Source organism: Furipterus horrens, unplaced genomic scaffold (assembly GCF_987537825.1).
Source record: "Furipterus horrens unplaced genomic scaffold, mFurHor1.1.pri manual_scaffold_7, whole genome shotgun sequence".
NCBI lineage: Eukaryota > Metazoa > Chordata > Mammalia > Chiroptera > Furipteridae > Furipterus > Furipterus horrens.
The window spans coordinates 3,035,484-3,107,572 of record NW_028327177.1 but is presented as its reverse complement, the minus strand read 5'-3'; positions in this window follow the sequence as shown (position 1 = coordinate 3,107,572).

Genomic DNA, 72,089 nt, shown 5'->3' with positions numbered 1-72,089 from the left:
CACAAGAGAACACCCTGCAGAGAAAGTAAAAATAATCCCGGGAAGCATCTTTGCAAAATTAGTGCTGAGTCTCCAGGAAAACAAGTCAGAACAGGGCAAACAGAACGAAAGTCTTCGTATGCGCATGAAGCCTTCTGGGGTACCTGGCACTGCAGTGGTGCTTCTTAGAAATCTGGGTGCGTGTGAGTGGGAGCACGGAGGCTGAGGCCACCTCACCGTCCCTGTCCCCCACCCCCCCTACCCCTGTCAGGGTGCTGTGTGTTTGCCTCCAGTGTGTGCGGCACTCCGTCTTCATAGTGGGGACACTCCAGCGCACCCCGCCAGGCTCTCCTTTGCTGGGGAGCAGTGGAGTTGTCTCGGACTCATCGATTCAGCAACACCCACGGTGCCCTGACCCCTGTACCTTGGAAAGACTGGGACGAAGGGCGACAGTGCTGAAGGAGATTTTGGGTTGTTTCCAGCCCTACGGCTGTGTGCCGAGGACGGGACAGCTGCGGGGACGGCGGTAGCTCTGTGTCAGCGCTCAGTCACGAAGGTCGTTGACTTCACAGTGTGCAGCTCCCCCTGCGTCCTACACAGATTGGACGTGACGAGGGCAAAGATGAACACCGCGCAAGGACAATGTTCTCCCTAATGAATATCAGAAGAGATGAAATGGTCAATTATATTCCCCCGGAGTCCCCTCTGCCCCATGAACATCCTGCCTGGGAGCCGAAAACTAGAAAACCTTTCCCAAAGCAAAGCCATGACGTGTAGGGGGATCCAGGTGGGGCCAGCCCCTGGCTGAGTGACACCCTGGGAAGACTGCTTAGACCACGGGGACGTCCTCCCTGCCAACTGTGCGTGCAGCATTGCTTTGCCCTGGAAGTCTGGGGTAATGGTTGGGCGCAAGCCTGGGGCTGGGAGGCCTAGGCTTAACTCCGTGCGCTCCGTCTCTGTCTCTGAGTGTCAGCCGCTGGGTGGGTAACAGGCTTCCCTGCTCTGGGCCTGAACCGCCTCTCATTTACGGGGAAAGCAGTAACGGGGCCAGCCTCCTGAGGACGGTGACAAGATTAAGTAACTTATTAATGGGCAGCCTTGAAGACAGAGTCTATATCCCATCCACGTCAGCTACTCAAATCAGCTGTCCTGTCAAGGAGGCTGACGGGACAAGGGACGGTGAGTTAATCCCTCACATTTAAGGAAAACGAAATTGCTTATGTAATTTTCCATATTAAATAAGTCACATGGTCCAAACTCAAAACATATAAAAATGTAAAATAAGGAGAATTGACAGCTGTGTCTTCTGGCTTCCCTCCTGCCCGCAGGGACTCAGACCGTAACTGAGTCCCGATGTGTCACGCCACCCGGGTTTGGGCTCATTTGTTACATGAATAGACAACTGAAACCTGGCACCAGAATTTTACATCCAGCTAACCTGTCCTTCGGCTAGTGAAGCTGGAGACAAATATTAAACGTGCAAGTTTTCCCTATGAACTTGATTTGCTTTTTACACTGATGGTTTTCTACCTGCTAAGTAAGTCTTTCTAGTCTTTTCTTATCTTTAGTGTGTTTTAATGCTGTGCAGATTTCTTTTCTGATTTCGTCAGTTGCAGAAGTTGGATTTTTGTGTGGGCCTCGGCCAAGGGGCCTGGGGCTGCAGACAGTCACACCCCCTGGCTCTCCGTCTGTCTGCAGCCCCAGGCCCACTTCCTACACCAGTGCTGCCCGCCCGTGTCTCCTCCTTTGCAGTTATCAACCAGACAGGCCCGGGAAGGGATTTTCTTCTGTTTCTGGTCACACACGGGCCCACTACTGCCGTTGCAAAGCAGGCATACACTTTCCGCTCTTAGGATGCGTTCCTCTCTGTTACAGATGGTGCCTTGGCTGGGGTTTCTGAAATCTGTTGATTCTAAACCCTCACCAGCCTCTGCTTCTCCTCTCCCCATACACACGCTCAGCCTCTCTTAGCTGTATGAGCCTGAGCAAGGTGCCTCAGACCCAGGCCTGGTACCATGTCTAATGGGAATGCAGCCCCCGCCCCCCTTGCTCTGTACATGGTGTGTCTTATGTGGGGCTCCTACAGAAGGTACTGGGTGAAGAATGTGATTGCAAGTCATCCCTTTGGGAGGTAATCTCAGGGAGCTGGACAAGGAAGTGAGGAAGTTAGGGGAAGGTGGGTGGGTCAGTGAGCAGGTACCGGCTGGAGTAATTGGGGTTCGGTCCTACTGGGGACTTGGGGGAAGTTGTATACAACACCCTTCAGTATCATCCCACCAGAGAGGCGAAGAGGCTGGGCTTTTGATGGACCCCATCCCAGTTTCGTGGACTAGGGCTGCTTTGTGCGGTAATTGCCAGGATTTCTGACCCTCCCCACCTGCAAGTGGTCCCCATCCACCCCTGCAGCTGGGAATGCCTCAGATAGTGTGCCCGGTGCCTGCAAGGGAAGCTTGGAAAGACATGGGCCAGGAGTACCGGGGGGTGGGGGTGGGGGAGGGGGGTCCTTTGGGAGCAGAGAGAAGGGATGGGCCGAGAAGGGGTGGGTCGTGCAGGAGGCACCGGGCAATCAAATGGGAAACTGGAAATCAGCTCAGAGTCCCAGGGCCGGTCAGCCGGGAAGCAATGTACGTGTGCTTTGCAATGATTGATTTTAATGACCAATTCCCTCAGGGTTAGTTTGAGTCTAATCTATGACGTAAACAAGCTGGGTCCCAAGAGCATATCCATCCACGTGGTCCCCCATCCCCCAGGCCTGCATCATTCCTCCTGTCCGGGCACCAAAGAAGTCCCTAGTGTCCTCCCTGCTGAATCACTTGGCAGAAGGTCACAAAGAAGGCAGGACAGGCTAAGTGGTGTTCATTACGGAGCTAATATAGTCAGGGTCACCCAGGTGGGGTGCTGGAGCTTGAACTAGAGTGGGAGATTTTTGCAAAGTCCGATGGTGACAGCTGCCCCCGAACAAGTCATGCATCGGCCAAGCACAGATACCCTCAGAACAAACATCACCTCCCCTGGCTTCACAGCGGATGTTATATTCTATAGTTTCGTTATTTGCGTTGCCCATGGTTATGACGGTTGTGTTGCGCCACTCCCCCAGCTAGCAACCCAGGATATGGGCTTATCCTATCTAAGCAGCTTTGCACTGAGGCTTGGGGCTACTCCCTCGAATCCCAGCGTGGAGTCAGAGTGGGCAGTCGCTGGCCTGCTGATAAAGGCTCTTTAAATTCTAACTTGGTTGTCTCCGACCGTTTGGTTCTCGTACTTGCTCCACAAGTGGGACACTAATCTGCAGCAATGACAGCCTGATGGAGGCGCAGTTGGCCACCCCTGCAGAGAGCAAGGTGCAGAGACAGTCCTGGTGACGCCCGTGGGCGGAGCCTCTTATGAGGGGCGGGGCCGCTTATGAGGGGCGGGGCCGCTCTTGGGGGCGGGGCCACTTGTGAGGGGCGGGGCCGCTCGTGGGGGCGGGGCCACTTGTGAGGGGCGGGGCCGCTCGTGGGGGCGGAGCCTCTCACAGGAAGCTCAGAAAGCCGATGAACTACCTTAGCCAGCGGGCCGATTTACACCTGGCTGGTAAAAGCTGCCGCTCCCATGCCGCAGTGAGAACAGACGAACGATCTGCACTCTTTCCTTCTCGTCACCCTGAGTGCTATTCATTGCCTTCTCTTCTGATCCTGAGAAATGGGATTCTACCCAGATAAAATGTGGTCCTAAGTCCTTGCTTGGTTCTTTATAATTTCCAGCATGTTGCTTTGCATTTTGGCTATCCAGAATGTACTGCTTGGGGGCTTTCATTACTCCCAAGTCTGTTTGGATTTTTTGGATAGGTGGGTTCGCTCTTTTTGGGATTTCTGCGTTTTGTGGAAGAGAGGAGCCTGGAGCCAGGGAGTTTTTCGCTCCCCCAAATTGTGCAACGTTTTAATAAAGACCCTTTTTCTTCCCCACAAACCTTTGATTTATGCCTGTGTTTGGCTGTAGGCAGCCGAACCCCATTTTTGTTCAGTAACAAAATCGTTGTGTAAGAAATACTAATTTAATGTAATGCTATTCAGTGCTAAAAAGAAATGAGCTATCAAGCCTTGAAAAGCCATGGAGGAAACTTAAATGCGTATGACTGAGTGAAAGAACCCAATCTGAAAAAAGGATACATACTGGGTACACACTGTATGATCACAGTTTTGTGACATTCTGGAAAAGCTATGGAGACAGTAAAGAGTAGGTGCTGGGTTAGAGGGGAGGGTGGCGTGAGTGGATGGAACACAGAGGCAAACACTCAGTATGGCCGAGACCAGCGTGGCTCAGTGGGTTGGGCATTGTGCTGCTAAGTGAAAGGTCACTGATCTGATTCCCAGTCAGAGCACATGCCTAGGTTGTGGGCCCCATCCCTGGTTGGGGTGCATGTGAGAGGCAACCAGTTGCTGTTTCTTTCCCTCTCTTTCTCCCTCCCTTCCCCTCTCCCTAAAAATAAAGTTATTGATTTTTTTAAATTCTCCCGTTTAAAAAAAGAAACAGAAAACATTCAGTATGATGCTATAATGGCAAATCCATGTCATATTACACACTTTGTAACAACACCAAGAATGAACTCATGTAAACTACAGACTTAGATTATGATGTGTCAATATAGGTTGATCAATTATAATCAATGTACTTCTCTGTGGGGGATATTGATATTAAGGAAGTCTTGCATTAGTCGGGGCAGGGAGTCTACAGGAGCCTATTTTGCTATGAAGCTAAAACTGCTATAAAAAATAAAGCCTATTTAAAAAAGAGACAGAAAGGCCAACTTAAATCCAGGAAACCCGCTCAGGCAATATAAAAATCCATGAGCTGGTGTTGTCTTCTAGGACAATCCAACACTATCACAGCACAATATACCTGAAACATTCAGTGTTGAAGGGAGACCCACACAACAAAAAAAAATGTATTGATAATCACTCTTGTTCTCAAATTAATTTTAATAGAAAGCAGACTTACGCAATATAAAATCTCCTATTGGCGAGAAACAGTTAATTCCCTAGACTTCCAACTGGCTCACAGGAAATGAATTAAATTCTGGAACGAGTCCAGCTCATTTATTTCTTTACTCAAGATTCATTCATTGGCCTCGGGCTTATGATTACTGGTGAAAAATAAATATAAAACATTTAAATTCAATGTGGAAGTTAAATAAGAAAACGAGGACGAATCCCTGTAGGTAAATCACCAACAAAATAGATTCTTGTACCATTTACTGAAGGCTGACATTGGAGCTCCAGGGAGCAGAAAAGTGAGTTTATTTAGAGAAGAACATGAACTATTTAGAGTTAGCGGTTGTGCTGGGTCAGACTTCCAGGAGAATCAGCGCGCTGAATTCAAAATGGGTACTCACGGCCCACTAATGGAGACTCTGCATTCTTCACGGGGTTCTCTCTCTTAAAGAAAGCCTGGAGATGGAGTGTACGCAGAAATGTGCCTCCGTGTGCGTGATGAAAGGAACTTCTCTGACTCCGCCCCTAACAAACGACAGGAAGCCCCCATATGCAAGGGCCCAGGTGAAGACCGTCTCTGTCTAGGTGCGCACCCTTAGAAGAGCTGGGTCCTGTCAAAGCTGTACGCCAGGTATCGGATGCCCCTCTCCTGGGCCCAGTTCTCCTTATTTCCAGTCTGCAGGCCCAGCACGCAACCTCCCAGCCTTTCTGAGCAACCTGCAGACCCTGTCTCTGGACGACGCCGGTCAGCCCCGCGACTTAAAACTGCCCTTCTCTGAGCTGCGTCCCAGAAGACCCACCAGCTTCCGAAAACCAGCGAGACTCCCACATTCTCTAGGAATCTCCCCCAAGCCCTTCCTACCAGGGCTCGCACCCTCTGGAACTGCGGCCTCGGGCTCCCTTGAAGGAGCGGTCGGCGGGGACTATTTTAACAAAATCTCCCAGCGATTCTTATCATCTGGAAACTCTGGGAAGCGGTCCTCCAGTCGAAATTTATTGCCCAAGTCTTTTTTTCCAAATGCTGATTAAAAAAACAAACACATATAACTTTGCAAAATAAGAATTACTCAGTTTGCTGAAGAGGCAATTCTTGCTCAGCGAGGAGGTGCGTGCAAACCCACGTGGCGGTGCAGGTTCCCGCCCAGCCGTGCCCAGTGCTGGGGGTTGAAATCTCCGTGGACTCCCGGCTGGTACCCTTGAAGTGGGTCTGCGTTATGTTATGGGATGCTGTCATATTTTATTTCATTCCATTTCAAGTAAGTATATGATGATTTTTGGAGATGAGCACCTCTGAGTCTCCCGGGAAGGAGATGCCCGAGGCTGCAGAGGTGCCTGAGAGCAAGCACACTGCAAGGGGTCCCTCTCACCCCGAGGAACGCGCCCACTTACTGCTTGTTTCCAGGCAGCTAATTGGATGATTAAAACCCAATCGAATCCTGTCACATTCCTCACCGAGAAGGTGGAAATCTAATGTGAGCGCAAACAGATCTGACGGATCGCTTGAAAACTGATCGGCTATTTCATAATAAGGAAGGAAAGGAGGGCTCTGTGTGGAGGGCCCACAACACAGCCTCCTCCTCTGCACGCTGGGCCTTCCCGAATCAGTCCCCTTTCATCTGCCAAAGACACCCAGCTGCTTACCTTTCCGCCTCTCCCTTTCCAATCGCAGTCCCCAAGCCAGGAGTAATCACGCATTCACAATTGTGGGTGTTAAATCTCATGATCACATCAAAGTAATTGTAGCTTTCATTCCCCGGTCAGCAAGCTTTAAGGAAACAAGAGAAAATTCTATGTCAGCTCTAAATGGCTTTCCTCTTCGTCCTTAAAACATGTATCAATGTTTGATTTTTAAATATGCCCAGAGTCATGACAGGTGGTGGGTACAATCATCGCAAGAGGAAGAACCCCAGGAGAAGCAAAATCAAATACATGTCAAAGAATGGCTGCAGTACTGACTGGAATGAGCTTCTGTAGCCAGAATGAGCGTGATGCCCGCTGACCTGAGGTTGCCATGGTAGGGACCGGAACGAATTATTTGGTCAAGCTCTCTTGATAATGAGCACTGACATTCTGCCCTTGGCTTTCCGCATTGGGATCGTCTTGTTCTGAAAGCGGTCTATCCAAGAGAGAAACCGGAAGGTGTAAACAAAGGAGCCAGAACGAAGGACCTGCTGACTTCGTTTTATAGCACTCGGTCCTCTCTCGGATAGCGTATTAATCTAAAGTAATACGGGAGGGTAAGGAACGGCCCGCACCACGTTGAAGAGGAGCGGTCTTGGCTCCTGGGAAGTCTTTCAATCCCAGCCAATCCGCCTTCACATGGAGGTGAATGAATATGAATGGAACGTAGCTGGATGGGGAAATGTACAGCTTTACTTTATTAAAAAGATTATTGTCGTACATAGTTGTGGATTTTATAAATCAAGACTGGACATGGAGAAATGTGATTAGACCGAGGATTCTTTAATCCCTGACTGGTTGTTTCCTTTATTCATCCATTCACGGGAAAGTGTTTATGAAGAGAACTTTATGTTCGAGGACCCATAGAGTTAGGCAGTGCAGACACGCACCGCCACGTGACCGTGGGAAGACCTCTTTCTGTCTACAGAGTCAGCGTTATCAGCACGGGGGGAGGGGGCTCCCACGGCCCCGTGTCCCCCTCCACACAGGACCTCTGCTCCCACAGCCCCGCCCACAGCCCTGGCACCGCAGCGCCAGGCCTGTGGGCAGTCACTGATGCCGAAGCCGTTTGCCACCATAAGCTCCACAAGCCCAGGGCACCCCCCACACCCCTTAGAGTCTCTCCGTATGTTTTTAAACCTGTCTCCAACTTGTTAGGGCCAGAGGCCCCATGTCGCCCACCCCGAAACCTGCCACCAGTGTCAGGACTTGCAAAACAGGCTGCGGTCAGGGGTCACTGCGTTCTTGGAAACTGTGGCCTGCGGTCTCGCAGCACCTGAGCGAGCACCTGCGCTGAGACAGAGGGTGTCCGTCACCGGCCACGCACCTGGTCACAAAGTTCCCTGTGGTCAGAAGCAACTGAGCACAGCTGCCAGCACCCTGCTGAGACCTGGCTTCTCCCCCCTTGAGCATCTCCCGGGAGCAGGGGCCACACATCTCCTGGACTCCTGTTCCCGCAGCAATCACCCCCCACCAGAGGGCATGGTTATTTCACCCCCATCCTGGACTCTAGAGCTGACCACCGTGGTGACTCATCCCCCTGGGGTCTGCTCCACGCTCTTAAAAATCCCCCTACCCCTTCCCTGGCTGCTTTTATCCGCTCAGACTCAGCTGTCTGCTTGAACCTCCTTCAACAAAGGCTTTGAACTGGTCCCCCCGACTCCCCCTTCTTCTGGGCACGGATCTAACACAACTCGTCACCAGTGTCCTGAATGCGTCCGTTCTAACGGCAGTCGTTGGCCACCACTAAGTTCTCTGAGACCTTTCCTTACATGCTGGTGCCCCCGCTGTTCTAACGAGCATCGGGCTCGCTGTGGGGTACGTGGCGTCCTCTGGGACCTGCAGCCACGGCTGTTCACTCATCCGCAGCCTCCGTGCGGCCCAGCGAGGCTCCCTTCTCACTGCTGTTCCAACGCTTAGACTTAAACTCCTTCCATTTAGCCTCCTCCTTATAAGTCCTCGTGGAATCTGGTGACCATGAACTGACACTGTTGGTCTAAGTCATCCTCAAAGCCCTCAGCCTGATTCCTTGGGATTTTAGCGCCTGACTCCTAAGGATAGACAAGGTCTGTCCAGTTACTAGACAGCTCAGAAACAAACTCTCGTTTTCTCTACTTCAGTCTGCCCCTTCCAGGCTTCCCTCGTTCAGTTCATTCCACAGGTAATTACCCTCGTTTCGGCCACAGCTCAGCACCCAACCCTGAGCCCCTCCATGAAAGTGCTGGTTCTCCCCTTGAAATAAACCTGAAGACATTCAGTATGTGACCCTTTCTTACCTAGCTCACTGTCAACATCCTGACTCTGCCCTATTTTTCTCTTTTTTCCTTTGTGATCTTGTTAACCTCCCAGCTGGGGTCTTGCTTTCTCTCTGAGCAGTTCCACCCCCAGTTTATACTCAATACAATAGCCAAAGAAGGAATCCAGTTAAACCTGCAGTCAGACCATGTTACTTATCTTCTGACATGTCTCCCGTATCTCCTCATCTCTGCCAGCACCTTTATAGTCATCCTCAGGGTCCCCTGCGACCTGCCACCCGTGATTCTCTCTGATCTCCTTTCCCTGGCTCCCCCTCTGAAGTCACCCTCCAGCAGTCAGGGCCCCCTGCTGCCTCCCGGGCACAGTCAGCACGCCTCCTCCTTACTGTCTCATTACTGTGCACTTGACTTTGCCCCTTCGGGCTTTCTCCCTCCTTCCCGTCAGGCCTCTGACCGCATGTGGCCTCCGTGTTGAGGCCTTTGCTGACGCTGCTGTCTGAGACAGTCCCCCATCCTTGACACTTCTTAGTACCTTTCTCCTGAGTCCGCTTCATTTTTGTCACAACATCGACACAGAAATGCATCCGCCAGCAGATATATTTCCTATTATATCTCTCTTCCCACAGACTGTAAGCCCTTTGAAGGCAATAGTTTTATGTTTGATTATATCGTAAATATCAAAACCTAGAATTAAAAAAAAAAAAAACCTGAGAGAGCATGAAGACGTATTTCTTCTTCTAAGGACAAACGAATGAATGAGTGAATTGTGTCTCCTCTCATTGAGTCAGAGCTTAGGAAAGATGATAGACGTCATATTTTCATGAATTTCACACAAATGATTTAACAACTGCAATTCAGTTGCTTTAAATTAGTCCTGCAAAAAATATAAAATGAAAATATCAGTGAAGGCTCTATATTTAATGAAATGCCTTAAGTATAAATAGGAGAAGTTTCTAAAAATAATCTGTAGATGTAATTTTCATGTTCACTTTACTGACTGAAACTTCTCACCTCTAATGCAAGAAATAAAACTCAGAGAGTGAAATTTGTGTCACCAAGGGACATCTCTGACTCCTCCCAGCCATCTTGTGCAAGACCAGCTCTTTCAGACCCTGCTCTAAAAGCTGAGTCCCTGTGGATATAGCTGTCATTAAGGTTGTCTGTCATCCCAACTGTCTTGGGCTTCTGCAATAAGACGGAAATATATGAAGGAAGAAATGGATGGGGGTTTGATAATGGGCCCAGCCAGCGGCCCATCATTAATAAGGATTATGGGTCACGTCTTGACATAACTAAGCCGTTAGAGGTAAGATAAGCTCAGAGGAAAGGACGCTGGCGAATACTGTGAAGTAGTTAAAAGGATTGTCAAGGCTGCCGCCCCCCAGCCTTGAAGAAATTAGCAGCAGCACCAAAAATGAGGTGTTATTTTGGTTTCCAAAACATTGCATCAGATGTTTGACCTGCTGCTGAGAGCGAAGAAGGCGTGAGGTCGGGGAGTTCCCGGGGAGAGAGGAGAAGGTGTGAAGTATCCACGCAGCGGGGAGGATAGCGAGGTCACGAGCAGAGGGGAGCGCGTGTGCTGTGCAGCGTGGTGTCCCCAGGGAAGTCTGAAGTCACAGGCTGAAAGCAGAACCAGCCTTCCAGGCTGCGCCACGTGTGGCCACACTGGTGCAAGCGGGCACACGGAGGTTTGCATGACGAGGGTCAGAATCGCGTGACGAGGGAAGAAAGGGCACGTGGACTGAAGTGGCCACGGGGGACTGACGGAGCGGTGAGCCCTGAATTGGAGCAGACCAAGACGGCGCGCGAGGACGGCAGTGAGGATGTCATAGAGCCCAGGGCAGGCCCACGCGCGGCTCGGCGACACGGAGGAGAGTCTGCAGCGAGCAGACGGAAGGACGCTTACGGCAGCAAGTTCCCAGTACAGGTCCGCTTCTGCCAACGTCATCCTTCCGGGCAGTTACAACAATCAAAATACCACTGCGCTCAGTATACAGAAGAAAAGGCCCAGTTTCCGGGAGGCCATGCTGGGCTAGAGCTTTGCTGTTCTTGCATGAGCTGGCAGCCTCTTTCCTTTCTTCATGTCCTTTCTTAAAATTAAATTGATCACAGTGACATTGCTTAATAAAACTATACAGCAGTCCCTCCCTATATCGCGGTTCACTTATCGTGGGCCCACAGTATCGCGGGGTTTTTAAGAATATTATATTTAATTATTTATCGCAGATTTTTCCCTATATCACGGGGTTGTGCGGTACTGTACAGTAAATACTAGAATAAATGTAAGGGTCCTACGTCGGGGATTTTCACCTGTCGCGGGGGGCCTAGAACGTAATACCCACAATAAGTGAGGGATCGCCATACACAGTTTTCAAGTGGACAGCTCTATGAGACATCATCTGTATATGACATTGTGTGACCACCACCCACAGTCACGTCTCCTTCCGTCACCATAGCTTTGACCGTCCCGTCCCCTTTACGACCTCCCCCAGCCCCCTTCCCCTCCATACTGCGGTCCGTGTCTATGAGTTTTGTTTTTCTGGTGTGTTCGTTCGTTGCTTTCAGTTGTATATCCCACATATGAGGGAAACCACATGGTTCTTAACTTCTTTCGTCTGATGCATTTCACTTAGCATATATTCTCCAGCCAACAACAGTGTTTCGTCTCTTCTTACGGCTGAGCAGGACCCCATTGTATATGTGCGCCACGTCTTCTTCGTCCAGTCGGCTAGCGAAGGACACTTTGGTTGTCTCCATGCCTTGGCCGACAGCATCTTAATCCACTTGGTTCTATTGTGAGTCGCAATCCCGTGGACGGAGTGGCCCAGAGTCTCCCACTCACGCCTCATGTTGACACAACGTGACCCCAGCGAGCTCCCCAAAACCTCAGCAGAGGGCGGGTCTGGGAAAAGACTTCCCGTGTGTAAGCACCAACTCCAGGCAGGACTTCATGGCAGGAATACACCCCCACATTATGTACCTACCCGCATCCCACAGTGACACAGCCATGATGGGTGTTCAGAAAGGTTACGTGGACAACAAAATGCGTGGATGCTATTTTATTTGCCAGCAGTGAGCGATTTTGCTTTGTCGCTTATCACAGGAGCACATACTGAACTCAAAGTTAATCACCTTCCTTTTTTTTCCTTTCTGGAAACTCTTTGAAGAAGCACAGTAGCTGCTAGCACTTTTGGTGTTCAATTTTCAAAAATTCAATTAGAAATGCATTTTGAACCTCTGCAGGTTAATATAAATAACAAAAGACGTTCTAATCAAAAGCTGGGTGAGATTGTTCTTCAGCTTGCAACCTGCTGCTCCCAGGCTGAGAGAGAAAGGACCCTCCCAGCCTGGGGGCACCAGCTAAGCCCCTCCGCCAGCTGCACTGCTGCGTGCCTCTCAGGGAGGGCAGCTGGGGGGGAAGAACGTGGACGGGTGTCACCGGCAGGTTTTGGGCTCGTAAGCCAGCAGTGTTGGCCGTGAAGTTCCCAGGAACAATGCAAACGCAGAGAATTGTCAATGAACAGCGCATTGGCATGCAAAAGAGACCGCCCACAATTTGCTAATACTTAAATGAAAGATTATCTTGCAAAGAATTATAGGGAGAGACTCATCAAAGACTATTTTATCAGCATGTTTGAAAGTTAGCATCCAGTAACGAGATTTGCTTGTAGACTGGGGGGGGGAAAGATTAATTAAAAGAAAATAAGAGTAATTAATGTGTTTGAGGGATAGAAAAGGGCAGGAGAAATTTAACTATTTTTAGAAAGAATGAGGGGAAATGCATTATAAACACTTGCTACTAATGCGGCCAGTAAACAATCTTTAAAAAAAATTAAGTTTAGATCATCTAAGCTATGGCTGTCTTTTCACTACCATCTCAGTTCTGATTGTGACCAAAGTGCGTATTCTGTGTCTCCAGCCCTGACACCCAGAGTGTGTCCCATGTGACATCCATGTCAGAGAGCAAGTGATCAACATACGTGCGAAGAAAAAACTTCCCCTTGTCCGTTTTCCTTTTTGCTCTCACACCACCACCTTACCCTCAGTACTCCCAACACGGACACCGAGCGATTCTCTGCGACGCCTGCCAGGTGTCCTGCACCTCAGTCCCACTCCAATGGGAACCAGACTCTGAGCAGACCGACCTCCCAGGCTGACGATTCAGTCCCACGGGCCTGCTCCCCGTCTCAGACGCCAGCCACAAGGCTGCCTTGCCTCCTGAGCCCCAGGGCTCCTCTGACACCCTTCCTGGGTTCGATCGTTGGCTGAGACAGCTCACAGGACGCTGGCAAACACCGACATTTACTGGTTTATTAGAAAATCCAGGCTACGAGAAAGGGTGCAGATGGACAGCTTTCAACAGGTGTTCCTTCTTCTTGCTCAGCAGGATGTCGGAATCTTCTGGGCCCAGTAAACTGATCCACACGCTGCAGGTAAGACCTGGCCCTACTCCACATGGCTCCTTCTGAGGCCCGACCCGCAGTGGCGGTGGTCACCTGGTCTTCGTGCTGCTTTTGGAAGGCTATGGCGGCACAGGAGGGCACAGGAAACCACACAGAGGTTTACAGTCTCTGCCCATTTCCTACCCTTCACATTCCATTGTCCAAAGCAAGTCACGGCCAAGTGCAAAGTCAGAGGCACAGGGATATATACTCCGCCCCTGCTGATAGGGGAGGGGAGTGGCACTTGCTGAACAATAGTCTAATCTACCACTGCTGGGCAAATCGGGGCTTTCCCACAAGTCCTTGTGAAAAGACCGGCATGTGGCACTTGTGTCTGTGTGACTGGCTTCAAAGGCCGTTGGCAGTGTGAGGCTGATCCTCAGGTTTGCAGATTCAGGAGCTCAACTTTGTCAATTCAACAAGAATGAACTAGGCTTTCTGTGACTCCGCTCAGCTGAGACCACTGTGCCCATCAGGGTGCTAGTTTATTAACGGATGAGGAGTTGACGAGTTCTGCTAAGTAGGCTGGACATCTGTTTTGATGGATTAGAACCTTTTCTTCTTAAAAGCATATCTATTAGGTTGTCAGGTTAACAGCGGTGCCAGGCTTGGTGCCTGAGAATCCGGGGCAGAACTCTATGGGATCATGTCACTCATGACCTTGGCCAGTAGCAGAGGGAGGCACCATCTCTGGGGGAAGCTGGCTAGTTTTGGGTCCCCGCTCTCAGTGTCAGAGAACCGCACTGATTAGAGTCTGGTGCTGGAACTCATGCCCACCACGCAGCTTTGACTGAAATGCTATTTCTTTACACACATAAAGCAACTCATTAGCATGGAGGCGGTCCTAGTCCCAGCCTGGAGGCTACTTTGTCCTTTCTTAAGTTAACTTTCTATATATCAGAGCATCTATAGGAGCTGCTTTTATTTGTCAAAATCTCTGGATTACCAAGGTGCCTGTTTTCATCATCTACGGTAGCTGTGCGCATGCCTATAATGACCTACATGCCTGTATATTCTGGGTCATTGTGATTTTAAATATTCCACCTCATTGTTCTAGTGTGTACTGCTGTTTCAGGTTTGGTAAATATGGTGACTCTGTTACAGAAACAGGGGTGTTCCAAAAAACCCCAGAGTTTGCAGCTGGGGGATGGGGAGAAGGAAGCAGCTTTTTCAGAATGCCTCCACATGCCTGAGGCCGGTGGCTAGTGTCTTTTTTATGCAAAATGGCTTTAATGCATCCAAAGCCTCAGGCAGATGGGAGGGGTCTTGAACCAGGGGATGGTATGGAGAAAGCACACAGAGCCTGGGTGAGGTTCTGTGAATGGTCAGAACTGGTTACCGCACCCACTGCGTCAGAGGACGCAGTCAGGGATTTAAAAATAAGCGGCAGACATTTTAGCCAGGCGGACTGTGTGGATTTGACTGAGGCTGAGGCTGACTGTGCGGATTACAAAAGGACTAACTATACAGTTTACAAGGAGGCTGAGAATCCATGAGGTTCTGGATTAAAAGCTGGTGGACCCCATAACACAGACGAGGTCTCCCCAATCAGGATTGAATGATTGGCGGCTACTGGTAAAGCTGAACTGTGTTTGGAAAGTAGGGAAAGGGTTTCTCTGACTTTCCTAAAACTAGCCTGGTTTGGTTGGGGGGGGGGAGGCAAGGATATGTGTTTATGGGTGTTTTAAAGAGCATAAGACTTAATTAACAACAGTAATCCGCAAATAACTAAATCTATATAACTGTTAAATAAACTATTCTTTTTCTTTTCACTAAACTCTGGTATTGAGAGTTATAATTTTGGCGGCGGGCAATCGGGCCCCTGACTAAAGAGCCCGCGGGTGTGTTTTCAACTGGAGCAGCCCAGGGGTTCTGTAACAACTCCATTTATAAAACTAAATTCTTTTGAGAGAGTGATTTCTTAAATTCTGACTCTCTTATGATACCTAAACAGATATCATAAATAATTATTGAAATATTATTGACATGTGGCTTTATGCTCCTTCTCCATGATATGTTGCCAATAAGGTTTCCGGCACTTGAGAAAGTGGCATGGGTGTTCTGAGTATATTTTTTTCCCCCGTGTAAACTGGGGGGAGGAGAAATACCTGATTTGCTGGCTCTAGAGAAATATCGAAAGCAATATTAGCTAATTATGGAACAGAGTCACTTCGCCCATGGAGGGGGGCACTCCACCAAAGATTGGTGAATCCAGTTAAGATTTTGAAGTGTTTCTATGAACTGTCAAGCAATATATATTATAAAGCAAAATAACCTGGGTATTGATTGGTGCTCTTGTTTTCCATGGTCCTTGTGTCTTCTTCTTTAATGTTTAAAGACCCTTTTGTCAAGAGACCCAATCAGGTCGCATCTCCCTCCTTTGTCTCCTCGTCCTGTTGCCCTTGTACACAGAAAAATCTTGATTGATGTATACCTATTGTTCCATTCGTCAACAAGTGACAGCTCCAGTCAGCAAACAGTAGGAAAAGAAAACATCAAAAACAATAGAACAATAGGCCCAATTTTAGTTTTTCAGCAAAGTCTCCCGAAGGATGGTAGCGACAGTGGTGGCTTCTGTAATGCGCATTGCTTTGATTCGTTCCTCTGCTGTGATCCCCCCTGGTTCGTGTTAATCTCGATGGAATGCTCCGGAATGGTCATTAAATTTCAAAGCACTGCACAATTAAGGATTAGTTACCTATTAGACCCTATAATGACATTCTGATGTATGCAAGCTTCATTAAAATCTTTTTCTATCTAAGATCTGAAGGGGATAGGAAATGCATCCGGTTTAAGAATTCAGATCCTTTTAATGAACCTTTTTTTCTTTCTTGAACTCCAGCTCTGTGCCTGCCTGTGTGGTGCCAGATGCTTCAGGAAGGCAACAAACTAGAAATGGTTGATAATGACGACAAAAAGAGAGAGCGTGGACGTGCTACTAAGACAAGAGACAGGAGCTCAACTATATGGCAAAAGGAATTTTTAGCATTAGCCTAGGGGTAGCATGTAGGGACTTTTGAGTTAGACTGAACTGGGCAGGTTATGCAGTTTTTCTGAATTTAACTTTAACTATGTATTAGTTGTCTCTTGGTGTGCAGCAAATTATCAGACTTAGCAGTTTAAAGCAACAACCATTTATTAAGTCTCAGTCTTGCGGGTGAGAAGCTGGGGCTGGTTCAGCCTGACTCAGCTTGGAGTCTGGAGAAGCCCAAACAAGGCACTGGGTGGTGAAGTTCTGATCTGGGGGCTCTGGGGAAGAACCCACCCCCAAGCTCACTAAGGGTGTCTGCAGAACCCAGTTTCTTGTGGCCCTAGGACTGAAGTCTCAGTTTCCTGAGGTCTCTGGCCGTCCACCGAAAGTCCCTCTGTCCCTCTGAGGCCGTTCACATTCCTTTTCACATGGCCTTCCCCCCCATCCCAGCCACGGCCCCCAGCACTCCTCACGCTTCGGGTCTCTGACTTCCCTTCATGCCTTCCCCTTGTGCTGGATCTTGGGGACAGATCAGGGCCACATGGAAATTCCTTGTATCTCAGTGTCAGCTGATGAAGAGTCTTAATTGCAGCTGGAAAGTCTCTTCACAGCAGGGCCTAATTTACAGTTTGATTGGATAACTGGAAAAATAGAATCTAGGGGATGAGATAATCTTTGGAAGTTTTCCTAAACTATAAAGTGAGATTACTAGAAGGATCTAACTCAGAGGATTCTTATGAATATTAAGTTATGTTATGTGGGTAAAGAACTTAATATTAGCATACAGTAAATTTAAGAAAGTTTAGCTACTAGTAGCTTTATCATTATTATTGTCACCATTATGTTTATTATTACTACTAAATTCATATTTGAAAGATTGGAGAAATCATAAATGAACCTGCAAAGCACATTACTGTTTCATGCTAGGGTTTGCTTTACTCTGTTAGAGAGTTGATAGGAACAGAACCAAAGCTGCACCATCTTATATATAAAAAAAAAATACTACATATATAGTATATATAATATTATGCTATATTCTCAATTTATGCCCTATCTTTTTCACTTCCTTTAAGTTTTCTAATGAATAAAATACTTTTTATTTTCTTATTCAAGTGCAACATAGATTTAAAAAAATGGAAAATGATATAATATTCAAAAAATAACAAACTAAATCTGGGATAGTTATATTAATAGGAGAGGCTACTGAACCAGTATTACTACCAGGATAAAGAAGGGCATTCACAATCACATACTAATGAAGGAATAAATAAGCTGAAGAAAAAACTCAAATAATCCTAAACACTTAGGAGTATGAACCTAGAAGCAGAACATCCGTAAACTTGACTCGCAGAACTAAGAAGAGAAACGGGCAAATTCAAAATTACATGTGGACATTTTTAGCATTCTTTGCAATTTCTAGAATATGCTGGTGGAGGTCAGTGAGGAAAATGGAAAAACATGATCAGCCAAATTGACCGAGGGGACATTTACAGAACAGAGGACCCAATAGAGCAGAATAGACATTCCTTCAATTGCACATGAAACATCCCCCAGGAAAGACCACATTAAGGAACATGACACAAACTTGTAAAAATGTAAAATATTTGAAATCAGACAAAGCATGTTCTGACCCTAATGGAATGAAACTGAAAACCAATAACAGAAAGATATGTGAAAAAAATTCTAAGTCTGGAAATTAAATGATATGGTTAAAAATAAAACATATGAGAAGAGGAAGCCACATGGGAAGTTAGAAATACTTCTAATTAAGCAAAGTAAAAATATAAGAAAGCAAAAGTTGTTGAAAGTAGTGCTTAGAGGAAGTTTATAGCTTTAAATGTTTAAATGGTTTTGATACAAATTAATTTTTTTAAATGATCAGAAATCAATTATCTCAATTTCCACCTTAAAAAAAAAAAACCTAAAGAAGAGCAAGTTAAATGAAAAACAAGCAGAAGAAATTAAAATAAAAATTAGGGTGGATTATAATAAAATCAAAATCAGAGAAACTAATAGAAAATCAATTCAACAAGAAACAGTTTTTTAGAAAAGATCAATAAATGGACTTCCGGCCAAGATGGAGGCATAGACAGACACGTGCATCTCCCTCCACAACTAAGAAGGAACACAACTGCCTCAAAACTAGAGAAAACCAGAAGTTCCAGGAAATTGAGCTGCATGGAAGTCCAACAAACAAAGATATAAAGAAGAAATACTCATCCAGACAGGCAGGAGGGGCAGAGCCCAGACAGAAAGGACACAGTGTGGTGGCGGCAGCAATGGCGGTGGCAGCGGCAGTGGCAGGCCGGTGGAAAGCACAGTTAAAAATTTTTAAAAGTTGAGAGGGACAACTGGGAAGCACTTCTAGCACCAGACGAGACCGCACAGCTCATGGTCCCAGCGCCGGGGAAAATCAAGCCTCATTGCTTCTGACTGTGCACACCAGTAGGGGTTGGGGCGGAGGAAGAAACTGCTGGTGTCTCAGTAGAGTCTGCTTGTTTAAAGGGCCCACATGGTCCTAGAATGTCCGCAGACCCACCCACTCTGGGGACGACAGCCAGGGCAGCAGCTAGAGGGGTGCCAGGCCCATACGGAAGTGGGAGAAGTGCCTGGAAAAGAGGCGAGTGCTGAGCAAGCGGCATTGTTCCCTTTCAGACCCCTCCCCCACATACAGCACCAAAATGTAGTGAAACGGGTCGTCCTGTACTAATGAATCCCTAAGGCTCCTCCCCTTACAACGTAACAGGTATGACAGCTCTACGTAAGACACAGAGGCAAACAAACACAGGAGCCTGTGAAGATGAGGAGACAGAGAAGTATGGTCCAAAAGAGGGAACAGATCAAGGTTCCAGTGGGAGAACTAAGTGATGAGGAGATCGCCAACCTAACAAATGAGGAGATATCCAACCTAACAGATGCAGAGTTCAAAACACTGGTGATAAAGATGCTCACAGGCTTGACAGATATGCTTGAGTATGGCAAACACATAAGGGAAGAAGTGAGGTCTATGCTAAATGAAATGAAGGAAAATTCACACAAAACCGATGGTGAATGGAAGGAAACTGGGGTTCAAATCAACAATTTGGAACATAAGGAAGAAAAAAACAGTCAACCAGTACAGAATGAGAAACAAGAATTGAAAAATATGAAGAGAATCTTAGGAACCTCTGGGACAACTTTAAACATGCCAACACCTGAATCATAGAGGTACCAGAAGGAGAAGAAGAAGAGCAAGAAATTGAAAGATTATGTGAAAAAATAATGAAGAAAAACTTCCAAAATTTGGTGAAGGAAATAGATATACAAGTTTAGGAAGCACAGAGAGTCCCAAACAAGCTAGACCCAAAGAGGACCATACCAAGACACATCATAATTAAAATGCCAAAGGTGAAAGATAAAGAGAGAATCCTAAGAGCAGCAAGAGAAAAGCAGAGAGTAACCCGCAAAGGGGTTCCTATAAGACTATCAGCTGATTTCTCAAAAGAAACTTTGCAGGCAAGAAGGGACTGGCAAGAAGTATTCAGTGTGAGGAAAAGTGAGGACCTACAACCAAGACTACTCTATCCAGCAAAGCTATCATTTAGAATGGAAGGGCACATAAAGTGCTTCCCAGACAAGGTAAATTGAGTTCATCATCACCAAGTCATAATTATATGAAATGTCAAAGGGATTTACTCAAGAAAAAGATTAAAATTGTGAACATTAAAGTGACAACAAATTCACAACTATCAACAACTGAACCTAAAAAATAAGAACAAAATCCAACTAAGCAAACCAGAACAGGAACAGAATCACAGGTATGGGGATCATTTGGAGGGCTATCAGCTGGGAGGGGGAAGGGGGAGAAATGGGGAAACGGTGCAGGGACTAAGAAGCATAACTGGTTGGTACAAAATAGACAGGGGGAAGTTAAGAATAATATAGGAAAAGTTGAAGCCAAAGAAGTTACATGTACGACCCATGGACATGAACTAAGGGGGTGGGATTGATGGGGGAAGTAGGGTACTAGGCAGAGGGGAGCTAAGGGAAAAGAAATTGAGACTACTGTAACAACATAATCAATAAAACATACCAATAAAATAAAATAAAAAGATCAATAAAATGGAGAAATAGAAATATATAATAGGTTGCCCCAAGAAAAAGACAATAAAAGTCACACATTGTCAGTATCAGAAATGCAAGAGAGATTATCACCAATTCAGGAAAGATATTAAAAAGAAAACTTGGAATTATCACAAATAATACATACCAGAAAAATTCTTAGATGAAGTGGGTCACTTACCTATAAGACAGAAAATCATAAAGTTGAATAAAGTAAAAATAGATAAGCTGAATATACATATAACTCTTGAAAAAATGAAATATTTTCCAAAAAAAAAATAACCAGCTCAAAGATCTTCACTAACAAATTCTACTAACATTTTTAGAGATAAATACTAATTTTATACAAACTCACAAAAATAGAGCAGAAAGAATCACTTCTGAATTTATTTTGTGAGATCCGCATTAACCTAATACTAAAACCAGACAAAACCAGGAAGAATGAAAATTACAGAACATTATATGATATTAATAATGTGAACAAAAATTCCTTACAAAATATTAGCAAATTGAATACAGAAATGTATTGAGAGAAAAATATACTGTAACAATCAGATGTTTGTGGGGTAGAAAAATATGGGAACTAATAAGTGAACTGATTAAGATTATAGAACACAAAATCACTATACAGAAATCAGCTGTATTTCTGTATACATGTAATGACAATTAAAAATTGGGAAACACACACACACACACAAACACTTGAAAATAAATCTAAGATGTGGAAGGTTTATATATAAAACAGTGAGGAGAGACATCGAAGGAGACCCCAATCAATGGAGAAATAAACCATGTGACACTGGAATGGAAGGGTCAATGCTGTTTGGGTGTCACCTCTAATAAATGCATCTGTCATTAAATAGAATCCTAATCAAAACATTAGCCAGACTTTGGGAGATTTCTAAATTGGTTCTGAAAGCAAGACAACGAAGAGAGCAAAAACAAGTTGGGGAACAACAAAGCTGGGGGACTCAGCTATCTGCTCTCCAGGTGCCCCCTAGGGCCGCTGTCCTCAAGGCAGTCTGACACAGGCGACGGTGCAGGTGGGACACAGCGGAGTCCAGGACTAGACCCACACAGAGAAGAGGAACCGATTTCTGACGAAGGCTCAAAGGCACTTCAGTGGAGAAAGGGCAGTATTTTCAACAACGGTGCTGGGAGGATTCGTCATCCACATGCGGAACCATGAATCCTGACCCGTATCTCCGATTTATTTTTAAATGGGTGTGGCCCTTACATACCCACCTTAGGTCAGGTGTCCCCAAGGTAGACCCCGAGCCAAATATCCCAGGCGTAAGTGACACGGTGAGGACGGGCTCCCTGGGGAGTGATGGTAAGAGAGTGGAGGAAGCAGAAAGGGGGAGAAGCCAAAAATGAGGGTGCATTTTCCGGAGAGGTCCCCAGACTCAGATTAGTCACACAGAGAGACCCGGAGCGCCAGCTGGACAAGGGATGATCCTGACTTGAGACCGGACGGTGTTTGCGTGCTGACAGGGGTCGACTGCAAGGTACTCCGGCCCCTCACGACGACATGACGATATGGCAGCCGATCATCTGAATACGATCTCTTGTGTGAGCCTTCGTAGCAAAGCTCAGAGAAGCTGGGGAGGGAACACAGCACCAGTGAGAGGATTCAAGGGGCCGTGGGCGGGCGCCGGAGCTGCCAGCCACAGTTCTGGGCCCCTTGCTAGGTGCAGGTGACGGGGGGCTATACCACTTGGCTAAGAATATGGATCCAGAGGGCAGATGAGGGACACATAAAGGCCCCCACAGGAGAAGGGGAGACCTGCAGGCCCAGCTCCGCATGGGAACGCTTGACAGGTATCGCTCCTGTCCCCACAGCAATAAAACCCTAAAGAACCTGAAAATGCACAACTTCCTTTGGACCCACCAGGAGCTGAGGTGGAGGGGCCATCACCCCCACAAGATCTAGGGGAGGAAACGTGACTCCTGGGTCCGCCCTGAGGTCTGCGCGCCTGGGGCAGAAGCCGCTGGAGCTAACCCTGGTGGGAACACTTACGTGGCGATGCTGACAAATGGCTGGGTGTAAAAAGAAGGGAAGAGAAGAAGGAGAAGAAGAAAGAGAAGAAGACAAACCTCTAGCCAGTCTAACCAAGATAAAAATAGAAAATAAAAAATTACTAACGTCGGTAATTTGAAAAAGCACTAATCCCCATCGATCTCATGGACACTAAAAGGTAACGGACTACTGTAAGCGACTCTACCCACACACTCGATAACTTCGCGGAAACGGACTCCTAGTTCTTTAAAGGACACAGACCGCTAGTGCTCACATGAGGAGAAGCTGATCACCTTCATTGCCCCACATCTATTAACTAAATTAAATCGACAATGAAAAATCTTAAAAAAAAGAAAAAAAGCCCCAGGCCCAGATGATCTCACCGGTGAATTGGACCACAGCGTGTAAGGAAGAAATGGTGCCACTTTTTCACACTCGCTCCCAGGAAACAGAAGCTGAGGGTCTTCGAGGCCAGCACCGCTCTTGTGCCAAAAGCGGAGAAAGGTACTGCAAGAAAAAACACACAAACAAACAAACACTAAATACAGGCACCTCTTGTGAACATAAACGCAAACATCGCTACAAAACAGCAGCATAGACAATCCAACAGTGAGAACAAAAAGAACCAGCCCTCAGGGCTGCATTGGATGGGAGCCACAGGGAGATGTAGGGTGCGGGAGAGAGGCCCCCTGAGGGCGTGTGGAGGCGGGGAAGCCCCCGAGACCCGGTGTCTTTATAGCCAGCAGGGCGTGTGCCACGTGGCAGGGGTTTGAGACCTGCGGGCGGGGAGGGAGGCAGAGGGCCCGCCCGTCAGAGGGTGAGGGCAGCGGCTGTGGGGGCGAGAACTCAGAGCCGCTGCCTGCGTTAGAGCCGGTCACCTCCCTGCTCACTGGCGCAGGGCCGTGGAGGATTAATTATTTGACATTTCTGCGCCACGTGGGAACTCCACCTGCTGCTCTGACGGAAGTTAGGGTGTGTACCCTGCTCAGAACACTGGCTCATAGCTACCTCTTACTATTGGTTTGCTACTGATATGAATATTAATTTCGAACCTAAATAGAGAGGCAGGGACTGGGGTCACTGAAATATTTTAAGCAAAGAAGTTGTGCAGGGCGGTATTTTCCTTTCAGGAATAAGCACGTCACCCCAGAGGCAGCGTGGGCAGTTGCAGGACGAATGGCCGGGAGGGGTGGCGTCCTCAGTCGGCGTCCAGGACAGGAAGAGGGAAAGCCGGTGGCAGAGGGTGCTGGCGGGACGCAGGGATGAGCGATACTTAGGAAGACAAAGCAACGGGACACAGCTCCTGATTTACGGGGGCGACTGGGACCGGCGCTGCCCTGGGGAGCGGTAAATCAGGAACCGGCCTGCAGGACTATTCTTTATCGCTGTGCGAACGTCGCTCCGGAGGAACGGCTTTGTAAATCACTGAAGTGAGTTTCTGCAGGAACTTGAAGACTCGGGCCGTGAACAACACACCTCGGCGATCCCTGACCGAAGCCACCGAATCTTGGGGAAGAAGAGACTTGGAAAGGGACTGGAAGGTTGGCCAGGGAGCGGAAAACCACAAGCGGGGAAAACCACAAGCGGGGAAAGCCGGTTGCTAATAGTCATGACGTCTTCGCAGATCCCATAAGCATGCAGATCATGAGCGTGTGCTTCTGTCCCGGACACGTGGTCCAGTCAGCTGAGACGGAGCTACCCAGGGGAGAATATTAAACACACACACACGTGCGCGCACACACGCACACACACACACACACAGTGTTATCTAATACCCTCTGGATGCTTGAAGATACTCCTAAAACATCCAGCGCCTGTTATGATCTACTCTCCTGCCAAGCTATCCAATGACTAACGAGAAAGGAATCCTCTGGTTCACTGCTCTCATTTTTCTGGCAAGACTTCATTAAGGGTTTAGACACGACTTCTCCAAGGCGTCGGTGCACAGAGGCAGAACCGGGACACGCCCCGGTGCCGCCGCTTCCTCACAGTCCTGCCTCTTCTCTCTCCCCCTCTGCCTTCTGCTGGTCTCCTGGCTGTCCCATCTACACGCGTCCTCAAAAACAAGGCCAGCGCTCCAGAATGGAAGGCACTTTCCTGAGGGTTAGCTTCCCTGGAGTTATTGCAGAAGGGTGCAGTACTCAGCGCATGGCCATGAAAGGAAACATGAAGATAATTTATACGGGAAAGGCACAGCTCAGTTTCGCCTGCAGGTGAAGAAAAAGTATCACAACGATAGAAGGGTCTTTCACCTCCATTTCCACGGTATCCGCTCTGGGCCCTGGGATTCCGAGGGACCCCCTTCCTTCGCTCATCACTCACTTCCTCCCGAAGTGCCTGGGCGCTGGGGCCTGGGACGGGGCATTCCTTGTGCTGGGATGCATCTGCCTCGGCCATGCCCCTCAGGGCGGTCCCGCAGGCCCCCCATGGCTGCCCATTCTGCCATGATGTCCCGGGCCAGCTGCCTTCCACGTTCTTGTCTCCCTGTGTGTCCTGGGGACCTGTCAGCCTAGCCTCTTGTATTTTCCATGAATTTCTGTCCACAGTTTTACTATTTTAACTATTCAAGAATTGTATTATGTATTGCCCATTTGTGTGGCTCGGTTAAACTCGTATATTCTAAAATTATGTGCTGTTTTCTACAATTCCTTCATGAGCTCCGTCACCTCGTGTCTGAGGTTCGTATGGACGCTGACACTTGGTCTCCCTCCGTGTGTCGTTTGTGTCTCTCCAAGTCTTCCTGCCGGTTTTGAGCTCGGATGCTGCCGTTTGGATCCGTCTGGCCAGGGGTCCTTGTCGTTCTGCTATTCGCTCCCCCTGATCTCATAGTGACCGTGGAGGGGTCTGATCTTCTACATTCTGCTGTTGGTTTTGGAGTGAATTTAGTTTTTCTGAAGTTTAAAGGTTCGTTCAGAGAGCTGCTGCCATTACCAGTCCTCACTCGTGTTCGGCGTTTCTGTAGCATCTTTAAAAGGTGGCAGTTAGTCTGCTGGTCTCAGCGAGACCTTTGTTTTATGGCCTCTCTCTGCACAAAGCCCGAGCTCCTTGGTGTGGAGCAAACGGCCCTTCAAGCCGCTTTTCCCGTGCCCCGTGGTCTCCCTGTCCCACCCGGCCTCCCAGCGCCTCCCACCCGAGCACTCGGGGGCCCCACCGGTCCCCAGACACGCCCACCCGCCGTTCCTCTGCCGCGGCGGCCTCCGTCCCCGTCCCCGAGGTGCCCTCTCCCTCCTTCTCCAAACCCAGACAAGACGGCGTCTCCTGGGAGCGTCCTGGCTGCCTTCTTTGTCACTTCCTAGCAGCCGAGTCAGGGGTGTCGGCCCTTTGAGCCTCACTTGATTCACGTGCAGAAAGGGCTTAACCCTAACACCCCTCTCAGGGGTTCCAGGGATATGAGGTAATTGGAGGGGCCCATTTTCACTTTTCTGTTTCTAACCCCCCCACGGAAGGTCACACCGTTCTTAGGTCCCCTCTTCTGCCCTTTCTCACCCACTCCTTCCTCTTCCTCCCACTCTGCTCTCCAGCTTGGTTGGGAGCCCAGCTCTGGCGGTGGCTGCGGTGGCAGCGGTGGCAGTGACGGTGGCTGTGGTGGTGACGGTGGCCCGCGGTGGAGACACAGGACCCAGGAGGCGGCCGCCCAGGGCACACCTAAGGGAGCAGGAGCGAGGGCCGCCACAGGCACATGCCTTGTCGGAGGAGGGACAGGACAGACCCAGGGCAGCAGCATTCCGGAGAGGACAGAGGCGCCCGGTGGCCTGTCCCATGACGCAGCTGCGGAGCAGAGGCCGAGGCTGGCGGGAGCGGGGCAGCGGGACCTGGCCTGGCTCCCTGTGAGGGCCCCAGAGGCCACGCCAGAAACACTCGGGTTATTTTGTTTTCAAATAGAAAAATAAAGGATTTAAAGCAGCATATTCTATCTTTCCACTCGGCTCTCGCTCTCCTGCTCCTTATACGGGGCTCCCGGGGGGAGAGGGGTGCAGTGGAGGGGGGTGGGCATTGGAAACGGGGGTCACATCGCTGGAGAGAAAAGCAGATGACAGAGAGACGGACGGACCGACGAACTGGGGCACTGAGCACTGGCGGAGAAACGCGGGCAGCACCTCCCAAGGCAGGGAGCTCAGGAGCGGGCCGCCCGCAGCCCGAGGAGGTTTCCTGCGCACAGCAGGTGCCACCTGCGCCGCCTGGCACTGGGGCGGCAGGTGTGGGCCCTCAGGAGCCTCTGTCCCCCGCCTTTCTCTGGAGTGGCGCCACCAGAGGGTCTCCCCTCTCACTCCAGACGGGAGGAGGTGATTTCTTCTCGCTCTGGCTCAGACCTCCTTCTCTTCATTACCATCGCATTTTTGTCCCTTTGGCTCCTGCCGTTTCTGTGCGGGCTCCGGAGCGCGGTTCGTTCTGCTCTCTGGTTCCGTGTGTTCTTATGAAACCAGAGTGCGGTCTTACAGGCCCTCTGTCTCCCACGTTTCCTAAACAATCTGCAAATATCAGCTCCCCGGATCGCACCTCGGCCCCGCAAGGCCGGGCCCTGTCATTATTCTGCTTTACAGACGACAGCCCCGGACAGGGACCGCCAAGGAATGTGCGTGAGTTTGCAAAACAAACAAACAAACCAACAAACACCGTCGTTCACGGAGGGCTGTTCCCGTCCTCAGGGAGCACCTGTGGGGAGAGGGGAGGTCAGAGGACAGGGTGCCGGCCCGGACGGCCCCAGGCGCTGGTTTCCTCACTGGGTGCATGTGTCTCCCACGGACACGGATGCGCTCCGCAAGGACAGCAATGGGGACAGACTTACCTGAACAGTTAGCACAAGACCTGACGCAGCGCGTGCGTTTAATCGCGATACGAGCCTGAAGCACAGAAGGTGCTAGGAATCCAGATGTCTTTCCCTCCCCGAGCACTGACCGGAGCCTCACGCGGGCAGGAGATACAGTGAGTTCCCTTTTTATCTGTGGGCTCTGGAGGCAGCCTGCTTCCCTCTCTGCCTCTGGACACGTCCTGCAATCTCGGGCTGATCATGCAGCCTGACCAGGCCTGCTTTTCCTCATTTGTAAAACAGAAGAAAAGGCAGTGGTGCCTCTTCAAAGGGTGGCTGTGTCAGGGGAACTGAAATAGTCAGAACAGAAGTGGGTACAAGCTAAGGAAGCATTTCGTCCCGGCTCAGACACGCACACGACACATTAGACGTTCCCATCAGTGCCAAGTGCAGTCATCGAACGCTGAACGTGAACGACATGTGCTCTTGGAAACTTGCTGCCTCCGTCCAAAAGTCAGAATACCCGAGCCCTCGTTATACTCTGGGACGCCGTACAGCAAACAGCACAGGACTGACTCCCTTCGTTCTGACCAGCAGAAGCTCTTCTGTGTCAACACTGACACATGTGGCCGGACGATGCTTTCATTGCCACAGACGTTCTTAGGCGAGCACTTGTCTTATACCAGCCATTTTCAACCGGGGCGCGGCAAGAATTTTTAAAACGTAATACCCGACCGCTTAGTCAGGGGCACCGGCCTCGGTTCCCTTAGGCTGTCAAATAAAAACATGCCCACCGCCCACCCAACAGTAGCCATCGGTGTGAATGAATCAAAATTACACCTATGTTTTTGTCAGGTCGGCAAAAAATAAACTGTATGTTGTGGTGCGCCGCAGCATGGCCGTAATCAGTTTACGTGTGCCGGGAGGTGGAGCAGGCTGAAAAGCGCTGCCTTGGACCATCGTGAGGACGGCTGGACGTAGCGACATTTCACTGGTACCCAGCACAGGCCCTGGGAACCGCGGATGCTCGTGACATGTTTGCTGACCGTGCGGATAACTTGCTTGGTGGCAGTTTTCACTAATAGCCACTCGAGAATAATCTAAGAGAGAATGTGCTGCTCACTCTTTGACATGGAAGCGGCCAGAGTTTTTCTGCCGCAGTCATCCTGAGCGCAACCTGAAGTTAGAGGGAAATTCTTGGCGTTCACGCAGAAGCCGGTCCACTGCTCTGAAGAGTGCTTTGATCCCATCCAACGCTAGTGGTACCTACTCTTTCATTCGAAAACAGTCTTTATTCTGAATCCTACAGGAATAAAAATGGTCCATTAATTCCCAAACTCACCAGATGTCGAATACATAATCTTGTTTTTAATTCATTTTATTTCTATTCTGGGGCACCATTTCCCCTGAAGGGCCATATGGTATTCTCGACAGGTTTCAAAGAGCCCGGGGATTTGGTGCGCGTGCAGGCGGAGACAGACCCCCGTGGCGCGCCATGGAGCACAGGCCCGGCGTGCGGCGGAAGCAGAACTGCAAACCGCTCACGTTACAGCTTCAGTAGCAGAGGAGGAAAAAATTAGGTGACATTTATAAAACAAAGTACGGCACCTTCACTGTGGGCTGTCCCTTGGATAACTCTGATTCAGACTTCCGATGCACCAGAATGAATAATACAAGAGGGCAGGGGGAAAAAAAAAAAAACAGTTTTGGAGCCAACATCAAAAGTGTATTTCCCAAAGTAGACTATGCATGCAGTATGCAAAGTACCTCTCGGCTTTCTGGCAGAAGCGGGAACACAGAACAGCAAAGGCTCCGTGAACATGGAACATCCCTCCCAATGACCTCATCCTTAAAGGGAAGGAGAAGCATGATGAACGTGTAGCCGAGAGAGCACTGAAACCTTTGCCAAAGGGGTCACTGGTACCGGCGTGTTCTCTTGAAACTGTAGGGTTCTTACATCCGAAGTTTGCGTGCCTGAGGGGATTCTGCATGGAGGGGAGAGAGTTCCTCCCCTCCTCCATGGTTCCGCCCAGTCTTGGTTTTGAATTATAAGCTGGGGTCTCAGAAAGCTCTTCAGACTCGCTGACCCTTTGGGGAACAGGGGCAGCAGGGGAGCCTCGTTTTGGCCACATCCCCTTGACCGTGCTATTACTGTGTAAAAAAATAGTCTTTTTATAAGTGGTAGCAACATATAAAAGAAAATGGATTTTTCTTATTGCATCTCGTGGTCACTGGGCAAAGGCTTGCGAGTTCAACACCCCCTCTCTGCCTCGATGACGGACTCATACACACCTCCGTTGGAGCGACCACATTTAATTACATTTCCTGCTCAATGAATTTTCAATCCCTCGTCTTTCATTCTAGGCAACTCCAGAATTTAGAAGAGGGACTCGGGGACTAACGGAAGCATCTCAAATGTTTTGTAAATTGGTGGCAACATGCAAATGGTTGTTTTCTTTAAACATCTTGAATCCTTCTTCTTCCCCAACGACCCCTGCAAGAGCGCTGCTCAGCGAGGCCCTCCCAGGCCTCCAGTCTATGTGCGCTGTCCTCCAGGGGCTGCGTCCTAAGCCTCAGACTAATTGGATTAGGACTTTGGTTTTTCTCTTTGGTGTGAGAGAGGCCATGCTCTTTCCAACCCGGTCAGGTCAGAATGGCACGCTCTACCTCTCACTGACTCTGGTTGGATTTTGCCCCATAAGCCAGCCTCTGCGTGAGGGCCTCTTACCCAGGATGGGGCAAAAGCAGGTTTGCTTTGCGAGTCTGTGAAACAGAGAGTTTATTCTCGCATTAAGTACTGTATGATCGTCCATGCGAACACCTGTAAACCGAATTTTGCCCCACCCTGTATGAAGCTGAGTAAGGCGTGGCCTCTGGTATTAAGACCTTATAGGCTGGCTTCTAAAATGGCCTTTCATCAACAATCTTACAACGAAACTCTGTGCCCCAGGGAGATACAGAGATGGAGCTAATTAATTAAATGGGGCTTCATAAGGAGGCCAGGAAAGAAAAACAACCAACCCACCAAGAACGAACTGTTTCAGCTGGGCCTCCACACGTGAGGAAGAAGCAAGGGACCTTGCCACAGAGGTAAGAGCATGACCACAGGAGGCTAGGAGGTGCTGGTCTGCAGCCCAGAAAGATGTGGCAAGAAGAAGTGTCCTGTGGTGGTGGCTGTTATCACAAAGAAATCTAGAGTTTGAGCATCTCCGCACTGGGTTAAACGCAAGGCATCTGGCTCCCTCCAGCTTTCCTTCTGCCATCCTCTGTGGGCAGGCTTTCCCCCTGGGGCCCTTGCTGTCGTGTTTAGGTGACACTGTGACAGCTCGTAGCCTCCGATCGGGACACACACAGAGCAGCATGCCTGGGAGCAAACATGACATAGCCTTGGGTCCTCTTAATCAAAGATCAAGGACACCTCCCAGAAGGCCTTCATGTCCGTGAATTAGATCCATGCCATAGGTCCTTGGAAAAGTCAGATACAGGCCCTGGAAATGGAACTGTTATATCGACCCCCACCCAGGCTGGGTGCTGGGTGAATCTCCTCTAAGGAGCCTGGTCCCTAGACAAGCAGAAGGTTCTGTCCGCGGGGAAGAAGTGGGTGAGAAGGTGGGGTGGGATTGGCTATTTGGGGGCACCCAAGCATGGATGTCTGAAGAGGATGGAGAAATAGCAATTGAGGGGATAGTGAAGGAAATCTGAGCAATTCAACGTGGACAGACAACAGGATTGTGGTCCACGGGAGCACATGTGAGGACTTTGCATTCTGGGTTAAATATTTTGGGTCCCCAAATTCTTTTCTCTTTCACTAATAAGAAAAATGTGGAATCAGACAGGAAACCAATCGTAATGACCTCCTTACCATGTGATAGATGCTTCGGTTTTAGGATTGCAAGTATTATTGCAAATATTATGAAATAGGTATTCGTCGTCGGCAGCCGTCCGTCTCTCGGGACGATGGTGTAGCTTCTTAAGAGTCTATCTGCACCGCCGAGAATGGTTGTGCAGTCCGACTCGGGAGTGACACGGTATCTGTCTCCTCCCGTGTTGAATCGACATCTTACGATGACGCTGGAGTGTCCTCTCTAGTGAAGCTGAAGCTACAGAGCCTGGGCAGGGTGATATGGAGGGTCTGCTGTTGCCCATGCAGCAGACCCCCCCTCTCTTCGCAGCTGAAGGGTCCAAGGGAAAGACGGAGTCAATACAACTTGGCTTCAGCTGCGCCGCAGGAGTTGCCGGTGTTGACTACAACGTCAAACCGCCTTAGGGACTCCGGCTCCGGATTTTCTGTCGGGGTTTACTCCCTTAGCCTTTCCCCTGAAGAGGTATGCCACAAGGCAGCGGAGGTTTTTTGGAGTCAGAGTTTTCCTTCTCTGAAAAATAGGTATTATATTCACTTTTTTAAAATGAAGGAATTAAAACTCAGGGAGATTAATTTATCCAAACCCTCATCGGCTAATGAAGAGTGGAACTGAAATGAAACTCTGGTTGGTCTGGCCCCAGAGCCCACGTGCTTTCTGGTTCTGTGGAAGACTGGCTCACCCGTGCACACTTCGTTAGACGTCCATCAAACCGAGAAGTGAGACATCGAAGGAAAGTAAGATACTGTGTTTTCTATAAACCTCTCTGGCCTCCGTATATGTGGTGGCATCAAGCCCTTTGGGGCCTTCTCGGGACAAGGAGGGGTGACAACGTTCTCCTGTCTCTTGGGTGGCATCTTCTTGGCTGCCCATGGTGGTGATGAAATTTACATTTGTCTGTCTCCTGTTTTGAGGCTGGCAGGAGATCAGAGCCTAGAGGGGCTTGGAAGGGATATATTTCTAATCATGGCTATTCAAGGCGCTTGTAGACCTGGCAGTTGGGGCTCCGCCCCTGGGCCCTCAGGTATTAGAGGGTCCACCCTATCCTTCACCAGCTGTGCCCACCCCGCATCAGGCAGGGAGTCATGGGCGTATGGCCACACCCCCTGAGAACTCACTTCCTTCCTCTAAAGCCCGGGGTGCAGACTTGGTCTCTCAGCTCCCTAACAGTTTCCTCCCGCCCACTCGCAGCCCTGGGTGGGTCACTTTCCAAGAAACCCCCTTGCAAAGGCAAACTGCCCTGCAGGTGTGTGTATGTTTCAGCTTGAGGGGTAGCAGCAAGGTGTCTGCTTTCAGGGGTGGGAGTGCTATGAGTGGAGGCGGGGTGGGGCGGGCCAGAGAGCCTGCCAACAGGCGAGCCCACAGACTCTTCTTCCAACAGGGTGGCACCAGGAACCAGGGAGAAGGCAGGAGACATGCGTTGCTGCTCCCTGCCCTGTGAGTTGCAGAGAGGGCCCGAGGCTGCGACCTGTCTCCCGCAGGAGAGGGAGAGAGTACAGGTCATGAAAGTTACCCAAAACAAGGCTCCGTGTTTCGGTCACAAGAGCTCAGACAAGTCTGTCACTTGCTGTGGGCCAGGCTCTGTGGGGTGAGGATGTGCGTGTGTGCGTGCGTGTGTGTGGGTGTGTGTGGGTGTGTGTGGGTGTGTGTTGGGAGGGTGTTTTCCTTCCCCTGGGACTGAAAGGACAAAGGAGAAGCCTCCAGGGCGCGCAGGTCAATGCTTCTTAGTTCAAAGACTTTCTCACCAGACCAACCAGCCTGAAAAGCTCCTCCCTCCCACGGCCCAGTGGGCAAGGGCTTAATGGTGTCGGCTCAGGGCGCAGGCTGTGGTCCCCAAGTGCATCTGCCCAGACATCCTGCTGCGCTCACTGCGGACCCGCCATCTGCCCATCACCAATAGCGAAGAGCCAGGGCACTGCATCCCGTAAGAAAGCGTTAGCTCCAGGGCCCTGCCGCGTCAGGCCACTGGGCCGACTGTGCAGGACGAGCCGTGCAGGGCAGCGATGCTCAGTCCGGAGTTTAGGGGGCATCGGAGACAAGGGGCCCGAGGGGAGAAGCCTGCCTGGCCGTTTGCTTTCAGAGCAAAGAGAGGAGGGGGGTGAAACAAGACGCGGGTGGCCATGGGCGTGAAGGCAGTTCCGTGAATGTAACGGGGACAGAGCTCGTGCATGTGACGCTCCCAGGTGGTGCCTGAAGCGGCCACCGAGCCACTAGCCCCTTGGAGCAGGGATCTCGGATGAGCGTCCTGGACACGGATCAGGGAGGCGGCTTCCTGCACGTCTCAGCGCTGGGCGAGGCGGAGCCCCTCTCCGGGATCCGCGGCGGGCGGGCCTGCGCTCCTCTTCCAGTCCAATCCTGCCCCCCAGTGGCCTCTCTCACCGCCCACATGGGCTCCGCAGCCCCTCAGCTTCTCAGCGGGTGCTGCCCACAGCGGGTCCTCATCCTCTGTCACCGGCGCAGCGCGCCTGGAAGTCCGTTTTCTCACCCCCACGAAGGGAGACGACCCATCCTCAGGAGAAACAGGGAAAGGCCGCTCTGATTCCCTCCGCCCTGCCCGCTGCAGCGCTGGGTGCACCCTCGCCTGGGAAACGGGGCCACTGAAGGGGCCTTTGGCCTGGTCCCAGCTGGTCGCCCCTCCTGGAGAGGAGCTGGTCTGTCCACTCCCAAACAGAATGCAGTGGGGATGTTTGGGGGGAAGAAAACAGGGGTGACCCTTGTATGTCTTCTCAGTCTCTGTGGGATGGGAACGGCAGCAGAGATTACGGTGAACCCAGAAGCCCCCCTCCCTTTCCTAGAGAGAGACCCTGGGTCCCCCAGCTGCCAGGACTATGACCTCTGATGACCCAGGGCTGAGTCTCATCCCAGGAACTGGTCTTCTGCTGAAGGGAGCTACCCCCGCCCACAGTGACGTCCCCGCCCCGGGGAAGGAGCTGCAGCCATTCCTTATACCCTCGGGGACAGAGGGCCCAGTCTCCCAGCCTCCCAGCATCCATTGGGGACACCTCACAGGACTGTGCTGTCCCCAGAGCTGCTGTGTGATCGATCCCCTGGGTCATTTGTTGCAGGTATGTCACATTTTAACGCGGATTCTTTTAACCCATTTTTCCTTCTCTCGCTCTGTGGGTGTTATTCCTGAGAGCTCTGCAATAACTCTGCAATCAAGTCCTTCACACAGCGCCCCGGGTCAGAGCCCGGTCCCTAGGGAGCTCGACCTAGGAGCGCCGGGGTCCTGGGCTGACCCACAGAATGGGATCTAACGTGGGGCGTTGGGGCTGGAGGACTTGCCGAGTGTCAAGCTAAAAGGCCTCGCGGTGGGCAGAGTACCGACCGCCCACCCCTCGCGGGCTGCTGTGAGCAGTGACAGAAGCTTCCAGGCTGCGAGCTGGGACAATGCCATGCTTGGCCTGGCTGCCGTAGCCGTGCCATGCCAGAGAGGCAGCTCAAAGAACGGAAGTGTGCCTTCCCCCCGCCACAGAGGCTGGACTCTGAGATTGGGGAGCAGCGCGGCCAGGCTCTGCTGAGGACCCTCTTGCCGGCTTGCGGACGGTCACCTGGGGGTGGCCTAGCTCTTTACCTGGTCCCGTGGTCGGCCTCGTGTCTATTCCAGGTAACCCTCTTGGAAGTGGATGCCGGAGAGCTGAAGCGGAAGCCAGGCCCCTGCCTTATAAGAAAGAAAACCCGGAGTCAGGGCTACGCCCCAGCTGACCCGAGGTCCAGCTGAAGCCCTTGGAGCTCGAGTCAGAGACAGGTGACTCAGAAGACAAAAGAGGCATGACGTGATGGCTCACAGAGAAGGTGTCACAGCTGTGGAGAGGGCGCAGGAAGGCACAGAGCAGGCAGGATCAGGCCTTTGCTGGCTCCAGCCGGTGAAGCCCAGCTTCCGCCCACAGCAGCGCGCCACTCGCTTCTCAGTGGCGTTCCCAAACCTGCCTGGGGCAGATACTTCAAAATCCAGAATGCACCTGGCTGCTGTGGCCCAGTGGATTGAGCGTCGGCCTGTGAGCCAAGTGTCACTGGTTCAATTCCCAGTCAGGGCACATGACTAGGCTGCACGTCAGGTCCCCAGTTGGGGGCGTGAGTGAGAGGCAACCACACAGTGATGTTTCTGTCCCTCTCTTTCTCCTTTCCCCTCTCTCAGAAAATATATAAACAAACAAACAAATAAATAAATTATTTAAAAATAATAAAATCCAGAATGTTACAGTCAATACCTAGGCAAACTTCAGGAGGAATCTTGGAATCTGTATTTCAAGGGTCCCTGGTGGTTCTTACAAGTAAACACGTTGGGAGAAACTGTTAGAACAGCTCCTTAGAAGAAACCACGCTTGTCTGTTGATTTACATGGAGCTTCAGGTCCCACACGTACGTGAAATCTCAGGGTTTCTGTCTTCCTCTGAATGGCTTATCTCTCTCAGAGTAACGTTCTCTGGGTCCGTCCCTGCTGTCACAAAGGGTAAGATTTTGCCCTTTCTGTGGCTGCGTAATGTTCCATTGTATATAAGTGCAAAACAGAAGTAGACTCATAGGTATAGAGAGGTTGGGGGCTGGGTGAAAAAGTGAAGGGACAGAGAAGTACAGGCTGACCATCACAGAACAGCCCCAGGCATGCAGAGCACAGCACAGGAAATACAGCCAATAACAGTGCCATAGCCAGGTGCGGTGCCAGCTGGGCACTGGAAAGAACAGGGGGGACACTGAGTAAATAATGAGTGTCGAACCCCTAGGCTGGACACCTGAAACTAATGCAAAATAATACTGAATGTAAACTGTAATTGAAAAAAATTAAAAACTAAAAAAAGAGACCTTGCTTGGCTTCTCCCAAAGAGAAGCTAAGAAGGAACAGAAGCGTGGCGGCGGCGGGGACAGTGAGAGGGGAAGGATAAAGTCCAAAGGTCCTCGTGGGGAACCTCTGCACGGTGGCATGTGGGGAAGGAGCAAGTGGGGCCCCAAGAACAGGCAGGATGCGGTAAGTAAGACATCGCCGCATGAGACGGGACAGGAGTTCCACTCTCTGGGCCCAGTTCGTCTACAATCAGGGCCTCTGGTATTTTCTTTCAGGTCCACATTTTTATGATTCCCTCTCTGAATCTCTTTTCCCAGGAGTTCAGAGGTCAGGGCTGATGAAAGGGTCTGGCTGGCTATTCACTGGCTATCATTTCTGACCGTATATTATATTCAGTTCACAGAGAGTCTTCTTTTCTGTGAACTCAATATAACATACGCACATGACACAGATGTTATAATATTAATAGTCGCTACCTCTTAAATAGCACTTTGTGTGTGCCAGATTCTGCAGCAGGGCTTTCTACATATTGTAACTCACCTAATTCTTAGAAGATCTCTTTTTGCAGGTACCTTCATTCCTCATCATATGGGTAAGGAGACGGTGTTTTAGAGAGCGACATATACAGATGATGATGATGATGATGATGATGATAACAATAATGCAACAGGTGCGTGCCATTACATAGACTCTAAGCCAGGCACCTTACACATGATATCTCGCTAATGGTCATGTCTGCTGTATGACGCAGGTATCATTGATTATTTTCTTAGAGATGAAAGAATGACGCTAGAGGAGGTTTAGCCTGGAGAAGGTCACACAATTGGAATTAGACTTTGAAAACAGTTCTCAAAACCTCCAAAGCCAGTGTGGATTCCGCTACATCAGCTTCCACGCGGGGAAGCAGGAAGCTCCAATCGGGCCACCTCCCGGCACATCGCCGCCGGCACGCAGCGAACACTCGTCACCTGTCCCCCGGGTGGGCCCCCAGCAGCAGCCTCCCCTCCAAGGAGTAGCTCCTGGCTGATATGAGACCAGATGGGGGTTGAGTAGAGGCAGCATCACACTCACCTGTGGGCCGACTCAGGACAGCCAGATTCCCTTCAGAAATTACAAAACGCTGATTTTTCTTACATGAACTTGGGAATGCCATTGAGTTTGGGACCTGTTCGGAAGATACCTAAAGCCAGGTAATAAGACATTGCTAAGTCCGTTGGTACGCTGGGTAAACAGTCTTCCTAAGTCCACAGAGAGGATTTCTCTGCCTCCCCTGACCCCTTCCGCATGACCACTGGCTGATAGCGGGAAGGCCTTCCCACACTTACCAGTGCTGCGTTTTCTGTGGCGCTCATTTAGAATCCATAATGCACCCTTGCCCCCCAAAATATATTTTTTGTTGTTGATAAAGAGGCCCTTCCTTATCTCTAAATTAGTCCTGCCTTGTTAAATTTGTCCCTCGGTTACGCTCAGCCCTCAGGTCCCCCTTATCTGAGACTCTTTCGCCTTATCTGATCCCAGGAAGCATCTTACCTGTGGCAGTGCCTTTCTGGAAAATCTATTCATGGTCTCCGAACACTGCAGCGGTGACAGGCGCCCACAAAACCTAAGTGGACCGAGGAATGTGACCTCCCGTTGGCACTGCTCTCTGTATTTCCTTTTCTTCCTTTCCCTGTGTAATTACCTTTCAAGAACTTGTCCACAGATGTCAGGCATGTTGATAATTAACTTCCGCCAAAAGCTGTTCCTGGAAAGAACATATAAATGAGCCAACTTTTTAATCACAGGAGAGTAAGTGACAGTCAGTCTCGTACTGCCCATGGTCGGGTAAAGTGGAAACAATATAGACTTTGGAATTAAACAAATTTAAGATCAAAGTCTGGTGTGACTTAAGGAGGAAAAAAATGTACCTTTTTAGGCCACAAATGGCTCGTTACAAAGAGTTTTCTGAGACTGTGTTGCGATGAAAATTGGTCTGGACTTGCACCCTGAGAGCGTGATGGGATCTCCAAGGTCCGTCCCGGGAGAAATCTATCCTTCTCAGCTACCTAGTAGCCATCCTCAGCTCAAAGATTTTCTGTTTTGTGTGTATATCTATCTCATAAATTACATCGCAAATATTGATCTGCCCTATTGACTACCTTTTACAGCTAATATGATGTACTGTTGAATAAAGCCACCGGGCAGAGTAGCACGGGGACTCTACCCAACGCGGACAGAGAACAATATCACCAGTGATTCAGCGTGCGGTCACTGTTATGAAAAACCAGTTTATGCCTGGACTATAGCCTGATACCAGTTTTTGTAGCCCAGCCAGAAAAAAGTAATAATGCACAAAAGAGTAACTTACCAGTGACAAATGTTGGCTTTGTGGGGAATGCTATTTCACAAAAGCAGGAAGTTCAAAGCCTCACACCACACTGTTTGAAAATCGGTGCTGACAAGCCCGGTCTCTCCATCTGCATCTCCGGCTGCTGCAGAACGTACCTGTCGGAGTTCCTACCAGAGCGGCATCGTTTGCATAATCACAGCCCGCGTGCGCTTAATAAACAGGACAGCTGTTCGGAGGGCTCAGCGTGACGATGATGATGTATTTGTAACGATGGAGGAGTTACGCCCTTTGAGAGTTTCACTTTAGCGCTGTCGGCAAGAGACGGCACGTGGGTTGCTGCTTCGGGCATTGAAACCAAAGCCGCATGGAGGTCCCCTCAGCCCACCCCTGTCATCCACAGGGCCTTCACCCCGCCCCCCCCCCCCATATGTCTCTCTCATGGGTGCCTTCTGAAAGTCGATGTTTTAGAGCGAAGAGTATCAAATGTGCAGTAGACCTGGACTGTCACCCCTGAACGAGCGGCGTGGATTCGGATGTGTTATCTAGTGGGCGGGCCTCCTTGTCCTCGTTGCCCCTCTGGGGATAATGTAAGGAGGCGATGCTGCGAAGGCACTTAGATGCATCCCCACGTGGAGACCACTGGACACGTATGTGCTCAGTCACGGCGGTGCCAGCAGGGACGGTGGTAATGGCACGAGGGGATAAGGACGTCCAGTCCACAGGGGCTGTCAGCCAGGCTCTAACTGGCAGAACAAAGCACACTCGCCGATGAAAGGTGGGCGCCTACGCAAGTTCACGCAAATTATTTATCCTGACACGGGCAATGTTGTCTTCAAATACACACTGTCCAGGACCGTCTGGGGGGTCCCATTATTCATCATTTTCATCCCTGCTGTGACTGCAACCTGGTTTTATCCCTTCATAGACAGGCATTCTGAAATCTGTGCATGCTTTACAGTGGATACCTTCTATCACTTCTTACTGACAACACCAAGATCTTCGGGAACGATGACCCCCTCACTCTTTCTCTTTCAACCCCATCTACGTGCATTTGTTCCCAGGGGTTTGATCGCCGCCCGGATACCACGCAATCGCGCAAGGCCTCCAAAGCCGTGTCTTCATACCCCAATTGCCTACCCGTCTCTGGCAGATCTTTTTGAATTAACAATTAATTCATAAATGGGTTCCCATGGGCACTCTCAACTCTCCACAACCTACAGAATAAGTTGTGGCCCCTGGGGATGATCCTGAATACGTGCATCACCCGCAGAAGCGAGGCTGGACACCTCAGCCTCTCCTGTCTCCTCAGCTTCACAATTGTGGTCAGCAGGTCCTCATGGCTGTCCTTTCCCAGGGTCTCCCGATCGGTCCTTTCCTTTCCAGCCACAACGGTTCTGCGGCCCTTTCCAAGTTTCTTCTCTTCACCTTTGTGTTTTTATTCCTCCTCTCGGGCTGGTTGGTGTTTTCTTGCTAAACTTACAAATCCCGTAATTTGAAAAGATTTTCCTCCCTTATAAAAGGCTAATATTAACCCCAAACCGCCTAAGTACTTATTTTTGCCCAGATCTATCTTTCCTAGTCTACAAAGCTCTTGAATATCATACATACACTTAATTATTAACTACGATATATTGTATATGGTTCGGGGTAAAAACATGTTTGTTTTCAAATTCTCTCACTCCTGAGGGATTGTATGAGTTCAAAAGTTTTTAAAACACCAATTATGATTCATTTGCCTATTTGCAACAAGTTTAAAAAATTAAAAACTTACTAGTAATGATTTTTAACTGATTTGAATGTGATTTGGCACATGGCGAGAGCTTGAGGAACTATGGGGTTGCTTTAAATGGAATTTCTGGTCCACATATCCCTATAATTCCATCCCCGGCTGGTAATCTATTTTCCTTTATCCATTTTTATCTCTATTATTTCACAGCAATATTCATTAAGCTAAAAACCCCTTAGACATATACTAAAACTATTTGCTTATATTTTTATTTTTCCAGAGAGGAAGCAAATCTGCTTTGGGAGAAATGCCGTAATTCTGGAATTCTCTTAGAGCAGAATCACTTGTGAGAATGGGGCCATGGTGGCCCTAAGAAATGTCAGAGCAAAGAAACACACACCCCACCCACAGCGGGGGCAGGGAACTACCTCCCAGGAAACACGCACCCCACTCACGCCGGGGGCAGGGAACTACCTCCTAGAATTTTCTTGGGATCGCACCTACGGGTCACATTTTCCTGTTTCCTGGGATGACTAGAGATGTAGTTATTTTGCAAAACATCTATTGTGTCTTGCTACATTCCTGATCCATTCAAATCAAAGCAAACAAAAATATGCCAGGTTCTGTCTTCGTGGGAGAGAGGCAGCTACTCAGCTCCACAGAAAGGCCTCTGGTTCACGTATTCATTCTCTCAAAAATACAGGTAATTAGCACCTTCCGCACTCCACCCAGTGCACCGTTCAAGGGGCCGTCTGCACCACAGTCAGAGGCGGGCATTGTGGCGTGAAGTGTGTGTATCACGGCGAAGGGGAAGGAACAGCATTGCAGATATTCCTATTTACAACTACCTACACGTGTATATTTCCCACTTATTTCAATAGTCTGCCTCCTCCTCTCGATGATAAGCCCATGACAAGCGGAATTTTGTGTCTGCTGGGTTCATCTGTGTACTCCCTAAACAGCCCAAGTGTCTGAAGGGTAGATGCTTACGTGCATTTGCTAAATGCTGAGTAACTTTCCCCCATGGGAAGTCAGGTGACTTAGGCATCTGTTTACCAGGTAGTTACCAAGGACTTTTGCTTACCTGGAAGTCGGTAACCAAGCAATCCTGCCCAATAATAGTATTCTCTGCAGGTTTCCGTCAACTCCTATCCGGTCGTGCCAAGCAGCTGGCTTATCCGATTCTGCTGGTGGGTCCCGGGTCTGCTTCGTAGGTCGTGCTGGTGCTGGAAATAGTGCCGGAGGTGCCCGCACAGGACAGGCTTCCTAGGTCTTCCTTAGGACGCCAGGGACCCATGAGAAGGTGTCCCCTGACGGCTTTCTCGGCAGATGTAGGCCAGCGTGACGGCTGTCGGGGGAAGCGCAGGTGGGCAGCCTCATGCTGTCAAGCACGAGACACTGCCCATCTTCCTCCCAGCCGAGCTAAGTGTCCTCGTCCCCACTGGTTGCTAGGAGACAAAAGAGAACATGTGTGCTCACTCACACCTGGTAGCAATTTTTAAGTGGATATGACAATAAGAAGAATAATGATAATAATGATAACGCCTAAACCAGATGGAGGTGCAGGGATTGTTAAAAGGATAATCTCTACAATTTCCAGCCATTCAGGTCCCTGGTCAAATGGCACAAAAACACAAAAGCGTTTTCAAATCATTGATTAATATATTGTATGAAATAAAATAACAACTAAGGATTGATGCAGAGAAAATTGTTTCTAAAAAAAAAAAATCAGGATTGATTATGACCCCAAGCACCATCTCACCCAACCACGTTCCTTCGATGACGGAGCCCATCCCACCTTCCGAGGGACCGTCTGCCCCCGGTGGCGGTCGGCAGGCATGCGCGGTCTCCGCTTCCCGGACAGTCCCCCAAACAGGGTAAAAAGCCCCGCAGCACGATTTCAGAACCCCTGCGTTCGCCCCATACTCTGATTTGTTTCTTTGTATTCACAAAGGAAATGTATCAGAGGTACCAGAAAAGGAAAATCAAGCCTCAAAGGGCATGTATTGTTGAAGAGATCCCTGGATAACGTAGCCAAGCGCAGCAGCCGATTTTCAGTCGGAGAGAGGAACGGAGGCAGGCGGGCACCGGGGTGAAACTCTTTAAGGAGCAGTGCCGAATCCAGGTGTGAGAGGCAGGCCGTGGCAGGGTGCCGAGGGATGCACTCTGGCAGATTCAATGGCGTGAACATGGGTTGGCACTTGTTCAAAACTCCCCAAGGGCTGTGGGGAGCCCCCCCTTACCTCCACGTGCACCCCCGAGTGAAATCAAGAGTGTGTAGTCTGCTCCTGCCTTGTCCCCTGTGCCCTGAGCGTCCTGCAGCTCTGGAGTTCCTGCCACTACAGGACACAGGAGGAGAACTCTGAAAACTGCCACCTGGGTGAGTGAGACACTCCTGTGGCTGAGAACGCCTTGCATCGGACAGTCCGGGGTTGCAGAGAAAGCCTGCCGTGTCCCGAGTGCCTGCTGTGTGATGTCGGCCACCTCCCACGTGGTCATCGCCGCAAGTGGCTCCCACGAGACTTTCACTCTGCGGGCACCACACCTGGGCACGTGTCATTCTTGGAGGGACGTTAGGTCCCAGAACCTAGACCTACAGTCATTGGATTTGGCGGGAATGAGCCTGTCCGATCTGGCAGCTCCTGGAACTTGGGCGCTTACTTCTTTGTAAGTGGTGGGGTGTGCCCCTCGTGGTGGGGGCTGTGGGCCCAGGACGTCTGTCCCAGGGTTTGCGCCACGATGTCATGGAAGGGCCACTGGACTTGGTATGTGGGCCTTCCTGTGGCTTCTTCATTTGTGATGTTCTCCGGTCTCTGCAGCTGGAACCTGTTCCGTCTTCGGATCAGAGGCGGCGAAAATTCTTCTCTCAGAGTGACCGTGACAACTGAAAATATTCACTAGTTGTGAAAATACTTCTTTGCTGGCAGATAGCTGAGATATTTTTACCTCTGCAATAGTCCTTCTGGATTCTTGTGACGGCGGTGAGCCTATGTTTTACAGCCAAGGGCCAAAGGGGGTCACCTCGCCGCTGCCGCCACACCACCAGGCTTTCCACGCAGACCCCGGAGTTCGGTTTTCCAGCTGAGGAGAGAGAAAATAGTAACTCGTTTCTATAACTTTATTTCCATGAGAGAATTGTGCATTCATTTATTTAACGAATGTTAATCAAGCACCTGCTGTTCTCAAGGCCATGATTAGACTTCACATGTGTGTATCTGCACACATGTACACATAAATATTTCATCGGTGCATGTTTGTACCCATGTGCTCCTAAATACATGGAATTGTGGGCATTTACACACATTGACACACGCACGTGTGTGTATGCAGACACATACATGTGCATCTGTGGAGGGGAGAGTTTACACAGGGCCCTCAGCAGAGCAGGTGCTCAATACACACAACTTTCCCCTGAACTTTGGGGGTGTTTAAAGCCAGGTTGGTTGATTTTTAGGAGGAAGGTTTATAATGAAGTCTCCAACAAACACAGAGACATCAGGGGTGGTCTTCCCAAAGGTTGGCACCAATGATGTATATTTTGAAGATTAAGAATTTACCTCCTTGTGGAGAGTGGGGACAGTATGAAGGGATATTCTGACATCAAGAATAGCCCCTCCCAAGGCACAGCGGCAGAAAAAAATATATATATATATTTTTTTAGTCTACACTGAGACATTCACGAGACTGAGCATGCTTAGTTTGGTGCGGCGATGGAAAAGGAGCCAAACTCTCAGTTCGGTACCAGGTGCCCCGCACGGAGGCCGCGAGTCCCACGGACACCGCAGGGAGGAGCCAGGAAGCCTGGGGCTGAGCTGGCGGCTTTGCGGCCTTCCAGGGCAGGCTCTTTTGCCCTCTGAAGCCTCCTTTTGCATTTCTGCATGACCGCTGGACATCGAAGCCTCACCTTCCTGGTTCAGGGACGGGGAAAGAGAAAAGAAGGGTGTGAGCTGGCCCCCTCTGGGGGTCAGCCACTTTTAAGAAGGCTTCCAGTCTGCCCCCAACCCCACTGCAGCTGAACTGCCCTGGGCACCCCGAACTGCCAGGCTGGGGTGAGTACCGAGTGACTGGGAGGTTGCATCCTGGAGAAGACTGTGGCTCCACCAATAAGAAAGAAGTTAGACTAGAAGCCAGTTAGGCAATTAGCAGCCTCTACAACCAGTTCCTTCAAGGCGGCCTTATCTCTGATGAGGACCTACTATGTGTCACGACCGAGGACAGAAGTCTTTATTTACGGCGCTTCACTTATTCCGCATAACAGCTGCGTGAAAGTTCTTCATTGTAAGAAAAACAAAACTCTAAATGTCCAGGAAGTTTAGGCAGCTTCCCCATCATCTCAGACAGTGGAGATGGCTCAGCTTTGAACTTGGGTCTGTCTGAAGCCAGACCGTCTTCCTACCACAGGATCCAGCCTCGCAGAGACAACTTCTGCATCTCATAACAGGGCCACTGCTTTTCAAAGCCATGGCATGGATAATAAATTAAACGCCATGCGGTGGCCCACGGGTCGTGGAATAATGTAGCTATGGCGTAATGATGTTGGCCTCCATGAAAAAAAAATTGGTATAATTGTAATTATATTTACAATGCCACGTAGCCTGTGGTCACAGGACCATGTTTTCTTTCCCTAAATTGCCACTGTGTATTTTCACAATACCCCTTGGGACTAGTTTGGGGGTCGAGCCCAGCCAAGATTTTAGATGTCGTGTCATTCCTGGGACTGAGGTTTAACTTCATGGAGGGGAAGCCATCTTTTCTGTGGCTGCGGAACACTTGCAATTCCTGCCTCTGTCCCCTGCCCTCGGCACTGTGAGCTGCCCTGTGCAGACCCACAGTGGCAGAGGGGCTGCCTCTTCCATCCTCAAGGCCTGGCCTCTTGTTTGTGCTTCGAAGTCCCTTCCTCTTCCGCCTTCACGGAAACACCATTGCATTCTCTGCTCGCCCGGTTACAGTCAGACCTCCCCTTTGACCCCGCTCTCTCTTGCCCTTCTAGCTTTAAGGTGCTTGAATTTCCCAGTTTAAGAACAAACATCCGGAAGGCTTTTCGGACCCCACGCAGACCTCCCGCGAGGACCTTGCTCTTCGGCTTCGGGGTCCGGCCTATTTAAGAGCTGTCTGTTCTTCCCCCCACTCTGACCCCAGGAGGGATTCTTCCCATCACTCATACAAGCAGCTCTACAGCTTGGCATGGTGACAGCCAAGGCAGCCCTTGTCTGCTATGTCATCACACCCAACCCAAACCGTCCAGTCCTCGTGTTTCTTGGGCCCTAAGGACCTAGGCCCAGTCGATCACGTCCTGAGCTTGAAGCATGTTATTCTCTCTGTCACCGCGATGCCCCGCTTTCTGGTTTTCTCCTTAGGTGTAAGCTAGGCTGTCCCTTGCCTCAGACACAGCTTTTGCTAATGTCCCACTCCGCCCTCTGAAGGCTCTGTCTTAGGTCCCCTCCTCCCCAGGTGCCAGCATCCGCTTCCTGTCTGCAGGTGTCAGCCCTGCACAGGTGAATGCCGCGATTTTACTCCAAGATGCCCGTCCTTCCTTCCGGCACACGCTTCTGATTCCACCCCCCATGACCTCTCATTAACTGTGTCAAAGTCATCCGAAACTCAAGATGCCGAGGGCAAACCCACCCCTCTCCACCCAGGCCTGGCCCTCTCCCACATCGGAGGGAGGACACCACCTTCACCCCGCCAAGCGAATGTGCATCGGCCGGCACCGCCCGTGTGTGCCCTGCATCCGATCTCTACAGCAATTTGGGTACGTTCACCTCCTAGATATTTCCCATCTTTTTTTTTCCTATCACGAAAGCACCGCCGTCTCAGTAATCATCTTCTCTCATCTGGATGACTGCAATCTGCTCCTAATTGGACTCTTCCCACTCCCCTCTCTGTTCGCCAGCCCTCCCTCCTCCTCCTCACCCTTGCCCTGTCTCCATCTGTTCCCCACAACACAGCCAAGAGAACTCAGCCACGCCGCACACCCGCACGCTGACTTCAGACACTGCAGTCGTCCCCACTGCTCTGAGGACAGAGGCGAAAAGCCTTAACGTGGTTCCCGGCCCCTGCTGTCCCCTCCCTGCCACGCCTCCAGCCCCGTCCCCACACCAGCCCCCCCCCCCCGCCCCCACCAGCGGCGTCACGAAGGTTATCCCGAAGCTTCCGGGCCCCACGACTCACCGCCTTCCCCCTGGAATAGAGCCCTCCTAGCCCACCTCCAGCTCCGCCACATCCAAGGGCGCTGCCTGGACCGGAGACCTTCCCCAAACCCAGGTGGTCTCCATCAGCCTCGGCCCTGAGTGGGGCTCACTGTCACGCAGGAACGGCAAGCCCGGGCTGCAGAGAAGGGCGCTGGGAGACCCCTGCTCCTGGCGGGGCTGTTAACGGCGAGCACCTCTGAGTGGCAGAGTGTCACGTGGAGAGCAGGGCTGCCTTCCTGTCCCTCCTTCCAGCTCTGCCTCGCCTGAGGAAATGCCCTCCTACCTACGCCCCCTTCTCTTTGAAGCATTCCTGAGCGAAGTGATATGAAATGGCTTCCTGGAGCTCAGAGGCTTCCCTCCTCTACCACTGTGTCGCTGGTCACATCTGCCACCGGCCACGGCTGCTTCCAGGGAGCAGCCTCCTCTCTCACGTCAGACCTGGGGAGGCCAGAGTCAAGACACGGTTTGATCAGAGCTTCTCGACTGGGGGAATGTCACCCCGAGAGGGGAAAAAGAAACTCATACTTGGTGGGGGCAAAAAATCTCTCTAGCTGTACATATAATACCAAAGGTGCAGTTTATCTGTGATATTAAACTTTCATTGGGTGAGTAAGAAAAACAACGTCTGAAAAGCTTCCTCAGGTGGGGTGATGATGAGAAGAAGCTGATCGACGCTGAGTCAGACCCTCTAGCGGCCTCCTCTCCTCCCCACCCCGGCCCCAGCCACAGGGACCCCCTGCCGTCACGGAGGTGGCTGACCGAGTCCCGGGCACGCGCACACGGACATTCACACAGCGCAGTGTGGAGCCAGACGGAGCCTGACACAGCCCATCTGTGGCCTCCCGGAGGACTGAACACCCACTTTTGTGATGGAAGGTGAAGGGCGGTCCACTCCCAAAGATGATGTCCCAAACCTCTCAACCTCAATCGGTAAAACCTCTTTAAGCGATGTCTGCCGTGGTGTGCAGTCACCGAGCTCGCAAAGAGTCCAGACATGACATTTCCCGTTCACCTCCCTACTCGCCTCTGTCAGCACAGCCCCTGACACTGGGCAGGGGCCCGTGCCTGGCAGTAAATAAAGTGGGAGCTGCCACCTGGGAACGCTTCCTGGGGCTGGACTGCAACCCATTTTCTAGATGTGAAGCGACCCTCGCGTGTTACTCGTGTTATCCTCACGCTAGAAATGAGGTGCAGGAAGTCAAGAGGCTGCGGACCGTCTTTAAGGTCACAGACTTAGAACATGGCAGTCCCAAGGTTAGCAGGAAGGTCTGTTTGTCTCCAAGTCTTACCACTTTGCCTTCTAGGATCAAACTCTGCCACCTAAGAACACAGCGATTCTATTGTCTTGCAGTTAATAGAGCCGTGGCTTATCGGTGTCATGTGCTACCTTCAGCTTGTTATCTGTGAGAAGCCGCCTAGCAATTTAGCTCTTATGAAGGAAATCAATATCTACACTTTAACCGGCTTCACAGGGATAAAAACTCTTCATCCGATGAATCAATAATCAATTTTCACAACGCTCGCAGACTGAAGAAGAAATTCAGTAAAAGCCTTGAAAATCAGCTTCTGCCAATCTTATGCGGTCTAGTTCTGAAGGGCGGGCTGAAACTCAACGTCGAAAGGCGGGCCTGTCGGGCTGGGGATGTGGGGAGAGGCGGGGAGGTTTGCCAAGGCTGCCAGGATGTTCCCCTGAACCTTCTTCCTGAATAAGGTCAAAGAGAGGGGCATCACCATACTCTTAGACTTGTGGAATTTCCACTGCTCTCTGCAAGACCCAGCAAGACACAGGGCCACTAAACGACCCCCCTCAACCCCATATTTAATCTGATGTATTCAACACCAGGCAACATCAGGCAGCTTTTGGTGAAGGAACCAGGCCCTCGGAGCTGTACTGTATTCTGGTCTATTGCAAAGGTCTCGCTAGTCTATTGATTAACATTGAAATAATGCTACTGGGATGGTTCAGTTATACACCAACCATCGGGCGCCCGTCCCTTGGTCAAGTGTTATTCTGGGCGTTTCGGGGAGGATGCTTCGGGGTTAGGCTAACGAGGAAGTCAGCTGACTCAGTAAAGCAGACGGCCCTCTCACTTGGGTGGGCCTCACTGAGTCAGTCCAACCCCTAAAGAAAACAAAGGGGTGCCTTCACACAGCAGCATGGGTGTTCCCTCCCTTCAGGGCCAAAGTGGAACGTTGGCTCTTCCTCCACCTGCTGGCCTCCAGACTGGTATTCTACCGCCGGCTCCCCAAATCTCCAGCTGGCCTACTCTGCAGGTCCTGGGGCTTGCCAGGACGAGGCCATTCCCTGTAATAAGTCTCTCTGCACACAGAGGGGGGGAGGGGGCGGGGACAGAGAGAGACTGATTTACACATAAATACACGCATCCGTTAGTTCTATTCTCCGAGAACCTTGATTCACCTCCCTTGCATTTTTTTATTGTGTTTGCTTATCTTCACAGTTGTGTGGTTTCAAGAATTTACTGTGTTTTGTTCATGTAACTCTTTGGTCCCATGGAGCATACTGCCTGAGGCACTGTCCCTCACACCGGGGTCTGTGCACGGGCAGCCATCGCCTGGGAGCCCGTTACACATGCAGACGTTAAGGTCTTCCCTCAGACAATCTGGATCACCGCCTACCCTGGGCATGCGTGCTCCCATCTGCAGAGCCACCTGCGGGGCTGCCTGAACTGGACCTCAGGTACGTACCCGGTGACCTGAGTCAGTTCAGCCTCCTGGGCCTCCCTGTCCTCATCTGTGAGGATCTGACCAATGCAGCCTTCAGGACAGGCCCTGACACCAGTCGTGCTAGTATCAGAAGTCACAATGACAGCAGAGCACAAGACCAATGGCAGACTGGAGCGAACTTGAACAAGGAAGGCCCTCTGTACTGGGCTGCTGGAGGACGGAAGAACGTCACTGGAGCTCTAAGACCTCAGGATCCTCACTGCTGCATGCACATCACGGGGCCAAGCACCCCATGTTGCCCTCAGACTCTAGAGAGCGGTGTGCTCCGTCCATCACTGACTTCCTGCGTCCTTCCCAGGACGTCACTGCCTTGGAGTGTCCTCTGTGCTGGCCTGTAAGTGCCAGGCAGTAGCCACGGGCTTGGCTTAAGCATGGCTGACACCGCGGGACAGAGAGCAGGCATCCGCAAGGCCCTTTTGCCTCCCATTCCTTTCTAACCAGTGACAATAGACAGATACGAGAACCCTCAGTCATCACGGTTAATGTGCTCTAACACTGCGCCATTTAAATAAATTTAATCTGAAACCACATCACCCAAATTCTATTTCGGGATTGCGGGAGGAATACCCGCGAGGCATAGTCTTACTTGAAAACTGTTATTTCAATTTGTTGAATATCATTCTTTACAGGATTTAGGTCAAAGGAGGGACAGTGCTAAATCCAACCCAAACAACATGTGTCCGCAATAAGTCCCTGTTCCTGAATTATTCATACGGAACGGCATAGGTGACTCTTGACGCGTTCTGAATTAAGTGGAATTGATTTCTCACTTTTTTAGCGCTCGGTGGTACAAGCCTTTTGTGCTTTTACTTCTCCTTAACAAATAAAGTATTGATTCGTCCTCACCGAACATGTTTTACTTAAACTTCAGTCCTTGTCAGCAGCTCTGTCCTTGGTCCCCGCACCTCACCTTTCCTCGCGTCCCAGTCGTCTTTGATCTCGAAGGTGAAATCCTTCAGTTTGGCTGCTGAGCCTGAGGTGACTGCAGAAGGGGCTCAGAACCTGCCCAGAGCAGCCCCACGGGGCCCCGCCTGCTCTGGGTCCTCCCTCCGGGAACACGGTCCGAGGTGGCCCACGGGTGTGTATTCCACGGGGAAGAGTCCGCTCCCTGGGGGACCCGGTTCTCCTCCTTAGAAACACCCCTGACTTCCTTTCCTGGCCAGTGTTCTAATAAGGGGTGATTTCAAACGCCCGCCTTCCCTTCTGATGCTTCATCTGTGTCCTTTTATTTTACACTTGAATGGTCCCTTATCTGCCAGGTTGAATACCTGGGACACCCTTTCAGCTTTTAAACGTCAGTTTCTCCACCAAACAGCCTTTCTCGGGGGACTTTCTCTGGTGCTGCCTCTCTGCCCCCAGCTCCGCACACCCCACCTGCAGGGTTGGGCCCCAAAGCCACCCTCTAAGAGGTCCCTCCGCTCCTTTGGTCATGGGGTCCACTTCAATTCCTGCTGCTTGCCCTGCTTATTCTAAACAGAGAGACAAACAAGCAAACAGCTGTAAAGGGACATGAAAACATGCACTTACACGAGGTCTCCTGAAGTCTGGGGAGCGCAGCACCTACACGCCAATAACTCAGGCTGATGCCGCGGGAAAATGATGTCCGGCTTCACCCTGCTCGGACCCGATTAGCAATTTCCATAAATATCAGCTTCCGCTACAAACCACTTGTAGAATGCACGTGCCAGGCAGGTTTTAGGGACTTGGCATTTGTCCCGTGATCCTGAATGTGGCTGTGAGAAAGCCAACCCAGGACCGTGGAAGACGGAGCTCTGGTCCACGGGCCAGCCAACTGCTCCCTCAAGAGGGGAGAGAAATGGGAATGGGAAAACCGATGCGATAAAGTAAAATAAAATAAAATAAAACTTGGCAGCCCGTCATGATTTACAGTCACGGGCTTTGGCGTAGTAAGCGTAATCACGTTGGCTACTATGTCACCGCATTCGCCGCCGGAGTCCATTAGAACAGTCTTGTTCGCACTGCGGTGTAAGGCATCTGTTTTATTAAGGTTGTTCTTGTATTTAATGGGAGGTAAAAGCGGCCTCCGGCTCAATGTTCTACCGTCATTCCGAGGAAATGCCACAGGGCACGGCAGTTAATAAACCTGCGCACTCGATGGCAGCCCCCACACTGTTGACACCTGACGGTTTACTGGGGACGTCATCAGGGCAATCCAGGACCTTATAAAAATAGACATTACCATCATCATCACAGGCCCATTCTGTGGTAACTGTAGATCCCATTTATGGAGGCAGTTAAAGATTTCTGCATAAACTTTCTTAAAAATGTTAGCATTTCACCCTCCCACCGTCTTCTTCTCGGAAGACTGACACACAGGGTTAGCCTGCATGGAGGTGAGGAAATCACCTCATCAAGAAACGAAGATAAACGAGGAACTGGGAGAGGGCACGTCTCAGTTCCAACAAGATGAGAAATGTTCACTCCTGGGAAGGCACCCTCCTCTGTGAATAAACACCGGGGACAGTGGGCAGGACACCACACCCGTCACCCTTGGTGATGCTCATGGACAAGTTGTTCCCATATTGCAGAATGACAATCACTCCCAGAGTGTTTCCAGAACTTCATTTCCAAGAACTCATTATGGGGACTGGTATGGAAATTTTCAAAAATCCTCTTTTCTAGAAGGAAGTGGGGCAGACAATAAAGTAATGCCATCTAGAGTTTAAGACATGGGAGAAGCGGAAGAAACAGGAGCAAATAATTTCTGAAACAAAAATGGAAGAAAGAAACTGACTAATATTCAGACTAATATTCTAAGATAGACTAATATTCTCTGCCTGGTAGAAAGAACATGCAGTTTGGCCTAAAACTGACTTGAACTTGAACTTGAGTCCAGGTACGAAAACTCACACCCTAGGAGAACAGTGTTTTGAGCAGGGCCGGGTAGGCAGCAGGTGCCCGATGAAAACATTATCCATTGTGATAGCCCCACAGAGGACAGCCCTACGACCTAACACAATGTCTGCCACATTGTTGATAACCATTAATGTTTGTAGGTTAGGGACATCCAAATAAACTCCAGAGGATGGTGCCAAGGAAGGGAAACATGTCAGAAAAAATCAGGCGCATCCTCAAAAGCGTGACGATTGAGATTTCCTAAGCATGTAGGGGCCGTAAGAGGAGAACCCGGTTCCAGCACTGACTTTGTCCCCACCTGTTAAGTGACTTCAGGTCCATCACCTGGCCTCTCTGGGTCTCTAGCTCTTTGTGTTTAAGTAGAGATAGGAGATGCTAATATCTGTATCATCCCTGCTAAAACTAAAATCCTATGACTTCAACATTTGCTGCAAAGTCCAGCATTTCAGATGTGGGGCTCCCATAATTCGGGAAGAATCAAGAAACGCTTGACACGTGGCAAGCAGTACTCAATACGTATTGGTGAGTAAGCAAATGAGTGATGAAATTATCAAAGGGTTCCTTTTCTGTAACATAAATATCCATGGAAGCTTCACTTCAATCAGCTGAAGACTGAACCAACCCCAATGCCCATCAGAGGGTGGACAGTGAAGCTGTTTTGAAGCATGTGGTCCATGGACAGACCATCGGCCCTAAAAAAGAATGAGCTGTTGATACACATGACATCTTTTTCTCTTTTTCCTGGTGAGGATTTGATTACAATGGTGAGGACTGCCTCAGAAAAAAATAAAATAAACCTCTATTCTATACTAAAATCAAAAAGCAAGAAAATCCCTCCGCTGTGTTTCTCTCTGCATCCCCCCTACAGGCTGCGTCCATGCCCCTCACAAACACACGAGACAATCAACACTTTCCACATGATGCTCCGGGGGCCGCCCTGGCTGGAATACGAGCCTCGTGGGCATTTTGCCTGAGTTATTTCTGTAAGTCCCTATGGACAACTTTTCCCAGAAGAATGTCTGGAATTGTGAGGAATTTCACTCTGATCCCCCCAACGTTGCATACTCTGCTGCTCTGGTCATCCTTGGCTCTCTTGCCTTCCCCCAGTTTTCTGTCTTCTGTATTCTTTGCATGCATTGGCTTTAAGGCACGGCTACGGGGTGCGTTTGCTGAAGGTAGTGGCAGATTGTCATAAAGGGAGCTCGTCAGTGTCATGACTGTGAAGTAGGAAGGAAGGGGAAGAGTCAAGGTGGACTTCCACACATTTGGTCCAAACAGTAGTGAAGCAGGGCGTGGTTTTGGAAACGAGGCCATTCCGTTTACAACGTCATCCTCATTATCATCAAGAATAAGTGGCTAACAAATAGTAAGTAACGGACAGACGGCTTTCAGCAGTGGATAGTTACTGAACGCTGACCACGTGGACTCAGAGGCGCTGATTCCGGGCGCTAGACACTTGAGTTCTGTTCCTAGCTCTGTCACTATGCAACTTCTCTCCTGCTTGGGCAAGATATTCACTCTCGGAAAATCTGCGTCCTTATAGGAAAACCAAGGGGGTTACACTAGACACAATTTAAGATCTTTTGCCTCTATAATACGCCAAAATTCCAGGCTGAACCAACTCAGATACATCATTAAGAAAATAATTAAAGGGCAAAATCAACCCAGAGAATATTCTTAGGTTTAACAAATCAAGACTTCCCCATTTTTCAGGACAATGGGAGCTTCCATTCCCCGGGGCAGGAGGGCAGCCCAGCTTCACAGCGGTGAGCTTTGTTACCGCACAAAGGCCCTTTCTGGGATTCCCAGCTTGGCGCTCTATCTAAGTCTAATTAAATCCCTTGGTGCTAACCTTAAATACACTTAATTAAAATAGGTAGGCTCAGTATGACTAATTCCAAAAGTAAGTAGGTTAAAGTGCAGTCTTCTCTTCTATTTTTTCCTTCTGCTAATTAGCTGGAGAATGATCTTCTTCGTCGAGAGGCCAAAAGGCAGGAGATCCATTTCCTCAATTCAAATCTGTTTTTAATTAAATGTCTTCTCCAAGCCTTCAGGCTCTGGAGTTGGAGTTCCATAGACTCTGGGTGCCGTGGATTATTCCTCCTCATTTCATACGTCATTAAACCCAAAGCAGGGCTCCCTGGAGGCCCCGGGGTGATACAGTAATGAATGGCGGGGCGACCACACACAAGGTCGGCAGAATGGGCCAAGGGGGGGCTTTAGCATCAACCCTTCCTCCCTCCTGAGAGACTGGCTGAACTTCCTCAATCATGACGGGTTTGCAGAATCTGCGACTGAAACACTCGGTGTGGCACTGAAAAGTCCGACTTCCCCAGTCCTGCAGCCGCAGCCATCGTGCGCACGAAAACTTTCCCAGTACGGGTCAGTGGTGCGGGCGGGCCGACACGGCCGAGGGAGGCGGAGGAGTCCCGGGGGGCACTGGGAGAAATGCACTCACAGCAGTCCCTGCAGTTCCGAGTTTGTTCCACATTAGGATGGAAATGCACTACCAAGTTATTACAGAAAATAGACAGCCGTGAGCAGCAGCACGCGGAATTTACGTGGTTGACCGCAGCGCTATCTGGACACACACCAGTGAACTTGAGGAGTCTCCTTTGAAGCTGAGCGCACATTGTCATGAAGACTCCCTGTGCTGTGCTGCAAATGCTCCTATGTCCTTAAAGCTACTTCTGTGTAAGAATGTAAAATTTTCTCTGAAATTTCACCAGTGTAATCTGGAGCAAGCTTTTGGGGTCCTCCTAGATGTCTGGGACACCAGGAGACACAGGGACAATGGGTATTTTGTACTGAGTCACAGCTGCTTTCCATGCATATGTTTGTTACAGAACCCCTGGGCTACTCCAGTTGAAAACAAACCCACGGGCTCTTTAGTTAGGGGCCCGATTGCCCGCGGCCAAAATTATAACTCTCAATACCGGAGTTTAGTGAAAAGAAAAAGAATTGTTTATTTAACAGTTATATAGATTTAGTTATTTGCAGATTTCCGCCGCCAAGTCCTATGCTCTTTAAAACACCCACAAACACATATCCTTGCCTCCCCCCCTTCCAAACCAGGCCAGTTTTAGGAAAGTCACAGAAACCGTTTCCCTACTTTCCAAACACAGCTCAGCTTTACCAGCAGCTGCCAATCATTCAATCTGATTGGGGAGGTCCTTTCTGTGCTGTGGTGCCCTCCAGCTCTCAATGCAGAACCACCTGGATTCTCAGCCTCCTTGCAAACTGCCTTCTTCCTGCAAACCGCGTGGATCTTCTCTCCTCAGAACTGCATGGCGAGAGCCTCTTAACGCAGCCTGGAGACCCCTTCTCCAAGCCACATGGAGAAGGCCCCTTCACCAAGCCACGTGGAGGGAGCACACGAGAGAGCGAGAGAGGGAGAGCGAGTGCGAGCATGCCAGAGAGAGAGTCAGAGTGCCAGAGCCAGAGCGCGAGTGAGAGCCCGAGTCAGAGAGCGAGAGTCTGAGCTAAAATGTCTGCAGCTGCTTATATATCCCTGACTGCGTCCTCTGACGTAGCGGGCGCCGCAAACAGTTCTGACCATTCACAGACCCTTACGCAGGCTCTGTGTGCTCTCCATACCGTCCCCTGGTTCAAGACTCCTCCCATCTGCCTGAGGCTTTGGATGCATTAAAGCCATTTTGCATAAGAAAGACAGTAGCCACCAGCCTCAGGCATGTGGAGGCATTCTAAAAGCTGCTTCCTTCTCCCCATCCCCCAGCTGCAAGCTCTGGGGATTTTTGGACTGCCCTATTTCTGTAACATGTTCTTACCAAGTGTGCGTGTCCAGTGGGTTTCATGTTCTTTCAGTGTCCTTCCTATGACCTTGCATGATGTTGCCATTGTTCCTATGGTCATATTTCTTGAACTGGCATAGTGAGCAGGGGTTTAAAATGATTTTGAATTTTATACACTGGTAAGCTAAGCAAATACCCAAACAACTTAAACAATTTCTTTACCATATTTTTCGCTCCATAAGACACACTTGTTTTCCCCAAAAGTGGGGGCGGGGGTTCTGTGCATCTTATAGACCGAATATTGCATCCCAGACCGTGATGTGTAGTACTGACCTATCAGCGGTGGCGACAGCTGTTAGAAGAGGAAGCGGTGGGCCCACGTGAAACCCCTGGGGACGCTTAAACGTCCCACTTTACTGCTGAGTCTCAGGGTGTCTGGTCAGTTGCCGTCCCCCTCTGCCCAGCACCCGGGACCTGGGAGCGTGCAGGGAGCCAGCCGCCTGACGCTCCAGCTACAACCGCTGACCTGTTGAATCACCTGAGGCTAATAATGGGCATGAGGCTCAGTGCCAAGTGCCAGTTGTCTTTGACACTGGGCGGGGTCTGTGTCAGCAGAACCGCCTCCAATCACCAATCACTGCGTCTTAAGCTCTGCCAATCATGAGAGGCAGGTGGGTGGAGCTGAAGTAACACGTTCTCAGCTGGCTACTGGCTCTGTTAGATGCTACAGCTGTCTCGTCTACCTCCACACTGTTTCCGGTGCACCCCAGATTTCTGTGTGAGGAGGCCAGCAGTACCTGGGTGAGCAGCCATGAATGCTGAAGTGTGTAGTATATAAACAGAGTTATGGTGGGGTCACTACTCTAGTAGTAACACAGGCCCTGAGGGGATTAAGGGGGATCACTAGTCATAACAGGCACTGGGAGTCGTCCGCCAGCACCTGTAACTGGGATAGTGATTCCCTCAGTGACTGTTACAACTAGTGATACCTTGTAACTCCCTCAATACCTGTTATTAAAGGCCCCCATAAATTCTGACACTAGCTGGCCCTGGCTGCTGTGGCTCAGTGGATTGGGCATCGGCCTGTGAGCCAAGTGTCGCTAGTTCGATTCCCAGTCAGGGCACAGGACTGGGTTGCAGGTCAGGTCCCCAGTTGTGGGCGCGAGTGAGAGGCAACCACACAGTTAAAAACAAAAAACAAAAAACAGGTTGTTGTCATTGCAGGTGTTGGGATTTCGGATTCTCTCCTGCTGAGCACTAATCGTAGTGTAACTAGGCCACGCTCTGTCCCCCTGCCCTCCTGCCGAGGCTCTGGGCTGGTTCCAGCTCTGGGCCACTGGGAATGAAGCTGCTATAGACATCCCGATGCAGGCCTTTGGTAACACAGGCTTTCATGTCTTCTAGATACGTCCCTAGAGGGTGTTTCTTGGGCAATGGCGCAGGCATGTGGTCTGTGTTTAACTGTAGTGACATATTGAATTGTATATGTATACATTTGATTACATTATATATTTAATTCTACATTTATATAGAGCCGTTTTCTCACATCATACCAACAACGTGTGCTAACACCAGGCCTTAGTGCTGCTGATGGTCACGCGGCCGCCTGGTCAGGGCAGTGTCTGTCGGCTTTCTCCGCTCATTTGTTCCCCCTTTTCATGCAGCACTTTTTGGGGAGAAGTCACTGTGTCAGGCCTGCACCTAACAGCGCAGGGCGGTTAGCACTGCTGTGTACATCCGCGTGAACATTCCGTGGTCCAGCCTGCACATCCCGGAGTCCAGGCTGAGCTGAGGATCCCTGACTCTCACCTGTCTGCCTTCTACTTCCAGGGATTGTCCTCAGCCCGGGCAAACTGCATTTCCCTTTCTTAGCCAGGGCTTCTCCCCACAGACCGACCCTCTGAAAACACACTGACACTGTCAGCTCATTGCATCTTCAGGAAGGGAATGCGGGGTCCACTTGTTTCTGGGGCCCTGGCTTCACAACACAGTTCTCAGTCTGTGAGGTATTCACGTACCTGCTCCTTGTGGGAAACGTGAGACTATTTATCAAAGGCCATGTTGGCCAAACTGAAAGGACACGTGTGCCCACCTGAAGGACTTCCAGTGCCTCCAAATGAGATGCTCTGAACAACACAACATGTGAATATTGGCTGCCATGAATTGAACCACATCCAAATAATTGTTAGCTGTTATATTATAATGGTGCCCCCAAATGAGGTCAACTTTGGGAGTTGCTAGGGAGCAGCTTCTCGTGTAAATTTATAAAGAGAACCAATCACAACTTTTAAAATAGAAGAGAGATGTGTGAAATAAGATGGGCAAGAGAGTCCCACTCACTGAAGCTATGTGATAGTATATGGGGTTCAACAAATATTCTTCCCAATTTTGTATGTTATTGAAACTTTCCATTATAAATAAGGAGAAGGAGAGGGCGGGAGAGAGAGAGAGAGGGAGAGACAGAAAGCCTTTTGAGGTTAATCCCATGATATGCTCAATAGTCTAGTCTCGAAGAATAAAATGCCACACATTAAATCCTGGCTAATACGTCGACTATTATGAGTGAAGCTGCTATGAACATTCATGTACAAATCTTTGTGTAGACATGTGTTCTTACTTATCTTGTTTAAAATACCTAGGACTGAAGTTGCTGATTGTATGTCAGTGTATACATAACTTCAAACAACAATGGCAAACTATAATCCAAATTTAAATAAATCACTTTGCATTTCCTCCAGCAATGAAGAAGGGTTCTAGTTACTCCACCAATTCACCAACATTTGTATTGTGTTTCTATTTTAATTTTTAAAATCTACCCATTCTAATAGGTGTGTTTTGGTATCTCATTGTGGCTTTAATTTTCATTTCCTGAAAGATCAATGAAGGTGAATGTTCTCTCATGCAAGTAGTATAAAGTGTCTCTTAGGTATAAAGTATCTTATCTCTTCAAAAATTTTTCCATTTTTAGTGGGTTGCTTATATTTTATTATAGAATTGTAAGAGTTATTTATGTATTCTAGGTACAAGTCCTTTGTCAAATATATATATTGTGAATAATTTCTCAATCTGTTATTTAGTTCATTTTCCTAATGCTGTTTTCTGATGGTGCCAGAGATTTTAATTTTGATGTAATGTAATGTATCCTTGGTCATTTTATGTTTATTGCATTCTGCATCCCATCTAAAAAATATTTGCCTACTCCCACATTGTAAAAATACCATCCTAAGTTTTCTTCCAAAAGCTTTATAAGTTTATATATCATGCTTACCTGACAGAGCCTAATGAGTAAAAATAGCTAGAAGTTTTTTTTGGGGGGGTTCATGTATTAGCTGGGTAACCTTGTGGATGTCTTTCAATAGTCTGAGAGTGGGACACTTCATATCTGTAATTGAGATTATAATATTATCCACACTTGCCTTGAAGAATTTTGGGAAAATTAAAAATTTTGTTTTGGTGACTTACATGGGGTATATACGGATGACAGTATGATAAGCAGTATCAACCACTGGAATATGTTACGGACTACTGACAACACAAATACCATTTCTCCCCAGTGGCCATTTCTGTTTCCTCTTCTTTGCTTATATGCATCACAGCCTGTCCTGTTTGGCTCTTCACTAACCAAGTAAGGGGTATGAGATGAAGGAGCTCCGGACCACAGGCAGATTGTTATACGAGCATGTATGTACCTCAGAGCCGCAGGAAGTCAACAATCGTTTCTTGAGTGACTCTTGCATGTGTAAGACCCATAGCAGGCAATATGCCTCGATACTTTCTTTTAGTGTGCTCTGGAAGAAAAGGCAAAACATGGTATCACATTACTTCCAAATAATGGAATAACAGACAACTTAAAATGATCTTTAACAGCGATGTTACTATTAGTTACAAATAAAAGAACAGGATTAGGTGCCTGAGAAGGGAGGAGGAAGACCAGACTTTAGAGCATGAGCTTTGTAACTCATTATACTGATGCTTCTTAAAGCCTTCCAATTTTAAAAATCTTTGAAAGGCTGGAGCTACTGAAAGTGAAATCAATCAAGTTTTGTTTTCGGAAGACAGATTTTACCTACTTTATACAGCTTTTTAAATTTTATCAGACCTAATTAAGAAAATGGAATTCCTCTCCAAAATCTTACTCTGCCTTTGTGTTTCTCATTCTGCATTTTAATGTTTATCTGTGTGATTATGAGAATTACCTTTCCAGATATTTGCTATGGGGAAATAAAAACTTATTATTCCCCAGATGTGGTTTTCCGCTGTCCAGGTAGTTCTTTTAGATAATCTAGAATATCAAATGGATCAAAATAAAATAGTTTATAAATTGAGAAAACTAAGGCTAGTGACTTTTAGATTCCAAACAATGTTTTACCTATTCATGCATTGAAAATGGAAAAGAGAAATTCTGGTTTGGATTAGCACGTGGAGATTGAGTCTCTCCTGACAATAGTCAATAATAATTAATAGAAAAATGTCAAGGCCCTGGCCAGGTAGGTCAGTTGGTTAGAGTGTCGTCCTGATATGCCAAGGTTGTGAGTTTGATTCCTGGTCCAGGCACATAAAAGAATCATCCAATGAAGGCATGAATAAGGGAAACAACAAATCGATGTTTCTCTCTCTCTCTCTCTGTTATCTCTCTCTCCCTTCCTCTCTCTCTAAAATCAATCTTCAAAAAAAGTTGAAGATGCAGTCAAGATGTTCTTGGCCTGCTTTGTACTCACTGCTTGATAAACTATATCTTTGCTATCGGCTCCACCAGGATGGAAGCTGTCTTTGATGAGCCTTCCTTGGAAATGCACCTTAAGTAACCGTAACTCAGGCTTCTTGGCCAGCTCCCTAATTACCGCAACGGACTCAGCTCCCTCTTTCCTCTTTTTATGTTCCACTCCATTAGGAAAGGAGATCATATTTTCCGAACTGATGAAATTAAACTCGCCCATACTTTCCCAGTCATCATAATTTTTACAAAGAGCTCATCTAATCAATTTTTGGCAAGAGGACGGCAATGCTACACTAGATAGAGCCATTAAGGTAGAACAGTCACGCTGTTGAATTAGAGATCCTTAAATTAGGGAGACTAAAATTTAGTTTGGCTTTTATTGTCCTCATTCTTCTAACCCTTAAATACATGTTTTGCAAGGTTGGCCATTTAACTCCCATCAATATTTCTCCCCGCAGAGGGAGGAAGTCTCATTTTCTAGGCTTTTGAAAACAGAGAGGTTACATGGAAACTAAATTTGTCAACTTAATGCCATATTATCAGAAGGGACAATGACAGCCTCTGCCTATCCGAGAACACAATATTCCCATGGAAATAGTTAAGCAGTAGCAATATTCCTCAATGATATATTTCTGACATTGGCATAGCCCATGAATACCCAGGCTACTTCTGCAGTTACAAGCCCCAATTTCTTCTTAATATGGGTTAAGTTATGGTGTCACTGTAGAGAAATGCATGGGGTTTAGTATCTACTTGCAATTACTCCTCAGTGAGGAAGACAGGGTTATGTACAAATAAACCACCATGTAAAAATGCAAAAAAAAAAAAAAAAAAGAATCCAAGGAGCAATGACTGGAAGTAGCCTTCCTGGGCAGTATCAGTTCAGACACACACTGTCTATCCATCAATAGAAACGGTAAAAGAAATAAACCCAAGTTAACCTATAAAAACGATCATCCTACCTCTGTAGGACACACTTGGAAAGCCAAGACGGGTGACCTGAGAAACAAAGCATGGACAAGAAACGAAACGCAGAGGAAGGGCAAGTATCAAATGTGTTCACAGTCTGAAGGGATCCGGCGGAGAGAGCTTCCTTTGCGGGAGGAAGCAAGAAAGAAATTTAGAGAATCAACAAGTGAACACAGATTTATCCAAACCATCACGTGATGTTATATCATAGGACTGTGCTCTCTGTTCCGAGGGAGAAGTAGAGAAAATGAAGGCCCAGAGCAATCCACAAGGTTCCAGAAGACTTCAGGGAAGGTGTGACTTGGAGCCGAGGTCCAATACTAGGAAGGAAGTGAGCACTCAAGCACCTTGTGGCTCAAAGGATCACAGCCGCGTTGGTGGAAGAGCAGGAGGTGGGACAATTCTGGACGTGGTCAGAGATGACACTGGGAGTAGCGGGGAGTCAGAGCATGTGGGCCTGGCAGGCGGGGCTCACACTTGGTTGTTTGTAACAGATTGAGGGGAAGCTATTAGAGTTTTTGAAACAGAGGGTTTGCATGATGCAGTTTACACTGTGCTATTATCATTCTGGCCGAAGTGCATTGAATGAACTGCAAAGGCCCAAGGGGACTTGGCCATGGACCAGTTAGGAGGCTCTCACAGCGCAGAAGGGAGATGATAGAAGCTGGGCTTGAGTGTGAGCAATGAATACAGGGGGAAGTCCATCGTTTCCGAAGCAACGTAGGCATTAAGCTGATGGAATGGGATCTGAAGGCAAGACAAGAATCCTGTCCTGGTTTCTTGTTGGTGGTGCCTCCTAACTGGAGCTAATTTGCCAGGTGTGGGGGAGTATAAACAAGACAAAAATTCACCGACTTCCACTAGCTAAACCACGCTGAGTCATCTGCTAGTCCTAACTGTACGTATTATGGGAAGTATAACTTTATATCCTGTTTTATGACTTACATTATAAGGTTTTGAAATATAAAGAATACTGCAAAATCAAAATTATCTAATGGCTCCCATTAGCTTATGGAAGTATCATGATTTATAAGACTAGTCACTTTTCATTAGGCATTTGGTTATTTCCAAATTTTCGACGTATAAATAATGCTACTCTAAACATTCTTGATGACAAACTTTGTAAACCTCTCTGGATGTTTCTTCTGTAGTAAATCCCAGAAGAGAAGCGACTGGGCTAAAGGCATTGGTGTCATTCCAGCACTGTCTGTGTTGCCACGTGTTTCTCCCCACGTTACGTCACAAGTCACAGTGCTGGCAGCAGCCCGCGCGGGCACACTGCTCAGTGCGGCCACCCGCGCAGGCTTTTTGTTTTTAAATATCCTTTGGCAGCTCACAGGGGACACGTGTCCCCATACATGAAAGATCCCAGATCCCAGGAAGAAAGAGTTCAGATTCCAGAGAGATTCTCAAGGCATCCTGGGGTCCGAGAGCTGCCTCTGGGCTGGAGCGCCCTGCCCAGAGCCCCAGGTGAGCGGTACAGAGAGGGCTGCGAGTCCAGTCCCGTGGGTGGGACACACCTGCTCGGAACAGGAAAACCCGGGAACCGGGCGGGAAACCCCAAGAAAGTCTAGAACGGTTAGTGATGTTTAATAACCAGCTGCAAGATACTCCGCAGCAGAGGAAATAAATATATAGATTGTTGGAAAATACTGTTTGATATCGTGATTAAAAGCTGGCTGGGATTTAAACAATATAAAAAGAACAAACATGGCACTTTCGGACAAAACAGCTTTTTTTCTGGTAAGGGGAAAGTATTCTGCTTATGACCTGAAAGGTTTTTCAACTTAGTTTTCTATGATCATTACGGTTCCAAATATTCTATTTGGTGGCCACTCCCACTGCGTCTGGGTTCACGAGCCAGGCCCTCCGCCTCGCACACAGACCGGGCCTAACGCGCCCACGTGCCAGAGATGCGGGCGCTCCTATAGGCGCCGCCAGGCGGGTTCCGCTCCATCTCCCCTCCGCTCTCCCGTTACTGCGAGGGCTGAAACGCACCTGCCCTCGGCCACCCTCTGACCACGTGTCCGTCGGTGGTCACTGGCTTGGAGCCTGGTTCAACTCGAGGACGGGGGGTGGCCAGAACTTGACCTGCCACCTGATTAGAGCATGCGCATTACCTGGGAACGTCTACTTCTGTTTCCCACTCAAAATATCAGACCTCTGAGATGCTCACTCCGCCTCAAACCAACAGGCTTGCAGAGCCCTGTCTGGGGTACTTTGAGAAACTCTCAGACTTTATAAACTACCTTCTGTTGGACTAAGATAAATGTTATTTACTTCCTTTAAAGTTGAAAAAAAAAATGGATTCAGAAAAACGAAGTGACCAGCTCCAGCTGCAAGTGCCATGCCCACTAAGGACAACAGGAAATGGGACAAGAATTTCTTCTATTGCAGATCACATGCCGATTTCCTCACCTATTTCTGCCTGAAGCATTTCCATTTTTGTATCTGAGGACACTTAACATGAAAGTGTGTGCTTTTTGCTTGAATTGCCATGATATCTGTAAGAATAGTGCGCCTACTTCTCCCTAAACATGAGTATTGTTGAGGCTGGATTGATTGCCTACATTCCATAAAGTGCTGTGAAAGTCAATAATCTGACGCCCAACCTAAAGGGAAGACTGTTTCCAAATAATACCGATTCTGACCCCTGCTGAAACACCTGTCCTTATTTTTCCCCACCCTGCTTTGGGGCCCTCGTCCTCTGTCAGCTGTTTTAGTCTCTCTTCTAGACATTCTGGTCTACGTGTCAATGCTATTGATCCGAGCGCCTGGCTCCCAGGATCACATGCTTTCGCAGAAAGATGAGAAGCCCGGCGGGCTACTGCTCCCCAATACACACTCTGCCTTTCAGGCAAAGACCAGGACGCGGCTGACGAGAGCTGATGGCCTCAGCCAGGAACCCGCATCACCAGTGGGCCTGCCTGGGTGACAGGCTTCCACTTTCTATGGGCATGAGATTCGGCCGGTTGTCTTAACACAGTCGGTGGGGAGCAGGGACCTCCAAGCCAGGTTCCAACTCGGGGTTGTCTGAGTTCCCGGGGAAGCCTGTGCGCCCCCCAGCTGCAGCTGTAGGATTGACGGGACCCCTTCATCTGTCACCTCAGCAGCCCTCCTGCTTCTTCAGCTTGTGGATGGACGATGAGCTAGTCAGTTGTTCTGTCAAAGGGAACAAGCCGTTCCTTTTATGTCAGGGTCTGTGTGGTTTTTCTTGTAAGAATGCTAATTTTGGAACGAGAGCAAAACAAGAACTTCAGATCCGACCTTGCCATGGACTTGAAGCCTGTCCTCCATGGGTCGCTGCCTCTCTGAGCCTCAGACTTTCTAATGTGTCAAACAAGGAAAAACAGTATCAGCCCTGTGGAGTAAGGACATTGTACCAGTCAACATGGGTTTGTGTCAATCGATTGTAAGCCCCGAGGGCTGATGTAGGTACAAGTCAGGTGCTTTAGAGCAAAGGTCAGCTCGGTAGGACACAGAACCCGCCTCTAGGATGTGCTGTGCCCTCATTTGGGGCAGATCCTTGGCCAAGTCTGTCAGCACTATTCTCCACGTCTATAAAAAGAGAAGAAAACATTTAAATCTCCAGAGTGGCTTTCAGGTCCAATACTCTGGTGTTCGAATATATACGTTATTCCTTTTTCGTTCATGTAAACTCTGCATCACCAAAAGACACTGCTACCATTTTCCTCTAAATGACTATAATTACTTCACACCTTCCAGAGAAGGAAAACTCTGACTCCAAAAAACCTCCGCTGCCTTGTGGCATACCTCTTCAGGGGAAAGGCTAAGGGAGTAAACCCCGACAGAAAATCCGGAGCCGGAGTCCCTAAGGCGGTTTGACGTTGTAGTCAACACCGGCAACTCCTGCGGCGCACCTGAAGCCAAGCTGTATCGACTCCGTCTTTCCCTTGGACCCTTCAGCTGCGAAGAGAGGGGGGGTCTGCTGCATGGGCAACAGCGGACCCTCCATATCACCCTGCCCAGGCTCTGTAGCTTCAGCTCCACTGGAGAGGACACTCCAGCGTCATCGCAAGATGTCGATTCAACACGGGAGGAGACAGATGCCGTGTCACTCCCGAGTCGGACTGCACAGCCATTCTCGGCGGTGCAGATAGACACTTAAGAAGCTACACCATCGTCTCTCGAGACGGACGGCTGCCGACGACTTCACACCTTCAATGCACACATGTTGCATCGATTTTCCTCGAGCGTATTTTTTCATGACAAATAACTCTTCATAAGCATCTCTGACTGTTTTTTCTCCAAATCTCTGCAATCCTATTATTTTCTTCCCTTTGTGTTCCTAACCCTTCCCAATTAAGTACCGTTGTGCGTTGAATTTTACTTTATTCCTGGCGACAATCTACACAAAAGGAGGTGGAGAACATGGGATTCTTGAAGCGACAGTGAATAGCATGTTAATGAGGTTCACAAATTCTGCCAAACTGGAAGGCGTAGGGTGGGACAGACTGAACAGGGGCAGAACGCGAAAGGACTGGGAGGGCTCAGGAAACCGGAAAGAGAACAGGAAATTTGGATTCGGTTAAAAACAAAGTCACTGAGAAACAGATACCCTGAGTGTGAGGAACGCTCGCAATAAAACACCGGGACGCAGGACGTGCAGCAAAAGCGAGGCGTTTATTTGTGATTCTGCAGAAGCAGGTGTGCAACTGAAGGGTAGGGACACCGAAGTAAGGAAGGGATTGGTTTTCAAACCCAACGTGGGGTGCCCTCCCCTGTGGCCCCATTGGCTAGGCGCTTCGGAGTTACGGTCTAAACTCTGTGTGTCTGATCTCTAGTGGATAGCTCCCACTTGCTCTCCCCAGCCATAGCCGTCAGTGGGATTTCCCTTCTTGTGGGTACCCAAGCTCTTTGCCCTCCTTACTACTTTGTGCGTGGCTTTTTCTGGTTCTAAAAGAAACTATTTTATGCTTATTGTCCTCTCCTTCTTCCTTTGCAGTTGCGACGTGTCTGGGTGGAGAGTTTTTAAGTATAAAGCTTCATAGTTAGTCGTGGGATATTATATGTTTAAGAGACACCCTAAACTTTCCTCTCGTGAGGATGGCACTGAATGGGGAGACTGGGTGAAAGGATGGGGGTGGGTGACTGCATAGCCTGCGGGTGCGGGAGCCCATGCCGAGGGCCTGGAGGACAAACGGGAACGCGTCCCTGTCCTCTCACGGCACGCTGCAGACTCACTGACCGCGGCACGGAGCCTGCGTGCAGGGGGCAGGCGGGACACGTCTCAGACGAGTGAGCTCCCACAGCCCGCGTGACGGCACCACCAGCCCCTCCATTCCATCCGGACCTCCCCCCACCAAACGCCCTTATAACTCTGATCTAATCACTCAACGCCACCAGTATATTGGCTTGGCCAAAAGGCCCCCAAAGAAAGGAGTTTGAGGTCACGTGGTCAGTTTCTCCTATAGAGAGAGCCATGTTCCAGAACACACCGCGTGGGGCTGGAATTGGGATCTGTTCTCACTTAATCACCAGTAGGAAAATAAAACAGCATCTAATGGTTCCTGTGGTAGCATCAAGAAAATTCAATTTTTAAATTAAAAAAAAAAGAAAGAAAATTAAAGCATTTTGTAAAGCTTGTATAAGGGATTCAGTATCCTCGCTTAGAAAGTAGGTGATTAAAAGAATAAAAACAACATATTTCACGGTTTCCTTTATTTTATCATGACTGTTCTATTAGGAGAGACATCAGCTATTCATCTCTGAGTGATAGATGCTCAATAAACTGAATTAGGGTTATTATTAAGGCTTCATTAAGTCAAGCAATTTCAATCACTCATTTATGCTCTCTTTAAACTTAGTATACTAATCAAACTAAGTGAGTGTTAATATTTGCAAACTCATGGGCTTCAGAGACCCGGCCCCAACACGACCCCCTCCGGGAAGCTTCCCTTGTCTATAGTTCATCCTCTCCAGACGGCTCAGTATGTCTGCCATACACCCCCTGCCCGCACCCAAGGGACTCAGCACCCGCTAGGAAGACACTGCAAGTACTGTCTCAAGAGAAATTCATAATGTTAGGGGACTTCCGCTTTCACCCACAAGGGTGAGGTGGTCTGGAGTTGCAGCCCTGTAAGACACAACCAGAAAACAGGACACCCCCCCCATGAGAAACAAACATGTTCAGATAACGGGTAACAGGCAGCGCAGGACTGTGATTTCTGGTGAAAGAAAAGACCAGCAAGAAAACCTACCCGTCACCCCAGCCTTCTGCCCTGGGAAGCAATCCATGGACTTGGGCACCCAAGGAAAAACCCAAACAAACTCTATCCTTCTCACTGAGTTCAGGAGACAGAGATGAAAACTTAAAGGGGCTACAGCAGCTAAAATCTGGATTCCACCAAGACCTTTTCAGTCTTTGCCTGGACACCAGTGTGTCCCTATGCGGAGAGACAACCACAGAGCTGAGTAAGGACAGCTTCCAAGAAGGGCAATAATCGAACACTTCCTTATATAACGTGCATGAAACTCAGGGAGCTGAAGGTGGGAAATTCTCGTTCTTTCCACACAACTGGAAATGATGGAAACCCTTCTAGCTGGAGCGGAAAGACCATGTTGAATATAGGGGACCTTCAGCATGACTCCAGCAGGATGTTCTCAGAGTGGCTGAAATCACTCCACAGCCAGGGTGACTCTTGACCTTCCCCGATACAACTTAAAAACAAAACACAAAAGGATCAAAGGAATCCAGAAGATACTCACCTTCCTGTCAGTCCGAGGTCCACGCCATCTAAAGGAAGACAACAAAGCACTTTACAACATAGATCGGTAGCACCTGTACCCAACGAACGTTACCTGACGGTAACAGAAGGAAGGAAATGTAACCTGCAATACACAGATGGAGGCCTTTGCAGAAAACAGCTATTACAAACACGCGTGTGCTCAAGCGTTTAGCTGAAGACGTGACTACATGAGTAGAGCCTGGGAGGTGTTTCAAATGCCCAACTGCAGTTCTAAAGATGAACACTAATGTATAACACCAGTGCCTGCCATCGTCACTTGCTGTTTTCCACCGATTGACCCAGAATCAAGTTCCAGAAGCTGGGCTCTGGAAGCAGCTGTCTGAGCCTGGGGGCTGAATCCACCTTTCAGGGACGGTGTGGCCCCAAGCAAAAAGCTCAGTCTCTCTGTTCCCAAACTTGTCATACATCAGTGAGAGAGGAAGCAGGATCTACCCCCAGGGCTGTAAGGAAGCAAACACATGCACAATATTTTCAGAGAGTGAGCACCCCTGTGGGCATTGGAATGGCAGGGGAGGAGGGGAGTTGTCGTGGGCACGCCAGCCACCCCTTCCAGGGGACAGAGCTGTCGCAGGCAGAGGGCAGCCTGACACTGGTTCTCCTGGCCCCTCGTCCCATCCCCTGCTGGAGGATTTCATCTCCTCGAGCTCTGCTTCAGCCTCTCTCTGATCTCGCGTTCCTGGCTCTTGTCTTGCCACATCCTCCCGGGATTGTCTTCCAGTCCCGCCCCTTCACTATGACAGTTTATTCTCAAACATTTGATAAGAGTTTATCCAAAACCTAAACCCCAAGATGGCTGCCGATGGCTACAGGGTTTGCATTTAAAGGACTCAATCGTGTATCTGAAAGAGCGTAACGAAAGTATTAGGAATCCTTGGAGACGCTCTCTTATTTGCAAGTTCAAGGATGGCACGAGCATGCTGGTTCATCGCTGGGATGCCCTGTGCAGACCAGGAGACAGCTGACCAGCTTCCACCTGCCAGCTTGACCCTGGCCTTTCCTCATCCCTTTGTCTTCCTCAAGAAAGGGACAGCTGCTGCAACTGAGATCTGGAGTGACATGTGGTGGAAGGGCCTGTGTCATCACTAAGGAAGTCAAGTCCTCCGAGCCACCTCTGGGTCACGTCTTCTTGATTCTATCTGGACACATCAGCCTGTCACTGTGGAGTCCAGACGTCGGGGATATCATAATTGGCCTTCGGGTTAGGAGAGTCAAATTAACTATTTAAAGATTAGAAACATGTAGTTGAGAAAAGTAACAACTTCAGTGGTCTTTATTTTTGACCTGCATGTGCAGACACCTGCACACGTGTGCACACACACGCACACATACACATACATCCATTAATTTTCACATCCTAACAGTTCTAATCAAACTCCATTCTCTGAGCTCCTAAACTCCTGCTTGAACAAAGAAAAATGAGTAGAATTATAGTTTTCTTTTCTAGAAACACCCTTAAATAATGAGCTGTCCTGCAATGGTCTCTCTCTCGCCTTCTTTTTCATTACAGCTTTCCTAGATGTTTGTCTTTCTTCACATAGATGGTGGTGGAGGTTCTTCATCCTTGTCCTCCCCAGGCCATGACCTACCAAGGTGACCGACAGGTGTTTCCTAATTCACAGGCATTCTCAGGCCTTACTAAGTATAGCAAAACTCAGGCTCTTTCTATAAATGAATAATCTTTGAGTCTATAAGCAAAAGAACATTTCAGGTAAGGAGAGCATCATTCCATTTATGTCATTTCTCGGCCTAAACTCCTCTAATGGTTTCCTGTTAAGGTCAGAATACATTTAAAGCACCTCTGGCTGTGACCTGCAAGCGTGGCCTGTGAACCTTTTCTGTCGCCTCCCCTCTCCCACTTCCTCCTGCTCATCTGCGCTGGAGCTCCGCTCTGCCCTTCCCAGTCCTTCAAGAACTCCAGGAGCTTCCTGCTTCAGAACATTTACATCACTGCCTGTGACTCTCCTTGTGCTCTTCACATGACAGACTCCTCACAGGTCTGGCATCAGGTCCAACTTCAGATGGACCAGGGCGGAGGGGAGACCCTCCCCGGTGCTCACGAGGCTCTATCCCAGCCTGCGCTTCGTGGCGTTTATTACAATTTACACTTGTTTTGTGTGTCTCTAGTCTTGTTCATTTCCTGTTTTCACATTAAATGAAGGCTGGATGATGAGAGGGAGTCTACCGATGATTTTCGCCTGTTCTTAGACAGCATCTGGATAGAAAAGGGTGTCAGGAACCCCTGTCACACAGACTCCAGAAGGGGAGCCCAGGGAGAGGGCACGGGCTCTCACCCTCATCCTTTGACTGACAAGATGAGTGGCGTCCTTTGACTTGCATGGAGACGGAGCCACTTCAGAGCTTGCAGGGTCCTAGCAGACGCTGGAGGAAGAGTAGCTGCTACGGTCATTCATTTTGTTTCCTCCCCGCCTGACGCCTTCTATAAAATGCACCGGCTGGGATAAAAATTCTAAAGGGCGATTAATTAGATGGAACTCATAGACTTGGAGTAGGACAGTATAACTTGTGGTTCCACAAACAACAGAAATACCAGGTATCATAGAACGGCGTGGTCTTGGGCAGGTCCACATATAATATCTCCTAATCTCAACCCACGAAGGGAAATTTAGAAAAATACAGACCAATATATTGTTTTGATATTCAGACGAGGTGATGGCTGTGCACTTGCCTTCAAAATTGAAAAGCACTTGTCAGAAGCAACATAACATTATGTTTTACTGTAATAAGGGGGGAGATGTGTGTAATTTTTCAAAACCCAAATCCTCCATGAGAAACAAGACACCTCAAACCAGCTTCTGTTAACTTCGTTCCAAGAGGTTTTAGGAAAATGAGGACTGTGAGCCCTGTGTTTGTTGGTCTGTGGCTTCCACAGCACTGGGTCCAACTCCACGGCACGCCCGTGTGTTCCGTGGGAGAAACCTCTCCGCGTCGGGAAGGGACTTCATTGGACTTACGGTCTGAGCAGCTCACGGAGACAGGGTGCGGTAAGAGCTCCGCGCCGGGACGGATGCGGTCACGGCTCAGACTAACGGACCGGGCGGGACTGGGAAGGCTGCCTGTGCAGTGCTCCCTCGTGGGCCCTCTGCAGACCGAAACTGAACTAGCGGGCCACAAACACACGTCTCCCAGGCTTCCGGCCTCACTGACGACTGTCCTCTTAACAGCCGTGTCCTGGTCAAGCCTCGGACTCCAAACGCCCACAGGGAAACAGTTTTTAAAGAGCAGGTTCCACGGGACAGTTGGGGTTAGAACACAGGAGGGAGAGACGAAGCTAATGATACATTTCTGACGCACAGCAGCGTGGGCTTCGGGGAGAGGAAGCCCTTGTGCCAGGGCACTGCTCGGCAATCCAAGCTCCAAGCACCGAGGGGCTTGCGTCTGTCCGAGGAGGCTGAAAAGCCCCCCTGACTTTCCAAGGTCAGGACTGCTGCCTGGGTAGGCTGGCCACATGAAGGGCAGAAAGTCCGGTTAAATGTGACTCTGAGATGAAAACGATGTGCTCAGTATAAACACAGCCTAACCAGGGCACAGGCGATACTCAGGGTCAACGACTATTTATTCTCTGAAACTAAGAGCTAACTGGGCAGCCCACGCGCTTTATTTGCTAAATGTGGCATCACTGGTCATGATGCAATCGGGAGAGCGGACATCCTGCCGTGACATGAAGGGGCCATGCCACACGGTCTACTTGCTGTTGGACTGTAACGTTATAAACGAGGGCTTTCCAAAACGTTCCATGCTGTCGTTGGAATTAAAATAATCACTCCTAGACCACTATTTGCAAAGTATAATATTAGAAGTGTTTGTATTAAGAACAGCAATGGCTGTGTGTGTATATGTGCATACGTATGAGAGAAAAGAGAGTTATAGATGTATGTATACATTATTCACAATAAAAATTAAAAGTAGCTACACATATGTGGTTATATTTACACATCATACCTATATAATTTATATACAGGTATGTACACATAGAGAAATAATAATTATATAATAAATACAGTAATTTAACACACATTATAAATTATTATGGCCCTTGGCTGGTTTGGCTCAGTGGATTGAGCGTCGGCCTGCGAGCTAAGTGTCGCTGGTTCGATCTTCCAGTCAGGGCACATCAGAGAAGGAAAACTCTGACTCCAAAAAACCTCCGCTGCCTTGCGGCATACCTCTTCAGGGGAAAGGCTAAG